Here is a 72089-nt window from a genome sequence, read left to right as displayed (position 1 = left end):
GGAAATTATTATATTGGAATAAGGTATTCTAATTTACTAATGTGAATATATGAAAATGAAAGCATTAATTATTCACACAAATAAAATGAGAAAATTAATATAGGCTGTATACTACAGTTCCAATACAACATAACCTGATGCCCTCCTCCATGGACATGGAACCTGATGCTTTTGCAGCTGCGCAAACCTGCCACACAAAAGTCAGATATTTTCAAACTGTGAAAAATTTCTCAACAATGTAGGATTTGGATGTGAAGTTTCAACAGTCCAAGCCTGTTCAATTCATTTTGTGTGTACTAATGTACAAGACCAAGCTGCTGCCCTGATTCTCATCTTATCCTGCTACTTAGAGGTGTGTTTGAAAAGCCTGAACCCAAATATATCACAAGAAATCGAGATTTGTAATATTACCAAAGCTTGAGTTTTCACCACAGCCTCCAGTAGCATTTCTTGTTAAGCTGAATCATCTGGTAAGCATGTAATTTCCATGCAAATTTTTTAGTTTAAAAGGAAAAAAAAAGGACTAAAAGGACAAGTTTTTATTGGGGAGGGCAGGGGAGGGGAGATGAATGATACATCTCATGCACTTAAAAGGAAGAAAAATGTACATAAAAGCACTTTCCTTGCCCTTGAACAACAGAAAGCCAAGAACGTTTCTTAGTCCACGTACCAATTTTAAATGTCATAGACCTCAGTCTGCTGCCATTAGACAAGCAACTTGCACAATGGCCTTAGACCCCATGGTAGTTTCAACAGACAGCACTCTAAACCATTAGTGAATATATTGAAGGAGGAGGAACCCCCGTAGAGATGTTAGCCTGTTGATTGGCTTCTCATGGCCCTGCAAGGGGCTCTGAAAAAAACCTTTCCTCCTACATTTATTGTTTTGTCTCTGGGCAGATCCAGAACAAAATTACAAATGATGTCCTAGTAACAGAGCCTTTTGCCAAACTGTTTGTGGGTCAAGTTCCTGCATTATCAGCTGTGTTTTAGAGATCTGACTCCCATAGCAAGCTGTGCAGTGAGTCTGCATACAAGACCAAATTTCCAGAGTGATGGTTCTGTATTCCCATTCAGCCATGTGGAAGGCAAGAGCACTGAATCAATGATTCAGAAATACCATGTCTAAAGATATCCTGTGAAGACTTCCACCACTCGCAACAGACTGGTCACTCACTGCTGTCCAATCCGTATATTATTTCTAACACATTTACATTTGCTCCATTAGAACATCAATTAACAGAGTGAACTATAGTGATGCTCACAATGTCCTAGGAATGACTCAGGTGGCATATTCAACATTAGGAGCTGTTATTCTCTTAACTGCATGGTGGCTAAGACCTGTCTGATTCTGTTACAGCAGGTCTCCTCAGCTGGAAAGGATACCAAGTTTGCCAACAGCACTGACTGCAATGAGAAGACATAGCTGTACAAACCTCTCACTCTTGAATCTGCAAGTGCTGACCAAAACACTGCTACCACGAGCAATGCTCCATCCCAGCTCAGCTGTCACCCATCTGCTTGAAAGACTATGTAGCAGTATTTGCATGAAGCTTCCTGAGCACGCTGCAAAAAGGATTTCAAATGGTTTGTTAGTTTTTTTCAAATACTAGATATTTTAGTTTAAAACTAAATGTTTTCTTGTAGAAAGATCTATACATTCGTAAAGGATTACTAGTAACAGTAGGTGTTGTTTTCTAGACTGGGTTTGCCATCCAAATAGCAGTGTTGTTTAAGCTGGCTTCAGTACCTTCTGCTTTTCTCCTTATCACTGAATTATCCTACAATGGTGATAAAAACATTTACGTAATCAGGCTGCAGGACAGAGCAGGAATCTGGTCCAGCTGATAGATAACCCAGTTGCAAATAATCATTTTACTATTACTAGTGTTACTCAAGTGGACCAGTTTCCCAACCTAGTTCACAGAATGGCTGCACAAACACATATGCAGAGCCAGCACAGGGCCAGGAATGCACAGCAGATTAATAACTACTCAAGGCAGGACTGTGGCTGCAAAGCAGTTCATGAGACTGCCCTCTTGTTTGAAAGGTGGCAATCTGGAGGCCATGGTGTACGTATGAATACAACGCCTTATAACATAGCATGGTCAAAATCTCGGGGAAAAATACATCAGATGCACCTGCTGACATTCACACCATATGTATCCAATAAACTGAAGATTGAGACGACAGGAAAAACAACATGCATGATTTAAATGCTTCTTGTTATTCATTATATGCTCCCTGTTTAGTAAGAAAAAAAAAGAGGGTGGAGAGAGAGAAAGAAATAATCTTACTAGGTTTTGTTCTGTTTTGTTTACAGTGGATTAAACTTATTTTACCCTACACACTGGGAATTTCATCTCAGGCAGCTATACATTTTGCACTGCACTGAGACATTAATGTGTTCTTAACAATTTAAGACCAGTATTGTGGGCCCTCTGTAAATACCAGGAATTAAACTCCTTTCTGCTGTGGTTCTGCATGCTGAGTAAGTCTCCAATTAGTTGAGCTGTTAATTTTTTGGTTTTGTGTATCTTGCCTCTATGAAACTAATTTGTTCTATCATGCTGAACAGTCACCTGCCACCTGCGCTCTGAAGTGTCTTGCTTGCCTTGGATGGTGATCCCTTTGTCACACTTTGTTCACCACATTTATAACAGTGGGGTACATGTCCCTTTGTGGTATTTTTAGTTGCTTCTAGAAATACATCTGAAATCACTGGATGAACGGTTTCCAGCTTTCTGCCAGGTTCCCTCCAGCCCTCCTGTACTACTCAGAGATGAAAAGGACCTTATTGGAAAAACCTTATAAAACTGAATAGAAGACAAAATTCTTCCTCTGACCTAAACTGTGAATTTTAAAAGACAAAGTGCTACCTGCTATGACATTCTCTTTCCAATGCTCTTTAGAGCAGGCTATGAAAAGATATATTTGTACCAGTGCATTTGAGACAGTTCCTTCTTTGGGCCAGAAACATTTCAGTGTAAATAAACAGAGCTACATTAAATTAAAACTAGTCTGACAGGGTGATATTATCCTGACTAAAATAGTCACAAAAATACAAAGAAACACATTTGCTCATCTTCTAAGTTCTTTTCGAGCTCCTTACACCAATGAAGACTTTAGCAAAATGGCACTGTGACCAGAAAGCAAAACAAAACAAGGCAATTTTCCCCTGAGTTCTTGAAACAACTACGGTAGATGAGTTGGAGGGGGAGAATCCTTCAGGCCTGGCTTCAGTCCATTGCCTGGAAGGTGTATGCCCTTCCACCCTGCCCCCACCCACGTGGCCTGAGACCCCACAAAGGAGCACTCACCAGATCACCAGGGGAGAGACGGACAAAAGAGGAAGTTTATTGTGGGATGGGGGCTTATATAGCTCTTGGGAGGGTCAAAGGGGACCAATCACAGGTGAGAGGGTCTTACAATCAGGTAAGGAGTTTACAGCCAAATAAGGAAGGGGTTAACAAAGGACCAATGAGAGCACCTTGGGACATCTTCCCAGGACATTCCTGCCTGAGAGATAAGGAGTCTCACAGAAGGTACCGGGAAAGAGCAGTGACTCTGCAAAAAGCCATCTTAACATGTGTTTAAACAACATTAAAAACTTCTGATTCACCAGTCCATCTTTGGCAGGACTTTTTCCATACATCCATTGCTACAAACAACCACTCACAAAAATATCTGAGCGTTAAGAAGAAGGTGAATAGCAAAAGAAAATGATACTGTTGTAGAAGTGACAAGTCTCCTCTAAAACTGTTGGTATCCCTCACTGGTCATCAACATTGACAAAATTCACTGCCTTCTCCCAGAAAACACTGAAACTCAATAAGCAAAGTACAAGCAGTGCAACTAGCATTATTTTATCTCTGAAGGAGCTCAAGTTTTATATAAGGTTTGCTTTATAAAGGAGACATAACCAAATATCACTATTTGACACAAATGGTCCAGTATTTAAATCTTTTACTTGTAAGATTAAGGCTTTTCTCAGTATTTAAAACACATGCATAAGCTTACCCCTATTTTCTAAGCATGTACTTACCAACAGATTTCCAGGTATTACACATTAAGTTCAGCTTACACATAAATGTGTGATTTTCTAGAAATTCAGCCTTAATACAAATGAGTGCCTCGCTTCTGCTGACCTTCCCGTTCTTTACTTTCTTGCATCAGCTCTATGTGTGATACAAACTCACCAGTACTCTCTCATAAAAATTGCCTTCTGTATATGATTAGACCATTTTTGAGGAATTCATCCTGTAATCTTGTGCTGAACTTTACCAAAGTCTAGCTCAGGTATAATTGATCCATCGGTGAAGCTGCTATTGTTCTACCATCCCATGTGCATCCCTTGCAAGGATGCAACTTGCTAAAACTTCCACTTGTCTTATCTTTCAATGCCCAGTGCCAGAAATGCCATGTCATTCCTCTCCTTTACATACCCTTGGATAACTTTGAACAATTCCTTTTCCTACCTGACCTGTCCACCTGTACATTCGCTCAATAATGCATATGAAAGTGCAGGGTCCTCTGATAGTGGTTGATCACATTTAATTTCCAGGGAATGTCAATTTCCAGCAAGTGATGAACAAACTACACATTAATCAAATTCTGTGTCTATGGGGGCCTGAACGTACCTACCTCATGAATATGCAGGCAGCTCTATTTCTTTGAGTAAGACACAAACATATTTCTTGTCAGACAGGGAGTGCTGTTATGTGTGTATATTTTCTTCCTTCTTGTTCTATTTTGCATAAAGCAGATTAGATTCGGTGTTTGCCAGAGCAGACATATTTTTTCCAGGGTACAACAGCACTCTAGTGCTAGATGATAAAACTTTGTCTACCATCCATATAATGCAATTGCAGTTTGAGTGTTCTGAATTCTGTGCTTTTGTGTTGCCCAAGCATAAAGTTGAAATCACAGGAAGGGTGATAAATGTTAACAATTTATTCAGCATTTGAAAATACTGAGAATCAGCTCTCTTCCTTGGTCTGCTTTCACTCAGAAATTTAACACCAGAAAGGACTATCAGATCCTCTTGTCTGACCTTCTGTGTTATACATGCCCTTACATTTTTTCACCACTTGTGTATTGAGGTGCTGATTCTTTTTCTTTTTACTAAAATATATCTTCTAAAAATATGTTTTTCATACCCTGTCTTCATTTGAAGGCTTCAAGAAAAAAGGACTCCATATCCCTTAATATTTGTTCCACTGGTTAATCAATCTCACTCTTAGAAATGATGCACCAATTCTTAATTTGAATTTCTCTAGATAAAACATTCAGCTATTAGTTTCCTTCCTGTCTTTCCCTGTTAGATTAAAGAGGACTTTATTATTTAGTAGTTTTGCCTTTTGAAAGTACTGATGTCTTGTAATCAAGTCTCATCTCAGGCTATATATGGGTACGCTAAACTGACCTAGCTTTTTAGGGTCTTTCCGTGATGAATTTGCCAGCTCTTGAACCTTATTGTGGTAAAAATTTATATTCTACATTGTCTAAACTAGAAAATTAATCCTTTAAAACAGTATTCTTGTAACATTCCAATGTATGTGTCCTGGTATCTCAGTTACAGATGTATTCCAAGTTAAAGCCTGTAAAAATGCCTTATTTACATCCATAATTATGTTCATTCTCTGCAGACCTGAAAAAGCAGAGCTTGCAGTTTTAGGAGTAATTCTTCAGTTATAAACACTGCTAACACATTCATACTATACCATGCATTCATTACATAAATCAAACCTGACAGTAGACAGTGAAGGACAAAAGAATTAAGTATCTTTTCTAAGTTAAGAGTTAAAGCTAGGGAGAAATAAGCTTAGGACAGTACAACTCCCAGTAATGTAAGCTGTCTGCCTTTCCCAGACCCATTTGCTCTTTCAATAAATCCTTTAAATGCACTTAGTGATACAAAAGACCCTGGAATCTGAAGAGTTCTTCTGATATTTAATATCCATAGACCCAGCACAAAAGGGGCCACATTCCCATGGAATCTGCCAGGTATAATTTAGACAATTTGCAAGAAAAATATTCAAATCAGTATTTATGATGAAGAAATGTGTGAGGGAATCCTGCCTGTAACAGGACTGAAACCTGACTGAACAGTAAACTGACTGAAACCCCATTACTTTCGCTTCTTAGTTTTCTGAAAATGGACTCATCCTGTCCATGAGCTTTAAAAGCAGCCATTAGCTAATCTCTGCTGTTTTCCATACTTTCTATTTTTTCAGCAGCAAACTGACAGTCCCATAATTAGATAAAGGTGACACACATACATATTCACTGTTTTCATGGCATAAAAATAAGTTCAACTAATTATCAGCATAGAAACGTTTCTTATTGGATGCATATTTTTTTCCTACCACAAAAGAAAATTCTCAACCACAAGAGAATTACATTTTTATTTTGTTTTAAATTTTGTTGTTTGAAGCTAACTCTATGGATAAAAAAGTGACCACAAAATTAAATTCTTATCAAGACTGAGCCAATAAAGTGGTTTATATTTGATCTGCCCTGGCCCAAAGAAATTCCATAATGGATAACTAATAAAAGAGTTCTGACATCAAACATGACCTCAGGTCTCATCTCTGCACCTCACATTTTGCTAAGCAGGCTGGGAAACACTTTTACTTATTTGTCATTTTCTTTAATCATGGGCCTTGATCCTTGACAGAGAGTGTTCAAATGAACCCTAATTCTATACTGGTGCTCGTACAAGATACACTTTTAGCTTATGGAGACTTTGAGTAGTGTCTTTTGCTACTCTCCTTCAACAGATTCAGAGTTCGAAGAGTGGTCGTATGGTAAAACCCACCTTTCCTCTACTGCTTTTGGACAGCTGAATAGCTCAGGTTTTTTCCACAGCAATCACAGTTGCTTGGCTTTTTTTTCCTATTTCAAACTTTATACTATTTAAGCATGTCTAGTTTCACCGGCTTTGCACTATACAATGCTACCATCATCAAAGGGAACAGTTGTAAAATAAGTCTTCATCTCACTAGGTGAATTTATTGCTGCCATAAAAATAAAGGCCCCCAAGGTTCACTGCATCCAATGTACTGAAGATACAGAGTGTGAGCTTGGGGAATTCACTATAGTACACCACTGTGTCATTGTACCTACCTGGAAACCTGGCTCAGCTGACATCTGAAAGCATTAATAAAGAAAATGCAACCTAAGGGGAAAGAACCAGAGATGTTTGATTCATTGAAGGAAAAATGTATATTATTATGCAGTCAGAAAGCAAGCTATAAGCCCAAGCGAAGATGTTAGCTGGGCTGTATTAATGCTTTCATAAATAATTTGCTGAAACAGAGCCCCTTCACAAGCTGAATACTTATTGATCTGGTTTGGGAATTTGCTCCCTATTGGAAGCTACACCATTTAAGCAGGAATTTGGTAATGTTTTCACAGCTTGTTTTTTAAAGGTGGATATCCTGAAAGTGTCAGGAAAGATTGTTTTCTCCTGTGAGTCCAAGAGAGGCCACCAGGAATTCTAGATTGCCCATAGCAAGAGAATAAGCTGCAGGGCAGACTGTGTTAAGGAAACTCCCTTCACAGCTACAACAGCCCACACTCACACAGTCAGACTAGCTTTCCTTACCAGCTCGACCTTAGGTTTCCCATAGCAGAGTCTCAGATATCTAATTCCTCAAAATAATTTAATTGTGATGCAACAACAAAATAACAGCTCAATCTGAGTACCTCGGAGGAGGGACCCCAAACAAAAGAAACTCTGGGTTTTTTTAGTCCTGCATTCTATGCATGAGAGAGTCAGGGTCATGTGCTCCGCAGTGTCTGGTCACCTGTCTGGCACCGCAGGTCCCCGTGCCCTTTGTTGTGCAAATGGTCGGCGTCAGTTCATGGCCTCTTGCCTCGGTCTTCTGCCCCCAAGAGTTTAATCTGCAGCTGTACACTGAGCTGCCTGCTCTGAATGTATTCCTGAATAGACTGCATCAGATTGGGAGGTAGTAGGTGGTAAAAAGCTTTAGGTTCTCCAGCAAACAGTTTCTGCCAGAGGTGTTACAAGACTGGAGATGCTCGCTTAGAAAAACAAGCTTGCAAGGAACACTCTGCCCAGGTTGCTCTGTTGGTAATGTAGGTCACTAGAGGGCCAAACAGAAGATAAGATGGAAGAATACAAACTTCTGTACAATTGTAGAAACAATCTCAGCCTAGAAGATACTATAGCCTAAAGAAAATGGGAAGGAATTTTAGGGAAATAGAAGTAAACAAGGTAAAGCGAGTGTCCCATGGTTGTACAAAAGGCCAGTGACAGAGCTCATGTTGGCTAGACCGTCTTTATAAGGACCAGACAATTATCAACAGAGCATGTCTTTGGCTAGGAGGAATCACAACATGGATGTCTCCAGGGTTTTCTAAATGCACGGAGAAGAGATCCACCCAACACAACTAGGACAATCATTACTGGAATAGCTTGATTCAGGTTGTGGTTGGACACGCAGAAAAACCCCAGCTGACTCTAGAATTAAAAAAAGGCAAAGAGAATATGCTTTAAAGTAAAAACAAAGTATTCTGCTGTCAGTAATTGAAACTGTGCATGCTGTCCAGAGAACAGTTCTAATTCTCAATGGTTTCATATGATCACGTGTACTATCAACAAAGAACAATTAAGGACTCTCACTGATGTTCCTGGGAAACTTCCCTGGTGAGTCTAATGTAAACACAGGCCTATGGTACATCATCAAAATAAATGTATGACTCAACTGACATTATACCACATGAGAACACAGCTTTTAAAAGCCTAAGAGTTCTAGACATTTCTGGCATGAGAGATTGCTGAGATAGGAATTGGTAGATGGCTTTGACAATTGTTCTGAACTTGTTGCAGAAACATAGCCTAGGCAGAGAGATAATTATATGATATCCTGTGTATGTATTTTAATATATCCTCTTCCACAGTGTTGGAACACATATTAAAAATTTTAATCTTTTTTTTAAAAATCAGACAATTTGCAACCCTGAAAACATGGATTTACTTGCTCCCAAGACAAACCTCTCCTACTTCCCCCTCTGTCCACATCTAGACAAGGAAGCTTTCTAAGGAAGATTTCTACATTATTCCATATTTTGAAGCCAATCTTCAAATAACAAAAATAGAAATGTTTAAATAGAGCCCAAAATTCATAGATCCTTTATGGTAAGACTACTCGTGTATGAAACGTGTAAATGGAATCACACTACAGAGGTGAACTTCTGCAGAAAGCATGCATGTGAATGACATTAGTTGATGGAAAGGCTACATTATGCCTTTCTATTATTCCTTAGCTGTAAAAGATGATCCCAGCTGTCATATGAAAATCCCACAGCCAAAGCAGGAGAACTTTGCCCATCAGATGCAAAAGGTCTGTGGGTTTCTAGAGAAAAAGCAACTGTGCATATTGTTCAGCATCTCACTGAAGCTGAGGAATGGCCAGAGGCACAAGACAGAAAGCCTCATGGGAGCTATGACAGGTCTGGACACTTGGACACCTCTTCCCAGAGCAGAAATGAACTAGAGGGACTGATTTCAAGCAGACATAAATGATAAACCACTTTAAAGCCTCACTTGTTAAACATGTCTTCACAAAGTCACTTTAATTTGGTGTGAAACTAACTGCTGCAGAAGAAGCCTTGTAACACCCAGAGAGAAATTCAAAGTATGTATTGTCAGCTGAATTTTCATTGCTACTTTGGTGATAAATCAGAGGGAGTCTGTATCAATTCAGCTGCATATGCTACAAACCAGCAGGACTGAGATTACCATTGTGCTCTCATGGTGCAGATCAGACATAAAATTTTGTGCTTCCCCTCACCTGCATTTGGTCAGGACAAAGACATCTCAGACTGGGGTTTGCAATCTGGAGTGCTATAAAAATGAGGTATAATGACTACCTCAAAAAGGAGGAGAGGACAGGAAGACAGTAATCTGAAATTTTTCAGCATTAGTCAGTAAAAAGTAGTGACAATCTTAGTGGCTAGAAAGGGGATATTGAAGCACCTGTCATGGGTAAGTTGTGAAGCCTTTTTCTATTAAAAATCTCTCCTTCAAAGTGCTCCAAAATCTGCATGCTTTCTTGAAATGCACCTACAATTAGTGCTTCAGCTTTGACTCAGACATAGTTTTGATTCAGCCCTGACATCTTCCTGCCATCTGTTTCCATTTGCCTGTCACTGATCTCAGTTTCTGAGTGGGTTTGGTGCTTGCATGCTAAATTCCTGTCAAAGGAAGATAAATGAACAGCTGTGCTCCACAAGTACTTCAGCATTTAATGGGCACACAAGGTTGTGAATCAACGTATAGACCAGACTACTGCAAGTGTCCCCTCAGTGGTTACGTAGCACCCATCTACCATTGAAACACTCTTGAACCTTTAAAAGATCCTGTTACAATCTGGAGCACTTTGCAAAGGACATAGCGCAGTGTTTCCATCTGGCACCAGCTGCCAGTCCTCTAGTGACCATTCCACCTGATCTATCAGCTACTTTTTCTGAGGATGAAGACACATTTTACAATGTTGCCTAGCTCTTACTTGGTCTATATTTTGATGCCATACTCCTCTCTGAATCTTTATCTTTATTTTACTGCCCCTCTCCCCTGCTTTTTAATTTTTTACAATTCTCTCAGCATGTTGTCACCTACTCCTTTCTCCCAAAGAAAACTAGAAATGTTGCAATTTGACACACAAAGGAAATACGATTGCTCACAAAATTTGGTTGAAGACTGGGAAGATTTCCTTAGAAATTAGGGCTATATGATGTTAACCTCCTGTTGACCATTAACTGAGATAAATTATCATCAGTACTCACTCATATTTAGAAAAAAAAAAAAAAGAAGGCAGAAAGACAGAGATGTAACACACTTGAAGGTGTCAAAATTGTGCCCGTTTGTTTGGACCACTGTGTTGAAACTGCACCTCAACTGGATTTACTGTTCTCTGCTTTCCCAGCTGATCCCAGGGCACCATCACAAAGAGTGGGCCACCAGCATTATTATGGCTTCCCCATCCTTGTACCCAATAAAAAGCACTTACAAGGATACAGCCTAGGGTGCTATTTTACCCCACTCAATATCCCTCCAGAGTATGTTTAACAGCTCCTGATACCAGCTGGATGGAAAGGCAGCACTGATTTTCTGTTCGCTTTTAGTCCAGGCTGGGGAAGCGAAGAGGGGATTGGGGTTTCTTGTAAAATAATAACCTTGTGCTCAGAAATGCAGACTAGTGCTATATACCAGAAAGCAGAGTGATGACAAGGGTTTTCATGCTTCTAGAAGTAATTCTTCCAAAGCCACATAGCAACTATCTGTGTCAGAAACTATCTGCCCACCCTCTACCCTCTCTGAATGCCAAGCTCAGTCTAAGCATCCCTTGCAAGAAGCAGTGGTGAGAACACTCTTAACAGTACAGTTTGTACCTCTGCAATGGTTTCTACTAAATCCCTTAGCCAGAAGGATTAAGCCAGTTTCAGGGAATATGAAAAGTTCTGCTGCTGCTGCTGAATGCCTATTGTAGGCATACAGAGTGTTGACCTCTTATTTGAGCGTGGCCTGCAAGCATGGTGTTTTCCCAAGCTCATTCAGTTGTTTTACTTGATTTTTATTTCTTCAGTTGGGCAAATATTATGTTTTTTTTAAACTGGACCCCTCCTAGTTTTTTCAATCCATGGAAAAGGGATTGATTTGCCTGAAAATAGACCAAGTTGCACAAAGTCTTTGAAAACACATGAGGATGATTGATCATATATCATGAAGCAGAATACAGCACAAATAGAAGCCCACAATGACTCTCTGAATCCTATTTCTCATGTTCCTAAGTCCCCAAAACTGTAGGATAAGGTGTGATTTCCTATTCAGAAGTCTGATGGACCACAGTGAGAATGCTACTGATAATCTGGAAGACAGCTATTGTAATGTGAATATGTGTCCATAATTGAGGCATAGCAGGACCCACACACCACCATGTATCAGGTGACTCTGACTGCTTTCTCCAGTTAAAAACTGCATCATTCATTACCTCTCCACTTAACAGAAGTACCCTAATACAGACAAGTGAGACATCACTCAGGTACTCCTAGTAACTATTACCAGCTCTAGGAAGAGAGCTGCTAAGATTCACTCAGAATATTTTAACTATATCTCCTGGTTGTGAAGAGTCTGAAAGTATCCTAACTTTACTTTGTTTCCTGATTTTCATAGGTGTAGGTATTGCTGAATCTGACATTTTAGAGGAAAGTACATACTGCTTGGGAACTGTAACCTTACACTGATGACATCTTCCAGCAACATGCAGACAAAAACAGAGATTGCAAAAGAGGAGTTCATAATTAGCAATAACTCCACTGAACTCTGTGTATTTGGTCATTATCACTATTACTACCAATCTGGATTTCTAACAGAGAAAAGGGATTTATGCTTTAGGTGTAGGCTCTCAGAACAAAAATTTTCTAAGAAACAGAGGTAACCTATAGGTGTAGATAGCTATGTGCAGCAGTGGTCACTGCTTCTGAAACTATGAAAGGCAAAAAAGGTAGAAGAGAAATCCAGTCCTAGCAAATACTCTAAATGATGTCATACAGCAGTAAGGTTCAAGTAGGTTAGATAATGACATAAAAACACAAAAGAATTCATTTAAAAAGGTATAAAGAACTTTAATAGATGGAGTTTCATTAACTAGATTTTAAAAACAAGTGAAATCAAAACAAAAACTAAGGACTAGAAATAAAAGATCAAGCTGCTCAGACCTTGCCGAGGAGTACTGAGAGTTTTGAAGTATATCTATGTAGCACACATTGCAGGAAGGGAGTGCAGAAAAGAAGCAGGATAAAATGAAATGAAGGCACTGTGGAAAGATTACTCTATAAATGAAGAAAAGGAAGAGACTAACTTTTTGTCAGAAACAAAAGTCAGGTGTTGCAAGCAGTAGGGGGAAACAATAATATGAAAGAGAGCAACCAGAAAGGACTTTAATAAGGACAACAGCACCTAGAGAACATACAAAGATATTCTGCAGCCCTATCAAGCATCTGACAGGCAATTCCATTACATTTGAGACAGGAATCAAAGACATTACAATACTAATAAATGTTGTTACACACATCAGGAGACAAAGGGCTAACAGAGGTTTGTGTCACACTGAGATATTTTGACAACAATGGAATTTCAGTAATCAAACTACTCTACACAAAAATAAAAAGCTCAGGCAGTTTAATATCCTAGGCAGAGGATCAACATAAAACTGTAGCTACACAAGTTTTTAAGGAAGAAATATAACACTTATAAGTGGCACATGAAGACAGAAAACAGGACATCAAAAACAAGGCATAGAAAATTGGGCATATCTGTTCCAAGCATGGTCATCTAAGGTCTACAGTAGGGAAGCGATCTTACTACATCGCCTCCTCTAATTCATTCCCCTCTTTAAAATCCACCCTGCAAGCTTCCTCTAACCCTGACTTCAGCGAAGCAGAGTCTACCTGAAAGAAATGAACACTAGCAGAAAAGTCCAGAGTACTTGAATCTCAGCATGCAAAATTGGCTTCTTAAGAAGTAGTTCTCACCTATGAGCTCCAATGAATGATTACAGCATTTAAGAACAAGTTAAGAGAGACAAAGTGTATTTCTAGCATCAAGGTACAAGGAGTAAAACACATGCCATTGATAAGCAAGACAGAAAGGCTGTACCAGAGCTGCAGCAATGCAGATGTAGCCTTTGCTTTGCCTAGCTTCTTCTGTTCATTTTCCCTCCACTGTCACTGATTCAATGGTGTTATTTAGTCAAGGCATGCAATTCATATTAGAAGTATATGTTTTTATCCACTGCACATTCTCTTTGCACACATACAGTCTGTAACCAAAAAAACAGTACAGCTGAAGTTAGTAATCAAAAACCTGAGAAAACTAAGCACTAGCTTGTGAGGCTGGAGCTGGTTAGCAACATGTTCCTCTATGTACTTTGGCCATCAGAAAACATTTTCTCCCTATTCCAGAAAAGCAAGCAGTCATCCATTTCCTCCTTCCCATGTTCAAGGTCATTCTCGTGAGGAAAACAATGAAAATGCAGCAGCACATATGTGCCTAGCTAGGTATTGACATGATATCGCAGCCTGTAATACTAAACAGGTTAGATGATTCCTACTGAACCCCTTCCAAGCTTTTTCCAAGTAGTGAAGCTGACATGTCTCTTCTTCAGGTAGCCCGAGGTTGCTGTGGTATACATGCAATAACTGTGCCTTTCTTCTCCTAATGAACAAACAACAAAAAAAAATTATTTTCCTTTTCTTTTCAGAAACTCTGTATGTTCCTTAATCCCACACAGAATTGTTTGCGCTCAGTCCAGGGCGAGCTAGTTGTGTGTTTATTTGCTGTTGGACGTGGGAGCAAACCCAAGGTTTACAAAGAACTCAGTAAAATTTAGGTCAAGGAAGAACAAACAAAGGTTTAGTCACTCACATGAGTTCTCCACTCCTTAAATATGCTGTATGAGACTAGAAATGTTTCAATAAATGATAACTTCTCCACAAGTTTCTTTGCTTTTGTCCATTTGCTATGACCCCAAAGCATGACTAATTTTTGAGGTCTGACATTTCATTAAAAACTGAATAAATATTCTTCAAAAATTTCTAATGAGTTTCCACTTTCATATTTACATACTTCTACTAGCAGTTATTTATTATCCTTTGACAACTCTTAGCAGTGTTTAAGGCTTATTAGAGAAAGTTTTCTTACTATGCTAAACAAGGAAGTTAACAAAAGCTGCCATATAAACAAGTGTGAAGGGCAACAGCACTTTGCAGTCAACATTGTTACTCATTGGGAATAATCTTTTACCGTGGAAATAAAAAATTCACCTTTACAGCATTGAACAAATTTGTAAAATTCTCACGTACTCCTGTTGGTGATATAATGACACACTCATCCTTCACTGCTCTGAAAAAAAATGATCCTTGAAACAAGCAACCTCCTTCTTTGTCTAGTTTCCAAGCATCAGTAACACAAAACTCCCTCTCACTAGAACACTATTGGTCATGCCAGCTTTGATCCAACAGAAGACTGCATTGTTCTCCTTAAAGCATCCCCATACCATGAATACAAATTTAATGCATCTTGTCACAGATTTAAGCAGTTGAAGGCTTCAGAAGCTGTTAAAATGTGTTTACAGATAAAGATTTGACAGTACATCCTGCAAACCCAAACTGCTTTTTAACCATTTCCTGACTGATGTAGAGCCAAAGAAATATGCCTCATCAGCAGCCCCTCTTACCTCAAAATAACAAAAGGTTGTCTCTGCAACCTTTCATTGCAATTGCAATTTTGCTTTTAAAGAGTATAAGAAGTGAAGCAGAAGTTGACCTTTTTGTTTTGCATTAGGTTCTCAGCAGGGCTTTCTGTTAAATGGCGTTTTAGTGGTTGTTGTGACTAATATGAGCCAACTTGTTGTGGTTCTAACCCAAGACCCACCTTTCACATAGGTCACTGAAAGGCAGTCATATAGCAACATTTAGTTACAGAAGTGGATTCATAGACACAGCTGAGAGTCTAAAGAACTTCATATCCCGTTACTAAACTAGGGGACTCACTGGGGCAAAATATGTTTCACATATGGTAGATATGTGATAGCAGAAAGCATAACAATGCAGAAAATGAGCAAAACACACACGTGCCATTTTTAATTAAGTTGACTGTTTTATCAAAGCTGGAAATGGTAAAGAAAATGTCCATGATAAATTTAATGAGACCTCATTTCAGTCCTTACAAACTGCCTCAATAAGGTAATTTTACAGATCAACTATTTTATCTTTTCACCTTTGTGACTCTGTGCAAATTATGGCAGGAGACATGAGTGAAAAGGAATTTTGCGATCCTATTTCTAATAGAACACATCATCTGAATATATCACCATCGAGTTCTGTTTATCATTTTCACCTGTGGGTAAACCACACACAGAAGAGCTCGTCTAACCCAGTGTAACAGTAAGGAAGGTAAGAAAACTGCTCCTTACAATCAGGTTTCGAGGAAACATTAAGGAACTTCAATAGATTTGTTTAGTGAAACAACATGCACTGTATGACATTAAACCTGCTACTTCAGGGTTTGTGAAATCATCAGTCTTTTTCACACATCCTAAACTAACACATATTAAAGATAAGCCAAGGGACAAACTTCATGTTCTTGAATCTCATCAAATCTCATCAAATGAGAAACGTGTACAAGAGATTCCAGCTTTATAGGTCTCAGTATGGTAAATAAAATATTTGGCCCTGGGACAGCTGAGTCTACATTTTTGCATTAAAAAGATAGTTTGGTGAATTTTTCTCCTTTTTACAAAGGCTAGGAGCTTTTAATCTGAATACACTTCAAGTTAATTAACTATTAGGATCTCAATTTAGAGAAAGCCAGCATAGTAACAGGAAGATAAGAATATATTTTTCTTAGGCAAACCTCTCTCCCTAATGACATTCACGTTTGCTTCTGTTTTCACACTTCTCAAGAATGGCCTTGAAAGCTCTCTCAAGTATCTCTGAGGCAAAATGACACATTTGTCTGAAATTCCTTAAACTCAAATTTGAAGAGCTGACTGCTCCTTTGGGGCTAGCAGAATCATTCTGCATTTCAGTGCCTGAGCTGATTATCACTACAAATACCAGCACATGTTGAAAGAAGACAGTAGAGGGAATGGTTGAGTACAACACAATGGGAAGCAGCAGGATGCACAGAAGTGATGCAGGGCTTGCTGTGAATCTGCAATTGAAAAACAGATACGACATACTATTTGAAAAAATTAAAAAAGGTATGTGTCAGAATTCAGGTTTTATCTTTCTGATCTTTTCATGGATTCTTCTCATTACCTGAGTTACCATGATTTCAAGATGAAGTAGTCAAAACCAAGCTGAAAAATAGCAGGTGTTTCCTCACAGCAAGGGGGACAAAGTATGAAAGAAAAACCAAAAATTACGTTACTTACAGTTATGTCCAAGAAACCCTCACAGCAATTACTGGACTTTATCCACACAGTACTCTGAAGTCTGAAGGAACATGCTGTTTCTATAACAGTTTTATTGAGCAAATTATGCAGGGAACTCTATATGAGGGGCTGTGCAGTGAAAAGTCATTTTAAGTGCAATCAACTGATGCTCAGCAAGAACAGACTTTTGCACCACCTGACTAGTTCCAGACTGGCAAATAAGAACTGTGACAAGAAAAAGATAATCACCTGTATTATTATAGTGACTTGGAGCACAGCTCAGGAGCTAGCACAGGCAAGGAAAAGTTTCAGATTAACTCGTGTAGAGGAAATCTCATCCTTTTCAAATGCTGGCAGTGGGATGGTACTGCAGCAGTTCTGAGGAGAGTCTCAGGCCTCCATGCACATGTGTAACCATGTCTTAGCACACTCTGCAGTGTATACACTCAAAGGCTGCAAAGAAAGATCAGAGTATATCCAAAAAAGCAGCAGTGCTGTGCTCTGGAGGTGACCACACCACAGACAGTGCAGCAACATGACCAACAGGGTACAGTCCCCCCAGTCCCAAACAGGGTGAACAGAGCAGGGGTGATAACTGCAACAGGTTTGAACTCCAGCATCAGGAGTTCAACAGCCACCAGACAAAGGCAAGGTAGTGAGTCAAAGCCAAGATCAACCAACAAAATTAGAAAAACAATTTGGGAACAGAAGGGAACACAATCAAAGACAGGCACACCAACAGCATAACTTCAACAAAGACTGGGTGCCATGGCCTGAGTCCCTGGTGCAAGGAGAAGAAGGCACATCTGGGCAGAGGAAGGAGTTGTCCCTGGTGAGACTGATCAGGGCAATAAAGACCCGGTGATGCACTTAGGACCCTGACACTTCTTTCTCTCAAAGCATTGGTGGTGGGGGAAATTGTATGAAACAAAAAAAAGTCATAGGGAAATGAAGGACAATCGTCATGGACATCTATAAGAAAGTAGTTCTTGACCAGTGAACCTCTTCACATATATGAGGTGGTAGCAAGGATACTCAAGAAGATGAGCTACTGGTCGGTTAATGCATACACTGCCTGTTGCAACTTAAAGTCCCATGTGTGGACCCAGGATTGCAAGTAATGGTCCAGTGACATTCAGCACAGTTTTCTTTCCCGTGGCCAACTGACATTCATTACCCATGATTCAGCTGACATTCTGGGCCTGTAATTTAAGATGTGCCTCCTCTTTCTCTCCAACTATGTCTAGCACAAAGAGGCAAATATTACTAATGAAGGCTATTTTTCAATGCTGCTCTCTTACTATTTTTGCCACCAGGTTTGTGCTAGACTCCAGAGCAGAAGGCAAGTGTAATAAACTCTAGTGACTCCTGCACTTGACTTTAAGAAACAGGAGGGAGAGTGGGCACACAGGCATATTTTCAGACCAGGGGACACTATGGATCCTTTGACAATGACACTGTGCACCTAAGTCACACAAACATTCAGAACTGATTATCACAACATCCAGTCTGCCCCTCACAGTTATCTCCCCTTGTAGCCAGTCCACTGAGTGCCCTCTCAGACTCTCTGGGACTGCAGGGACTACATGGAGCAACATAGTTGTTGCCAACAGCCACATCATTTAGGAACATACTGGTTATCTGCCAGGATGTGCATGGTGACATTCAAAGCTCACACAGCCTGATACACCATGATGGGAAGAAGATCCATCTCTGGCCTCATAAATGAAATATATACTAGCTGTATAGCATGCTCTCAGCATAGCCAACCTACATGTGTCCTAGGGACACCACCACAGACCTTTTCTCTCTGCTTTCATCTCTTAAACATCGCAAATTTGGCTGTGGGTACATAATCTGATTAATTGCCTCAAATATTTGTAAAAAATAACAGTATTTTTTAATTTTCAGCTGAAATTAAAGTCACCATTCAATTTTTGACACTAGCAAACATCATCAGTATTAACAAACATCACAAGTTTTGACATAACTGATTTTTTTTTTATTGTTCAATAGGAAATTTCAAATGCTGGAACCTGTTGATGAACTGTTTTTTGCCAGAAGAAGTGTATCCAGTTGTGTACAACTGAGGTCAGTTTAACACAGACATACCTCAAGATAACCATCACATTTCTCCTTCCCAGGCTGTCACATAAAAAAAGTTTATTCAGGAGAAAAAACAATTCCTTGGCCTATGGCCCTCAGTGCTGAGTCAGAAGCAGCAGATATTATGTTATTACCTGGTGAGCTGATAAAAATTAGAGTAAGTTTTGCTACTGGACCCTAAATCTGAAAAAAGACAGTGGAGGCAGATGAGCCCTTTCTTCAGCACAAGGACAGCGCAAGTGAGACAATGCAATACATATGGATAAAATAGTGGATAACTGTACCATAATATGTTTTTCCCTTGGATTAATTCAGCCAGTTTTTGTTTATTTTCTTTCATTGTTGACTGGAACAAGAAAGAAGGTAGAATATATAATATGATCCTGAGGGGTCCAGAAATAAGCCCTCAGCCATTAATGATCTCTTCTGGTTCTAGCAATGGGGCCACGACAGCTGTCAGGTTTCACATACATCAGATGCTTATCATGAAACGTAAGAATATACGAGGCCTGTTAGATTTTCAGTATTGCATCTGCCTGGTCTTGAGAAGTTTGAAAAGCCCTTTGGAATTATGCATTATGCAGTTATGAAAGAATTTTTATAGACAGGGAAAGATCATCTTGTTGTGGCATTTGCATCCTTCCTGGATGTGCAGCTCTCAGCTTTATGGTGATCATGTGTTTGCAGACTTTTCCAGTGAGACACTGCGACCACCTCCAGAATCCAAATCTAGGGTATTTATGATCCATGTAGCCTAAATATGAGGACCTTATCTACCCATCTGGTTGGAATGCAGTAGAAGAGCACAAGGAGTGTATAAACAGGTATCAAAGGACCTGATCCTGCAAAATTTTGCGTAACTGTGGAAAGAAGCAAGTACTGTAAGTTTCTGTTTATTTCAGAAATGCTTGGACACAGGGTCCTGTCACATGCAGGACGTATAGGATAAGCACAGTAAGAGTAAATGGGTTCTTAAATTCACACATCAGGAAACTGTGGAGTAGACCTTGAAGCAAGAACATGCATACTTTTGAATGGCAAGGAAAATAAAAGCAGAACTGCACTTTAGGATGAGGTAACAGTAGGATCATTTCTCCTTGGAACATATTTTAGGCATATTTGAGACCGGCACAGAGATATGGTAATTCAAATCCCAGCCAAATCATCATATTGATCAAGGGCCAAATTCTAAAGTTTATTCTTAATTCCTGCCTCAATGAAAGTTGAGAGATAAAGTAGAATTTTATATGCTGCAACTATAGTTGTGCTAAGCCACTAGAATTTCAAGAAGTAGAGTTTCTCCATACTGTGGCAGAGTCAGTCAACAGTTCCCTCTCATCATTTCTCTCTCTGTATTTTGATCATGCCAGGCATTGCAGACTGCACTCCCCACTTCCAATATCCTTCAGAATTTTTCCTATTTTTCAATTTACTTCCTATGCTGCCACAGTTGTTGTACTAAGGAAGCTGCTAACTACAAACAAAATCTTGTAACTATTTCTCTATTCGGTCTTCTAGGTCCCAAAACATGGAAAGGCAAGTCCTTTCACCATGCTTAGGCAGCAGTGAACTGATAATGGACAACAAAATCAACAAGGACAGAGTATCCAATCTGGAGAAATGATCTGTCTGAAGGACTTGCTACAGAGCTGTTTATTCCATTGTTGGAACAAGCTATTAGTGGGGCAGGTTTCCTGGCACAGTCACATATCCACTTCAGCACATAATGAAGGGCACTCAATGCTTGTTGCATACACTGCACGCCCATAAGAGCTGCCAGGAAAATTAAGATAACTTTAGTCACAAGGTTCTTAAAATTGTGCATCTGTCCATGACGAAATCCGTAATGAAAGACCAACCTGCAAGTTTTCTCAAAAGCTTAGCTCAGTATCGATATTTTTTTAAAGAATCCATGGAAAATATCTACTTTTAAATAATTCATTAAAACTGGTATTTGTTTTCTTGCTGCTGTGCTATCAACCAAAATATTGCAGCAATAGATTGGTAATTGAAGACTTGAAGGTTGGCAGTGTCCTGCATACAGTACCTTGTGCAATATAATTATGGTCGGTGTCCCCAGCTTATCATAGGCCCTAAATTAACATAAAAAACAAAAGGTATTAAAAGAATAGGAAATTCTAAGTAAAAGTGGAACTTCTTCAGCTGATCAAATGGAGTAATATTTAAAAATCAAAAAGACAAACTTTCTACAGGAATAAAGCCAAACTACGTTATTTAAAGCTGAAAATGAAAGTCCAAGAGACTATATTTAGCCTAAGGAAAAAAAATATATGATTTTAACTTCATTGCTGACTTGGGCTATAGCAAATCACTTCTGTTCATGTGGGAAATACCAGAGTATGTGATAAAATTATTCATGTTTTTGTTTAAAATATATAGGAGAAAGATAAATTATTTATGTTTGTTTGTATGAAAAAGAGTCACACAAATCTTTGTTTGAAACAAATTATGTAAGTTACAAGATGCCTTAGCAAATGTATTTACAAAAGTGCCTTTAAATATAAATGGATTAATTAACATGTTTCAAAGACAAACTGGATTACAATAAAGATGTATTTTGAGGATCTCCTCAGAAAGCATTGAGAACTAGGGGTTTCAGATGTTACAGTTAGAGTGTTCCCACAGGATATATGAAAGACTAGACTCTTTGGTATTAAAAACACAGCTAAGATTTTAGTATATCAAGCACATAATGAAATTTGTTTTCTTCTCAGTCACGTAAACAGGAAGAATGTTACTTAGTGTGAAAACTAAGTAAAGTCTTGTCTCCAGAACTTCAATTTAATTGTGGTTGAATAAGATCTCACCTCCCTAAGTGTCCTGCATTTGCAATGGTCAAAGACACTAACCTCAGTGAAGCTGAATGAGACTGGAAGAGCTCTTTTTGAAATGAGACAAGAAAATAAAGAAGATTGTTAGGCAAATTACAGCATAAGATATAGTTCCATCTACCGTTACCAAATCAAATATATCTCAGTGCTATGTTAAAAAACAAAGACCAATAAATCTAGGTGTTTCTCTCAGCCTGAGAACATCCTTGGAGAGAAGGAGGTAGGCTGAGTAAGAAGTGAGCTGGGTAAGAATATGCAAGGAAAGCAGAGAGATGGGAGTTGGAGAGAATCATAGAATGAATTGGTTGGACAGGTCCTTAAAGATCATCTGAATGTTTCCTGCAACAGTGGCCAAGAACAGAGTAATCCTCGTCACCTCATTTTAGAATAAATCTGTAGGAAACTGCTGTCCCCAGTATCTGGACTACGATGTACAAGCCGTCCCTTTCCTCTCCAGACAGGAAGCAGATTAAAAGGCAATGATAACAACTTTTTCTATACAAAGTACAATTGCAAACTTAACCCATCCTTGCAACCACAGCAACTGTGGACCTACTTGGAAGTATCATATTTATGCTGAATTCAGATTGGCTTTCTCTGCTCATTAAATTGCTTCATTTAGAGAGAAATACTTGAAATGGATCATAAGAAGAGTATGTTCTTTCTACCACCGCAAAATCCCTCATAGCTAGTTCATCAGATGCTTGCTTTAAGAATAAGAAAGTTCAGGTCTATTCAGGGAAAAGCGAGACAAAACTAGATTTCCCTGTACTGCACTAGTGCTAGTACGTCTGCAGCAGAACTGCTGACAAACTTTCTTCTCAAATGTCTTGTGTAGAGTCTAGTACTTGAGATTATATATGCTTATACAAGCAATGCTGTGAGACAGGAGCAGAACCTTAAATGTGAAGAACCCCAAAGAAAGAACATGTATAAAGAAAGGTGTAAAATCATGTCACAACTGGGATGCTTCATGATATGAATTCTATTAAAGCATAAATACTTTCATAAAATCCACAAAGACCTAGACACACTCAAGACTATGTAGTTCACTGGTATTTCTGATACTTAAATTTTGCACTGTTAACCAACAATGTCAGGAAATGCATTCCTGAATCAACTTTTCTGCAGACTAATCATGCACCAGAGACTATAGAGGACAAGTCCCATGGACTGAAATGGGATTTGGGAGGCTAATTCTTATGAGCTTTTTTGAAAATCAACCCACCAGTTTTGCAAATTCTAGCCTGAGTGTTTCTACTGGAATTTTTTAGTAGGTAATGTTGGATCACAACAATTTCTTTATCCATCAAATCAAGAGCACCAGTATATGAGCATCTACTCTGTTTCTGCCTCCAGATACTAAGAAAAAAGGCAACAATCTTAATTAGCTAAATTAAAATAGCAAGACATATACAAATATCCCTTTTTAGACCAAACCAGCTCCTGAAATGTCAACTGATGCAAAAATAATTAAACCAAGACAGATGTGGGGGTGGAAAAGGAGAAATAATGTATTTAGAATTTGAAGGGAAGTAATTAGTTTTGGCAGGTTATTTATTTATATAAATTGAAAAATTATCTGTAACAGACTCAGGCAGCAGATACAAATGCCTGTTTAGCTCTCTACTCACAACAGAAGAAGAAGAAAACAGTTGTGGCAAAATAGCCCACTGAATGTAAAGGATGTATACTTCCTCAGAGAATAAGTAAGAGAGTGTTTTCCATCATGAAAGACCCCTGGCCAACAAGAGACAAAAGATAGCATGCAAGAGACATCCTTGTTGTCTCTCTGTTTTTTATTGGGTTTTGGTTTTGTGTTTTTTCACCACAGACACTTGCCTGTATTCAATTTATTGTAGCAGTTTTTCAGTTCTTGAATTACCACTGCAGTGTACAATGTCTTCTCAAAATTTCCTACAGTTCAGAAAATAAATTGAAGTGTGCCTCAGTAATACAGCTCAGTGAATGGATTAGTACTGCTATCTGGAGAAAAAAATAGATAGGTTTAAGGCACTTTGTTTTAAGGTTTAATGATGCTATGTATGGCCAGTCTTCGTGAACGAAGATTTTGGGAAAGGTCTTTTTACCTTTCCAGCCTGCGCAATGGATTTTTTAGGTGAGACACAGCTTGCGCTGAACTGAGCCCACCCTTTAATCCTAAGGTTCATCTGCCGGGGCCAAGCAATCTTGGACAATGGCAGTGAGGTCCTCAGGACGTAGGTTTGTTTAGAGTGACCTTCTCATAGATGGATGGCCTCACAGGGCTAACGGGCTCCATCTGCCCAGGGGACCAGGAATCGAACCTGGGTCTCTGCGGTGAGAGTGCCGCATCCTAACCACTAGGCCACCAGGGGTCCCAATGATGCTATAGACTTATTCTTATACCTCCCACCACCTTTGATAAATGTGTCCTCTGGAGACATCAGTGAAGCCAAAATGAGAAAAAATATTTAAATTCTTGCTGCCAGGTGCTATTCTTTTCATGTTTACAGAGGCACGGTATCTTTTAGCTAACATTAGTAAGGAAAACCAGACATGCTGTTGTTAATCCAACACACAATCATTTTGTGGTAATTTACCATTCACCAATCTCACAGAATCATAGAAAATTTTGACTTGGAAGGAACCCACCAGGATTGTCGAGCCCCACTCCTGGCTCTGCACAGGACACTCCAAGAGTCACGCCATGTGCCTGAGAGCATTGTCCAAACACTTCTTACTCAGACAGGTTTAGTGCTGTGACCACTTCCCTGGGGAGCCTGTTTCAGTACCCAACCACCCTTTGGGAGAAAAATTTTTTCCTGATGTCCAATCTAAACCTCCCCTGATTCAACTTCATGCCATTTCCTTGAGTCCTGCCACTGGTCATGAGAGAGAAGAGATCAGTACCTGCCCCTCTGCTTCTCCTCGCAAGGATGTTGCGTGCCACAATGGGATCTCTCCTGAGCCTCCTCCAGGCTAAACAGACCAATTGACCTCAGCTGCTCCTCATAAGGCTTCACCTCCAGACCGTTCACCATCCTTGTGGCCCTCCTTTGGACACTCTCTAATAGCTTCATGTGTTTTTTACATTGTGGTGCCCAAAACTGCACACAGTACTCAAGGTGAGGCCCCACCAGCACCAGTCTGCACCGGTGCAGAGTGGTCCTTCAGCCTCTCTCCCCATCTTTCTTCCCCTGTATGTATGTGAAGAACTATGTATATCACCACAATCAGAAGGCATTGTAATTCTCTGTGCAGAGGTTAAGGCACCATCTCCTTTGGTAGGAGCAGGATCAGACAAGAACAATTCTGTCCCTTTTTTCAATATACAGTGCCTTTGTCCTCAAACTCCCCTGTTTGACTAATCACTAAGCTTCAAATTTAGTTTTGAGTAGCAGTCCTTCTAGTTCCTCCAGATTTACAAAGATTAAAACAGAACTATTTGAATAACACCTTCAGAACTTGAGTTCTGCTTTAAACACCACCGTCCAGTGGGTGACACAGTGTGTCACCTCAGCACCTCCATTTCCTGATTTGCAACTTACAAAACATGCATGCTCCAAGGCATGCTTAACATCTGCTCTCCCCAGGGAGATCAGCAGCCCAAAGGCAAAGCTCTAAGTACAAGGTAACAAAAAAAGTAGTTATTACTGCTATTCACATTCATTGCCTGTGACCCGGAAAGCCTTTCAACCTTTGAAGCACGCTTGAGTTGCATTTTAAGTCATTGCAGTCCACTCTTTCTGCTCAAAAGCACAAAATAACAGGCAGCAGAAGGACTATAAATTGCTTTATGGATGCTATAAATACAAATAATCCTCACCCATAAAGTTACATTGGCATTACAAAGATCTAGTCATTTATTTAATGCATGGCAGAGCCACTCTGCAGCACTTGGAGGAGGTAGATGATTGTGCTGTCACAAAGATTCCATCTTTAGTATGTGAAATGTCCCTTTGACTCACATAACATGTGAGAGAAAAAAATATTGGGAATGCAAGCACTGCAGTCCACAATAGCCTTAAAACCCTAAGAAGCAATAACGTACTCCTGCATGCCAGCATCAAACCTGGATAACCACATTCTATGATTTATATCCTATCCCACATAATTTGTGAAATTGGTATTTAACTACCTTGGTGTTATCCACCATTTTGTCTGGATCTTCACTCTAGTCTACATAGTGTGTAATCAGATAAAAGTCAGACAAGGCTTGGAAAAAAACCTCTAGTAGAATTCAAACGTTATGCCAATAACTTACATGATTACTGTGGAAACCAAATTAAATCATCATTAAGGTTTTCGGGTAAGTTATATCAATACTGTCACAAAGAGTTGTATATGTACACACAGCAATTCTGCTAGGACTCATAAATGATAGATTGTAATGTTTGCTGGGGTATAATAATTTTTTTTCTTTATTGATAAATTAAACAACCTTGAAAGACCTTAATACCTGTTATGACAAAAAAATGCCCACATCTAAAAGGACACTTTCACCCTGTAGCGTCATATTCACAGCCATGGTGGTGCACACAGCAAGTGGTACACCTAAGATGTCCAATAAGCAAGTGTTTCATTCAGCTTGCTTTCATGAACAATCAAGTCCATCAAAGATGGAGCTAAGAAAATAAAAAATAGTATTCCCATTGAAACTTACCAGTCCTTAGCTCATACACCCAGTAACTTTCTTTTAGGTGATCTTTATACATATGCCTTGTCTGTTTATAAATTATTAAAAGTTATATTTAGCCTCCAGAGAACCTAAATTAGGCAAGAATTAAAAACATCCTGACACTTATGTGTGTACTTTTATAATCACTAAAACTAAGCAGTGAGAGTACTACCCAAAATAATTCAGAGTGAATTATTTAACTGGGCTCCCAAAATTAAGAACTGCCTAATTAACTCCATAGCCCCACTTGTGAATTAATAAACAAATTCAACATTTAAAGAGGTAGCACAAGGAAGACAGATTGGGATATAAAGTGTACCCTAAATTCTGTGTTTAGTGTAGTCCTGTGGCTGATGAAGTTACTAACTAAAAGGTGAGCACGGACAGTAAGTGGCATCCAGGTGTCTAAGGCATTTCATGGTTCTTGCCTCTGATTTGCTAGAGTTCTCATTCAGTACTTATTCAATATTCAGTTGTGAATATTCTCCTAGAACAATTTCCATAGTCCTTCCTGCAACTTGTCATTCAACAACTCTTCTAGGAAATTCCTGAGTCTTCAAAGGCATTCTGAAAATGAAATAAACCGAATTGTCATTAATCAGATGTAAGTAATTTGCTTTGAATGAAGAGAACCACTTCCTGTTTCCTCAGAATTTAGCTGCAATAACCAAGAAACCATAGTTTTTTTCCTGCCAAGAAACCATACTTTTTTCCTGCTGTCTCCTCTGTCATTTGCCCACCACCTCCGAGCATCTTCGAGGTTTTACTAAGAAGCTCCTAATATATACAGTTGTGTTCTAAATGAGACAGAAACCTTACTACCAAAAAAGAAGTGTTTATAAGATTATGACTTTGGTACTGAAATGTATCTAACTGAAGGAAATTATTTGCATGGACAACTTTAATTGTCTCACTTCCCAGGTGCTCATTGACTGTCAGGCTTCTTCAAATGTTTGCATCTAGAGATGACATTGAGTGCAGCATTTCAAAGTTACGGTCATAGATGGGGTTCTGATCATCTCTAACAGAGGTACTTTCACTGCAGACACAGAATTTAGCTGCAAATTTCTATGCAGAATCTGTAGAAGATATGTAAACATGTTTCTGAAGATTTTCTCATTAAGCCAAACATTAACTTCTTTGTTCAAAGCAAGATGGCATTTAAAACAACTAAACTTCATTTTCCCTGTTGTTATTCTCAAAAACACAGAGCCATTTAGGACTGCATTTTCAAAAACTGTATCTGCATCAAGCTGATATTCAGCATGGGAACAGTTCAGGTCACGTTGTTAAGTCTGACAACTGAAAACTTGTGTCTTTTAAAGGAATTGACCTTTAAATAATATATGGTCCTCAACCTTAACTACTGTGCAGCTCCTACAATTGGCAGTCTAATCAGATGCACCTACAATAGCTGGAATGTTAATGATAAATATAAAATGCTAACAGTTAATTCTCTCCCTTTCTGTCTATATCCCTGTGCTTTAAACTCTTGTCAACTGAACAGGGCACTGAATATTGAAAAAAAGTAAGCAAACTTGAATATTACACATTCAGAAGAAAGTGGAATAGGAATCTGAGACATGAAGCCCATATGTTCCATGTACACTGCTACAAAAGGTCAATTTGTCTCTAGGTTACCTGTACCAGCCTTTATGTAAGAAGACTGATGATTTGATGAGCAGTAATATACTGCTCTCTACAAATTCTTGCCACTCCAAAGGGTGATGCCATACTTTTTATCCCACTTTTTATACAGAGGGAGAGAGCTTTCCTGGAGTGGTTTGTACTACATTTGGATCATTTCTGAGTTTTGAGGCTATTTTTAAAATGCTGTCTGCTGATTACTTTCCATCTCAAGGGAACATTACCTTAATATGCCCTTCTTCTAGAGAGATCATTTGGATAAAGTAAAAATTAGAGACAGCAAGTTGGTTATAAAAGGTTTTTTAAAGGGATGAAAATTCAGATCAGGACTCATACCCAGGCCCTGTCAGGATCCAGATTTACTGAGTGTTGCTCAGTCAAAGATGCATAGAGCAGTTCCTGTGATGAAAGGTCAAGGATCAACACGTGTAGGAACTACTCACCTGCTAAGGGAGGAATACAAGAGCCGAGAAGCAAAATATGGCTGTAGGGGATAATGAAAGACAAAATGAGAAGTAAGCTGTTATCCAGGAGGTATTTTTTTATCAACTCAAATCCAAGAAGGATTTGCTGTAAAAAAAAATAAGGGTGGGGGGAGGAGATTTTAAACATGAGCATGCGTAACCCCACAGTGTTTGCCAGAGATCAATCAGCATATGTGTGTCGGATTAAATTAACAGAAGTCACTACACTGTTTGACCCAAGCGGCAGCTGCCTTTCTGCAGAGCAGCCATGGCTGCAATGGTAGGTTTTGCTCCAAATCAGGACAGAGCTGGGCACCCCTAACCTGAAATGCCAGGTTGATCTGATGCCTGAATCCAGGCCTGCCAGGGAGACAGCACGATCCATATCAGTTTCACAGGCACTAATCATCTTCCTCCACACCTCTACCTCAGGGAGAATTCCTTCCCTTTCGTATATCTCTACCATAATAATTTATGAAACAGCATTGAGAGATGAAGCTCAGCAAACATCAGAAAACTATTATGAGGGAATTGTAATGTATTAAATGTAGCTCAGGACTGCACGGCTCTTATGTGATACTAGCATTTGTTTTGGGACTTTTGCCTGGAAATGTTAGAAGAGCTTTTAATAAATGTACTAAATAAGCTGCATAATTCAGCTTCTTCTCAGCAGAACGCTGGCTGGCTGCCAGATCCACTCTCAGGTTTGACTTAACATCAGGGCTACCCGCTGGCCCAGTACAAATAGGCTCATTAGAAAATGGTTGCTGCTATGTGCTCAGGCTCTATTTCTCCCACTAATGGCTCAGTTTATGCCTCCCCCTCTTGAATAAATAGAGGAGCAGCCTCCAGAGGGGAAAATATTCTCCTGTACACACATTCTACACATATGAATGCAGGCAACACACTGGGAGGTGCAGGAAAGCAGATGAGAAATAGCTGCCCCATGCAGGAAAGGGAACACATTTGAGCTAGTTATATCACAGAACAGGGATGCTGAGTGACCATGATATTTATTAATTGTAATGGAGGCAGATCACAGACCAGATTAGGTCTCCATTTCCACTGTGCTAGACATACCCAGAGACAGATCCATAGGCAGAGCCTGACATCTGAACAAGCAGCACAGACAAAGCCAAGATGAGAAAAAGTCACTGAAGGGGGCCCAGGGGCAACACTCACATACTTCCGTTTTCAAGTCCCATTGAGCCTTGTTTATTCTCTGGATTCAAGACAGTCTGTGACTATTGTCAAACCTAGCAGAGCTTCTCAGCCATGTATTGTTTTCAGATTTGCTCTACTAAATTTCCTTTCAGATATGCTTTCTGGTTAATAGTGAAAACAGTGGTTTAAGTAAAACTGTCTATTTCACTCATTTATACTAGGAGAGCAAACAAGTCCCACTTTAGATTCTACCTGAATCTGGCAATGTCTAATAACACTGTTGTGTGTGGGGTTTTTTACTTACAGCTTGTGCTTTGTTCCAAGGGATGACAAAAGGCTAATCCTTGCACCGGAGGGCACAACATTAGCAACATATATTGTCAGAGGCAGCATACAAAACATATTCGTTTAAAAGTGGTTGTAAGTGCAAAGGCTTAAACAGTCTCAGAACACCTCCATCTCTTCACTAAATCTGAAAACTCATGATATCCAAACATGATGTTTCTGTTAACACTACAAGCATTAGTAACTCCTGAAATGACCTTAAAACATCACAATTCAAAACTCAGGCTAAAAGAAATTAAAAGCGGTCTACAGTCTTGCACACTGCCAAGACTGAAGGGCTACTATCAGTCACTGTTATTATTTATAATAGTCATGTTCAGCCAAATAAATGAAGGCAATGCATACACACATAACAAAATACTGTTTCTACATTTAGCTCAGTGGCTGTATTTCACAAGACTAGATCAGGTCTCTAACTGTGAAGCTAGAAAATGTCACCATCCCACCATTTCTGGCCAGAAAATTGTGTCATCTTTTCTCCTCTCAACAAGTCAGCAGCACCTGCTGTGTCTTCCCACATTGCTGCCTCCTGGAGTAGCCTGTATCCCCATATTCCCTCCACTAGATTAGTTCAAAGAAAAGGCAAACACATGAAGTTAAAACTATGTTTTATTTTTGAGAAAAGGAGCACAGTAGGCACCTCTTCTCAGGTAAGAATTATGAAGCAGAAATTCAGATAGACATCCCTTACCTTTCAGACACACCCATGTATTTAGTGTTTCCTACTTATTCTCTCTGAACTATCCTCCATCACCTAGACTGTGCTCTGAGGTGCCTGACTTTCTCTGAGACCATGCAAAGAATGCAGGCACCCAAACCAGCCATCTGTCCACAATACTTTTAGGTTCTAGATGTCATTTATGGAGTGACACCTAGAATTCGTGACAGAACAAAGGTACTTCTTCATGCTTAAGCTCTCTTGCTCTGCTCAAGCCTGCAGTGATATTGCAGCATGCTGAATTTCAGAGCTGGAGTCTTTGATTCTATCTTTAAAAAAATCGTGTATAGTTTCTAAAAGTTCTGCAGTTTAAATCTAGTATACCTGAATCACCATCGTATCGATTCCACTCTGAGAGCATTACAACCATATTGAACTAAGTTAACTGAGGACTGAAAGAGCTCCTCAATTTTTAAGTTGTTTCTTCTGCAACTATACACCTCCCAAGCATACCTTGTTTATTTACAATTCATTTCCCAGGCCTCCATTACCTCTCTCACAGATCTTAACCTTGCTGAAAACATACTGCTTAATAGTAATTCTGTATTTTTTTAACATAAAAAAGACCCTATTTTACCTTTCAAAAGAAGCTGAACAGACACACATGCTAATCATTAGTACCTTTCAATTACACCTGACCTTCTTTTTTTAAAGGGTCTCCTCTGAGCCCAATCTAGTCTATTAAAAAAAAAACAACTCCACAACATGTTATTAGGGTAGTTATAGATAATGGCTATGAAGAAGATGTTAAGACAGTTACTTGTTCCTTCTAGGTGTGTTTTTGATTTAGAGTTTGTAATGGTAGAAAGTACACTTACAAAGACTTATAAATATATATGGGATGACAGACGTGGGTATATAGCAGGGAATAGATGTCCTGCAATTTTTTCACTATAGTTTGTAACATCTTTATCAGTTCTATACAGCTAAAAAAGAAAAACTCCAAAATCAAACCTTCAGAACTGCATCAGTGTTTCATTAGAACTGGTTAGCTGTCTCAATGAATCAAAGAAATTTAGGTAAAAAAAATAGTTTAAGCACATTCTCTCTCCAAGTACACTGTTACCAACTCTTCAGATAGTCCATTTCAGTCCTATAGAACAGGCCAGCTCAGATCCTAGTCATCATATTATTGTGTAAACTAATTTAGCCTTTTAATGTATGTAAAACTGTTCAAAGCTTTTACAAATTATGCTTGATTCCTGTATAGCTCAAATTAAGACTTTAAATTCTGTGCTGACTGGAGTTCTACAATCACAAAAGTTTGTATGTTGTCAGTACTTCATTTTAAGAATATATAGTACATTGTTTCTCAATTAGATGTTACACCAAAATCAATGGAGTCCTCCTTTGCAGCAAGATAGCAAAGCAATGTTCCAAAGCCTTATTGATTTTAAGAGGGCTTTACTGGGACAGAAAGACCTATCTGTGTGAAATATTTTGTTGCAGCAGAGACTGGAGTTTTGAAAAGGTCTAAAAGGAAACGACTTTCCTCTAAGGGTTATAGACATTTGTGAGAAGTACGAAGGATGCTTTGTAGTTCGAGTGTTACTGCAGCAGCTATCTTATCCCATTTGTCACTGAGAATTACAAGCCTTATTGACAGAAATATACAGTGTTTCATAACTAGGATTTCAAAGCTGAGCATACAAAAGAGAGTCAGGCTTATCTGATGTGTGCCCAAATGTTCCCAGTTCTCAATACACTAAACTTGCTTCCTTAACTGTCTCCTCCAAGAAATGTAATCTTTGAGTCAAGTTGTAGAAAATTCCCTCTCGTCCAAGTTGCATCAAATTATCCGCAGTGATTCTGAGAGAAAAATCATACTTCTACTGTGCCAGCATCTGGAAAGCAGCCTAAATGGCAAGACTAAAGAGCAGTTTAATTGCACGTTCAAACATTTTAACTCTCCCCTTCCATATGGAATAAACATTCAGTTAAGAACAAACAGCGAAAATTCCCTGTGAGGGAGGTATTGGAAAGATCACCCTTCACCAATTTAGGATGTCCAGGGTAAAAATTGTGTAGGTTTGAAAGCCTGCAGTCTTACAAAGCTTTCAGATTCAGAGAGGCCAAGTTTGAGCTATTTAATGAGCTGTATGTGCTTACACTGGTTAGCTGAATAGACTGAGCGATCCCAGAAAACATGATTGTATGTACTCAAGTATTCACAGAAATAATTCACAGCCAGAAAATCTGTAAAGTCTTTTTAGTTACAAGGGCATCCTGGGACAAGTCCAAAGAGGACAAAGCAACAGCAAGGCACTTTATTTTGCCAAATACTGTAACATAGTCATAGGAAATCCGGAGTTGTACAGCATAAACATCCCTCATCATACCCTGATCTCTGATTAGTAGGAAATGAATGACAGCAGTGGAGCTACTCAGTCTAATTATCAGTTTTGCTGCATTTCTAATAAGCTCTTAAAATCTAATTTTGGAAGCAGGAATTTTGTCTCCTGCAGGGAATGGCTGATAGAAATGAGCAGGATTCCAGTTTGTCAAGCCTGGTCATTTCTCTAGCATTTAAGTTCTCAGTGAATCAATAGGTTGGGGACAGAGCAGGACTTGTGTAAATTCTAATCCACTTTATCATTATTATTCTACAGTTTTCTAGGGACCCATTTCCATGTTCAGACATGGTTTGCCAATTCCAAGCTCCCCTGGTAAGGCTGGTGTATGTATGAGGATGACTCCATGATTCCATACATGCCTGTCTATTAGGAGATAGACTGACCATCAATTAATTTTGACAGCCACTCTGTAGTAATGGTATTCAGCCAATGACTGTGTTGTGAAGATCAGAGCTTGTGACTTAGATAGCAATTCAATGTTCCACTGGCTTCAGGAACCATTCAGACACTATTTTAAGTATGCATTCATAATTACACTTGCTGTAGCAACAGGAGACTGGCTTTTGGCTGCTCTTAGCTCTAACTTCTCTTCCCTCAGGCTCTTCTTTCTTTATCACTGTGCTAGCAAAAAAAGCACCAAACCTCTTCTCTGACCAGCTAAAGGTCTTGGGAAGATGTGTCTGGGGATACAAACCAGTTAATAAATGCTGATACGGACTGATTTCTGAAGGCTATTTGCAAACTCATTCACTATTAAAAGTGGTAATTCACCACAAGGAAAGCTGGGATTCCATGACAAAAGGGGAAGTCAGGTAGCTGGCTCTTTCAGGCACATATATATCTTCTTTGGCATGTTACATCATAGGAGATCAGTGAAAGAACTGTTGGATTAAAGCTCTATGACTGTTATGCAAATCCAAATTCAGGAAAAGCATGGAAGGGAAGAAAAGGGAGTTAGCAAGTCTTCAAAATCTCCCATTTCCCCCACTGCTTTCTTTCTGTAAAAAAACATACAGCTGTATGTAAAGCTGTACAGCACATAAGGCAGGGTTGATAATCCTGCAGTTACGGAGAATGGGAGAATAGGAGGAAGAACCTACAGGGCAGGGCAAGCCATTTTTCAATCTAAATTGGCAATTCATAGCAAGCCTCTGAATTGTTTGGTATTACCAGAGAAAGAATGGATAAAGACAACCATGTAATAGGTACTGTTAACATTTCTAAGTGCTCTTCTCAAAAGGAATTACATTAGGGTAATGAGAGAATAAACCGGGATAGAAAAGAAATGACCAATGCATCAAATTCATCGAGGAACATATTCATCAGAACTTGCTCATGTTGCCTCATGTCAGGGAAGAACCCTATTCATGGCTTCATTGTGTGCAAGACACTGCACTGGGCTTCACTTGATTGTCTTACTGTAAGTGGCAGCTTTGGATGGAAGACCTAGCCAGACTGCCAAACAGTAATGGAAAACGAACTTATGTGTAAGTTAGACTCAATATATTTTCTGCATTGATGAGAGTAATTACCCCTTACATAAAATTAGTAGAAAGAGGGATTGCAGAAAGAATAATGAGATTACAAAATATTTTCTCTTCCAAAATATTTCAGTTTGGTAATTACAAATTATCATTTTTTAGTACTTTATTATATATAAAATTGGCATTTATGAGTGGAATAAGCATTTAAAAAGTAAAATAGAAACCTTTTCATTTGAAAATCCCAAATGAGGTATTTGAATTTTTTAATATTTACTTTTAGAAACAAAGGAACCAGAACAAACACTTTCCACCTTCTCAGTCTCCATGAATTTCTTCTCTAAAAATGTCTCCGGTCTTAAGGGTACAGGGCAGTAGACAGACATGTGAAGACTTCAAACCTAAAGGAAACATTTTAAGAATTCATCTTGGTGACATGTGCTTTCCTACAGGGAGAGAGAGAGCATATATAGGAGTCTCTTTGCTTCCTTCAGCACCCTGCCATTTTTAGGTTAATATCAGATACCGAGTGTTGCCTTGTGTGACTCAAGAACTAAGTGCCTTTTTTTTGCCTGATACTATATTCTTCCGGCCCTGAGAAACTATGGGATTGCTTCATCTCTATTCCTCTCAGACAGACCTTCCTCTTAGGGAAGACTGTTGCCTCCCTTAGGCCCAGATTATGACCATTTCACTGCTTCTAGCTCTGGGGTCTTCAGCACAGGAAAGACATGGAACTGTTGGAGCAGGTCCAGAAGAGTGGTACAAAAATTAGCATAGGGCTTTCCTCTCCTATGAGAAAAGACTGAGAGAGTTAGGGTTGTTCAGCCTGGAGAAAAGAAGTCTCCAGAGATACCTTATAGCATCCTTTCAGTACCTGAAGGGGGCCCATACAGAAGACAGGGACAAGTGTTTTATCTGGGCCTATTGCGGTAGGAGAAGGTGTAACGGTTTTAAACTAAAAGAGAGTAGGCATAGACGAGATATAAGGAAGACATTTTTTTTACTATGAGGGCAGTGAAACACTGGCACAGGTTGACCAGAAAGGTGGCAGGTGCCCCAACCTTTGCAACATTCAAGGTCGTGTTGGACAAGACTCTGAGCGACCTGGTCTAGTTGACTAAACGTCCCTGTTTAGTGCAGGGTGTTGGACTAGATGACCTTTAAAAGATTCCTTCCAACCCAAACTATTCTATGTTTCTATGTGGAGCAATCTAGAGCCTTGCATCTAATTCTACATCTTCCGGTGGGATTAAAGAGTCTGATGTCTCCAGTCCACAGACAGTAGCTAAATGAAAGTTGTAGCAAAGCCTCTTAGAAGAACCTGTTGGACTAGAGAAAAGTATTTTTTCAATTCATATGTTGCTTTTTTTTTCACCTGGCCACTACATCTGGAAGCAGAGCTGTGTCAGTTCCCAAGCCGTGTTACTCTGGTGACTTCTAAAACAGTCTTGTTGTCAATGATGCCATCTCTAAAAGATTCAGATTTTCAGGTGCCTCTCAGAACCAAAGTTCCAAATCATCCAGGCTTCACCTTTGGCTAATTTTATCCTTTTGCAGCAGTGAAAGCAAATTGGTATTATTTTATTTAGTCTTCTAAAGTTATAGAAAGCTAAAGCACTGTGATGTTTTGATGATACTAGAAGCTTTGAGGTTGCTGTTTCACATTATGACTGTCTTCCCTTCACTTCATCCTCACAGTACCTGTTGTACCTTTCACTTTGAAATACAGCAATCACTGAGGAGCACAAGCACCATCTGATGATTTCTCTTAAAAGGAACTGAAAGGGATATGGAACCAGGACAGAGGAGAAAGTGATAATTGACTATTTTTCAGAATGCTCTAGACTTACAGCATATGTAAAATTAAAGTTGTGAGGCTATACAGGAAAACTCCCTACCCCTCTCTTCCTCTTTTGTAATCATACAGCTTTTCCCAGAATTTGGAAGCATTAATGATGAAACACTTAGAAATCTAAACTAAAATTGGAAATAACAACTGTGAGCAGCACTAAAAAAAAACCACCTAAGTGACTGAATAATTTGGGATACAAAAATTAAAGTGAAGTCTGATGAAACTTAAGGATGAAATTCCTATATTTACCCTGTACCTTTTCATTCCAGGAGAAGTTGGCTAGTAGTTTAGGTACTTATCTTTGCTTCTCTGAATACCTGAATTTGAGCATTTTTGTGACAGATCCAAAATAGGGATTGTGGTGTTACAGTCATTCCAGTTTTTCTTTTTTTAGAACTATGGTTTCCATTGGAAATCCAGAACTTCATTTTAAGTACCTGTCTCTCTCTAAACATTACATTTGGGGCCCTGGATGCTCATTGTGATCAAACAAACACCAGACAGGCAGCCATTCAAAAATTAGCTCTTCTCTCTTTTGACATGAAAACTGTATCATTGAGAATTCCTGTTCTCTCTGTCTACATAAGCATGCCTGAGAATGTCCGTCAAAGACCAACACTGAAGTGATGCCTACCTCTTAAAGCCTGAATGGACTTACTTGCAACCTGTTTATTTCACTCATGATCAATGCACTTTTTAAGCACGAGGAGAGCAACATGAGATGCTTTAGTAATTAAGAAGCAGAATACTTAGAGAGTTCAGAGACTTGTGAAATTAAATGGCGGTTGAATGAGGTTTTCAGGATTGCAAGCTTGAGCTTCATTGTTGGATCTTAAATTTCATTTTGATGTCTTAATTTTATTCTGGACATTGATATCCAAAACCATAAATTTTATACTAAAACACTAAACACAAAATTATAATATTAAACACAAAATATTGGATAGCAAACAGATGCTATAAGGATGGGAGCACTAAATTTAGTAAATGTGGGAAGGAACAGAAGTAGCTCTGATATCTTTATTTAAAATCAATCCTGTCTGTACAGACAAATTGATTAATGTATTTCTCAGGTGAGCTGAAAGTAAGAAATTATGCATCTAAAATACAAGTTAATCAGCAGTACACCACTGTTCTCTATACTGTACTAATTAATTATACCACATAACTGATGCAGATTTATTCACTCTATCTGGTGGATTTTGGTAGAGAGGGCAATAGAGAAAAGCTGCATTTTACAAAATTTATGAATGTTCTGCAATCACTTAAACTGTTAAAAGATTCCATGAGATGCTTTTTCTGACAGATCTTGGAAAAAGCAATAATTAGCAGGTTTTTATGTGCACTCATTGATACATTTAAAGGTAGTATTTTCAGTGGGTTTAGTTATGATTTGTTAGTATTACAACTGATACGTTAAAAAAATACTATAACTTGTTTCCCAAGAAAGAAAGAGATCTTTGTCTAGATCTGTCAAAGTGATCCTAATTTGCTATTTTATGCCACAGTATGCTTTTCAAAAAAGCCACTTGAAAATCTTCAGGTTTTCCTGTGCCTTGTACAAAGAGTCTGAATTTCATAGCATTCCAAGTACCACCACTTGTGAAAAACGCTACACACTGAAAGGAGTACAGCATAATCCTTTCCCAGATCTGGGTGGTAGCTCAGACCTTTCACCTTGTTCTCCTTCCAATTTTATCTTCTACTCTATACCTGGCTTTTTGATGGGAGCAGGAGTTCTAGGTGAATGGTCAATAATTTATAATTTTTACAGATTACTTCATTTTTTCTCATATATGCAAGAAATCCATGACTATCCGGTACTGAGTTGCACAGGAGTCATTTCTTGCCTCACAACATGTTTAGTTCAATTCTTCCTGCTTTGGAAAATCAATTTGAATCACTTGAATTCAAATTTGTCTTTCTATCTAACAAGGATTTAGGAAACTCACAGTTTTTTTTGACCAAAGAAAACCAGCAATGATGATGGACTTGCATTTAAATGTATGCATTTTCTCCATTTGTGCCTTTGGAAAATATCCTAAACAAAGGCAGCTTATAGATACATTCAAGAGCAATGAAAATTCCTAGTATGTTTGTTCAAATCTTTTCCTAGTGTCTAACTGGCTGAGAAAGCTTCTCATTATACTACTGAGTAATGAGAGAGTCTTCAAAACAGTTCCTAAACTACATTCTAAAGGTGGTAAACTGCAATAAATTTCACTGAAGAGCTGAAAATGAACCCCTAATGATTTGGAAATATATTTTCCTATAGTAGGCTCTGTGTTTATTTGCTGCCACTGAATACAGTCTGCAGCTGAAATGAAAAACAGGAATGTCGGAAAGGAAAGGATACATATGCAGAAATTTTGCATTATAGAGCAAGGAGTTATTAGCTTCTTTCTCTGCTGTTTAAGTGAAATTGCATTGAGATACAGTATTTAGCCCTGGACTGCTTGCTAGCACAAAGACCTGAAAGAACAAAGGGAACCTAGGAAAAGATGAAAACTAAACATAGAGAGAGACTGATTTAAAGATAATGGTATGATGAATGAACCCCTATCAGAGCAAGGAACTGCTCTTGGAACTGCTTTATTATAAATCAGTTACAGGCAAAAATGTTCCAAAGAATATGATAAGTCCTCCTTTTTTCCCTATTTCTGACTTGACAAGCAGATCATGATTTTGTAGAATTAATTTGCTATTCAAACTTATTTCCCAGTTAAATTTAGTGGCTCATCCACAACTAATCTGTAAGGATTTGCTATTTGAAATTCCAGCTGTGCTGTTCAGATTTGGTAGGCTACAGCAAACACATGGCGTGTTTGTTCCTTGGAGGATGCCTGTAACATCTCTGCTGGCAAGCTTGTCTATTAGAATATTTTTGGAAAGCAGGCACAAAAGAGGCAATAACAGTGACAGAAGATTTTGTTCTGACATGCAGAGCATGTTTTCAGGGGATGGTTCTATTTCAGGACCCCATCTTTAAGAAAAAAACATCCCTTAGGTCAGGGGAGTGTCAGACAGTGAGCATACTAAGAACAGAAGGACCTGAATGTTAACCTGGCAGTGGAAGAAAGGCCCATATGGCCATGATGGAAAGGGTAACAGGTACTGGTCATAGAGTTGTCAGCCATATGGCAACTGAATTTGATGAGAGACAGTACATGAGCATCAATAATAAACACTAAATGTGTTGGGATAAGGACTCATGTACAGACTAGATGTAAAAAATTAAATTAAGCAAAGGAAAACTACCCAAGACAGAAAGAGTGTACAAACCTGCTATTATTGGGCTATGGAATTAGCATTTTGAGGAAAGGTGTAAGTGCCATCTCTTCAGAAACAAAGAGTGGACACACATATTGCAAAGATATAGCCCTGTTTCATTATTATGAGAGAGATGGACAAGAGATAATGAAGTATCTTTGTACCAGATTTGCATTCAAGTATACAGAAGAGTCAATATTTACAGATTTTGTTTTCAGGCTCCTTCTCCACCCTTGTTACAACGAGAGTGGAATCTGCATGCAGTGAGTGTGTTTAAATGACTTGCAGCTCATTTCCATTTAGAATGTCTGCTTAAATAGCGATTTAACCTCTGACTGTCTTTGGTGTTGGGTAATACATGTAAAATGGTCACCAAGAATTGTGTATGAAGCACAGGTTGAAAGGAACATACTGAACCTTCTTGGCTTTTTTTTACCTGCTTATTTTCTCCTTTAGGATGTCAAAGGGAGAGAGGATATAGGCAACAAATCAATAAGGAAAAGAAGAATCAAGATATTTACAGTAGAAGTTGAGGCAAAGGAAAGCTGGGTGGCTCTCATTTCATCACGTAAAATACGCTTTTTCTGATCACCCTCCTGGAACCAAGAACGCAATACTCTATTTGGTGCTCAGATACCATGCTGATGAGTTTCAAATGCTTGGCTTCATAAAGTAAATAGAGTCTTAAGTAGTTAAGATGAAAATGAAATTTTGTTGAAAAAATGAAGATTCAGTACAAGCAAACATGATGTGCTGCTTCTTTTGTCATTATAATAAAGCTTTGTTTTCTTCTATGTGTACTTCCCCTGAAATACTGGAAAATTTAAATTCCTCTAGTTATTTTTTTTATATATATATATAAGCCACATATCAAAGTAAGATTTATTCATAACTATCTTGCAGTATCATGGTAGACACGTAACACTATCTTTGTCCTGCCTAGTGCTACATACAGTATTGTGTAACATAGAAAACTTTTGTTTAGGGTCCAAATATTCCAAATGCTGTGCAGATCTCTCTGTCTTTGCAATGCTCCATTTAAAGTTTAATTGAGATATAAAGGTTTTTTGCCCACAGGAATCAACACCTTCATTTAAAAGTGGAACTAAATTGCAAATTTTCCTATATGAGGCAAGTCATTAACCTTTGCCAAATCATTACCTCCAGAGATAATTAACAGTGATCTTGCAGAAAACCTAACTAATAAAGTAACTTCTCAAAAAATAGTATAAAGAACAAATGTGGTCTCTCTCCCAGCTAAGGGGCTCCTGTCCCCGGAGAAACCAAGTTTCTATGGACTTAAAAGAAAGTCAGGTGAAGAAAAAGAGGATTATTTCAATCTAATAAACACCCAGGTACTGATCATCTTCAAATCAGCTGTGATGTTAGTAGACAATTTATCTTGATATCAAATAAACTCTAGGTTACATTAATTAGACCATAATTCAGTGTAAAATAATAAAACTTTTCACTAATTATTTAGTAACTAACTGGTTCTGAATCTGATGAGATCTGAAATTGCCTAGTTACACAAGAAAGTTAAAGGCTTAACATGGGAAGCCAATGCCCCTGGCTTGTCTATTGACTTCAGTGCTCACTTCATTTGATTTTATCTTTTACTGTTCTATAAAAAATATCTACAGAAATATTGAATTAATTTAAAGGAGTATTGTGAAGATAAATAGATTATAGTAGAATCCACAAGGTATAGCATACCTTATGTTCTCTCATGTCCTGGCAATTGCATGAGCTTTATGAAGTTGCAGGGAAAATCACTGTGATTTTATCACTCTGTGTAATCCTTCTATAAATTACTTATAAGAATCTAGTAATATGACACATTCATTCATGCTATAACCCTGTAAACAATCAAATAAAATATAAAATTATATGTGTATCAGAATTGAGCAAGTTAAAATGAATATTTACTACTGTCACAAAGGCTCAGGCAAGTAATTTTTTACAACAGATTCTGAGATCGGGTTCCAGAACATTATCACAATGCTGTTTTCCTTCAAATGAATTAACTCAAAGAATAGGGACTATGGTATCAAGAAAGGCCAACAGCCTCAACAGCCTATCTGTCTCATTTGTTGTGGTACTTTTTGTTACTGCATCTGTCAGTTCCTGAGGGGAAAAATAAGTGGAAATTAGGCCATTCATACAAGGTAGGTCAATACTTCTCAGTAATTCCTCATTCTGTTATTGAATCTTCTGGGGAGCAATACAAGACTTTTCAAATAGTCCATCTACTCGATGAATCACTGTCTTTCCTGTATTTGGAGTCAGTCACAGTCTGAGTGTAAGGGTGACTGCAGCAAGTACTAGCGGGTCATGTGGAACATCTCAATACAGAGTGTAGGACACTGCTCTGTGCAGTATTGATGAGACTAGAGGAGCAACAGTCATCTTCCACATGGGCTCATGTTTCAGTGATCCCATGCTAATAGAGAACAGTAACAACCAGAAATATGCTATGCATTTATAGGAAACCAGGAAAATTGTATTTTAATATAATGTTAAGTGCTGAGGCCTCTGCAGATCATCTTCAGCAGTTATTAGCAAGACAATATTTTGCATAATTAGAAACAGCAAACATCATTTATAAACTGCACAATACAAAATAAAACTTTGCTAATTACCTAAGAAATAGGTGTTCTCCACCTTTCTGCCGCTGACTCCTATCCCTTGATGGAAACCAGCACATGGGTCTTTTTTAATTTACACATGGCTGCCTCAATGAGACATTGATGTGGGCAATATGACATTGATGTCAATAAGAAATCTAGATGTGGGATTCTTTCCTCCACTTATTTAAATAGTTAAATATATTTATTTTTCTGCCTTTTGTATTGTTGGGCAGTTGGGCCTCTCCACAAATAAATCTAAAAAAATACATGGAAATGAGTGGTTTACTACCAAAACCTCTCACTACCAGTAAGCAATGACCATGAAGTCACAGCTTTATTGAATCTGTTAAAAAAATATTTGTGTAGTAAATAACTGCAGAGCTTTCAAGCTCCTTAAATTGGGCTGAGTAGTTTTCTGTAATTGTTTTAGTATTTGCTATATACAAATTAGAAAAATACCATAGTAGTTTGATAGATTTTTGTATTTGGGGTTATTCACACATGCGGGGGGGTTAAGCTGGGGCTTACTGAACTGCTGACTAACTAATTCCTCTGATAAGCTACATGAGATCTTTATTCCCAGACTGAATAAATGCTTACACGCATCTGAATCAAAGGCTTGCATTAACAAATTTAACATTAATTTTCTTCCAAAGCTTTTACATGGAATAGGTTTTGCACGTGATACCACAGTACCTTCATGACATCAATCTCTAGGATATTCCCTGAAAGCTATGCAAGTATGTGAGTATGTGAAAAATGAGTGTATTCAAAAACTGACTGAATATTGGCAGGAAATTACTGCGATATTTTGCTCTTATGCATATGGTAGAAAAGGATGTAGGCAGGAAGAGAGTGGTGCAGAACACAATAAAAGGAAATATCAAATGTTGGAGAGTCACACTGATAGATGGAATGTCCTGACCTTAACAAATAAACCTAATGATCAGACGGGAGACGCAGATGTATACTGAACTCTTAAAGCTGGAGCAGAACAACTAAAGCAAATTTAAAAATCCACAAGACTTGTTCTGAAAAATTTCAGCTCATGGTAAATTGTAGAGGTGGCCTCATAACATGCTGAATTTGCAACTATTATGAATAAAGTTCCATGTCTAGCATCTCCCAGTTTTATTTACCAAATTGCATTATTTTAGTCTCAGAATTTGGTTCAATGCTACATCAACAGGTAATACATAATTAGGAGTGCAATCAATGTCAATATTGAAATATATAAAATCATTAATAATAAAGAACAACTAATGGTATGAATATGAAATTTTGAAGGAATTGATAAATTCAGTAGGATTAAAGAGATAATAATAGAAAAACAAGGCTGAAAGGAAGCTTCAGGGCCCAGCTACAGGGCCTACTGTAAGAAGAATGCTGTCCTTGCCACTCTCTGGCCTCCATTGAAAAGACGCCGTTTGTTTATCTAACAAAATTTCATAAGAATTTTTAAACTAAACTTATAATTCCATATTGTCATATGGATCTTCAAAATTTTCTCCAGAAAGAAAATCTAAGATTCTCTGAGCTGATAAAGATATAATTTTAGCCATTTGTTCACATTCTGTTTAATGATTAATTTGGAACAGATCTCCCTCAAGTTATCCTGTCTAGCTCTGGTTAATTCCCTCACTACTAAGCGATGATATTGAAGATGTTCATCCCTTCTTTTTATATGTTTTTTTCCCCCAGTGTAGAACAGCTCCAACACAATAATGTGTTTAAGTCTCAGTGTAAAATAATCTGATGTTTTAGGAAGTCAATAAGTATCAGAATGAACGAAATTTTTGATCTGAAGCAAGTAGCAATAAGGCTTGAACATGATTTAGTTTTTCCTGTTGCCCACAGAAATTCACCCTGTACTCAGGAATACTTTTTTCTAATCTAACTTTTATCCAACCATCTAAGTTTCTAAGTGAAAATGCATGTTTTTACTGAAGAACATTTCTCTAGTTCTAATGCTTCAGCGAAAGCATCTTGAATTTCATTGCATATCTGTGTTTTGAGTTATCAAACTTGAAATATGTCTTCCCCAAATCCACGGTCATCTCAGAGAAAGAACCTCACTGAGTTTTTTAATTCATACCTTTTTGTGGTACTTTTCTATGTCATCTGCATAAGTATATATTTTACTGTTGAACTGTATTATTCTATTTCTGAAAAAATGTCCATTTTTAAAGTTTTAAGGCACACAGAACAGTCTATCTGTTCTAACTAACCAGACCAGTTCTGAGCTAATGTTTTCAGGAATAAATAATCAAAGTAAGGTGAAAGTTATTCTCTCTACATGGAAGAAGATAGTGCAATCTTCTTCAAAACAACTGTGAAATGGCAATATAAGAGGTTTAAAAACCAAAAAGAAATAACATCAGACTATGCTGGAAGTAAATAGAATCAGAGAATAATAGAAGAGAATATGCTGAGGACAGAAGTGCACTTGTCCAGAGAAGTGCACAATGCACAGACCACCTAAAGATAACCCCTACGCACCAAAACCATGCTCTCTCTAATAGATTACTTCTTTGAAGAAACTTCTTGTCAGACAGATATAATCATATCATAAGTCCTATACTATCCTATCTGGGAAGATACACAGAAAGTCAATCCTCAAACTATAAACTATCCTGGAAGAAGGTCATAACATGAATCCGTTTTTCAAATTCTCTTTCCTCCTCTTCAAATAAAGCTCTTCCTTTTCAAAATGCTCAGAAACAAATTTCTGTGCACCAATACACACCAAATTAGGTCAGACTGTGCCTAGACAAGAAATGCAAAATCCTACAATGCATTTCTCACACCCCCCACAAAGTATGTTCACCTTATCCCCCTCTCATAGCGCACCCAGAATGTAACCCACTTCCTTCAATGCATTACATGCCATCATAGAAGCTTTGTGTATGAAATTAAACAACGGCTTATAAAGCAGAGTAAACTTTCTCGGGGCAATGAGTAAGTCAGAAATACCCATTTACAAGGAGGATAATACTCTTCACAAGTCAATCATCTCATCTGACGACTAAATCTCTGACCTTTCAGCCCAGATCTGCAACAGAAATCTACAAAACATCCTCAAAAGACAAGACTGAGAATGAAAATCTGTGACTACTAACATATACATGCCCTGGTTTTAAATTGTGGTTTTAAGCCCACTACCTGGGTCCATTTCCAAATGCAGGTGATACAATATATACTGATGTGGAAAATCGAGCTAGTTCCATCCTGTTATTAGAGTGACAGGGTATCATGCTTATAATCTACAGAAAAGGCAATATTTGCTAAACTTAACATTCCTAAATTGACTGATCTGGACAGCTTTCAGAACCCAAAAGTTTTCAGGGAGCAGCAAGGGCCAGCTGCCAAGGTGAGTCAGGAGCCAGGTGTGATAACAGACTATAGGACCAGTGTCCTAACCAGCAAGTAGGCAGGATGCAGAGCAGTGATTCCAGTTCAGAAGAGATACTGATCAAGAGACTGATCAGAGTCAGACACAGCACAGTGACCACCCAGCAAGTCTGCAGCAGTGAGGCAGTCCAAGGTCAAGCCAGGAAGCCAAAACAGCAGGTCCAGGTAAGAGTCACAGAGGTGGAAGATTAGGCAAAGTTGTAGTTGCTACACAGTTCTGGTGTGTTATGGGCAGAGACAGCACTAAAATATCACCATAAAAGAAGTTTCCAAGAGAAAGAAGTAGCAGGCCCTCACTTCTAGGTTTATTCTCAACAGCTCTTTAGCATCTACCTTTGCCACCTGAATTCCCAGAAGGGGAACACTCTCCAGGACCTAATAACAGCCTTAACAGAATCAGTGTGAAATGCTTTCTAAACTATAAATGTCAATTGGTAACCATTTCTGAGAGTTGGAGAAATGTCAAAGAATGGAGAACTGCAACTAAAATCTCAATAATCAGAAAGGGAAATCTTGACGAGGAAGTCTCAGATGTCCTTGTCGAAAAACTAGAACACTATGATGTAAAGATTTCTGAACAGAATTGAGCAGTGGTTTAGAGCAGACATACAGAACATATTAGAAAAAATTTCTTCTTCCTCTAAGTTTTACTAGGTTGGTTGTTTAAAGGCAAATGAATTGATACAATATAATTGGACTTTTCATCATTTTTTGATTTAGCACTGCAAGAAATTTTGATTGACTGTTTTATTTTCTAAATCTCCCTTTCAGAAGCAAACTTAACATTGTAAAGTCTTGCATGCGTACTTAAAGAAACAAATATCAGTTTCAAATATGAAACAAAATATCTTGCTCCAAGAGAGTTTGATTTACCTTTGATACCTTTTAGAGAAAGAAATGCAAAAATGCACTTAGTGGAGAAGACACACATACATGAAGCACCTCAACTAAATCTCCTTGGTTAAAAATTTAAGATGTATTTTTTTTTCTCCCTTTTTGAATCATTATGTATTTCCCTTTTCACTTTCATTTATTTCACAGTTTTTCTGATGGACATATGATATAGTCACCTCACTATCACTTTCTTACTTTAATAGTAAGTACAGTCTGGCAGGTGCTCATCACAGGCATGCAACAGAGACATTCATTTTCAGAGCACTCCTTTGAGATATTTAGCCTGCAGCCAGGTACAGTGCAATATCATATTTGTACAACTCAGGGAGGTTAGAATTCAAGATAATAAGACCAGCTGTAGTAAATATTAAGCAGTAAACACATTTCCTGGGTAGAATATAGATAGCACTGTTGAATGAGAAAGAGGTAAATAAAAAGCCATCCTCATACGATCAATAAATGAGGTCATGAGTTAAGCTGTGTCTCACCAGTGGTCCACCTAGTTCAATATCCTGCTTCTGGAAAGAGCCCACATTTGGTACTTCAAAAGAATGAAAAGCTATGGACAGAGCTCATCATTATGTGACTGAACATTCTTATCCGACTTGTTTAAACAAAATACTTACAAATGCATGCTGATCTCAGCATGAGCAAGGGGCAAGGTTCAAAATGCTTCAGAAGTCGCTTGTTCCAACTGAATGACATTGTTCTACTGTGTGCTTTCTCTTCTTACCATTTTCCAAACACTTACGAGCTCATTATATGAGGCATTGCAGCAAATGACTTAAGGTCCTACTGAAAAAGTAGTAAGTGTCAGCAATCAGAAAGCCTCAAAGGATAGCCCCTCTTCTCTGCTTTTAGCCATGTTGTCTTGGCACACAAGTTACCATGCTCCAAACTGCAAGCTTGGTCTTGTCAACATATCAAACTGGAGTGCTAACCATTAATAACTTATTCTGAGACAATATTGACAGCTGCTTTGCTTTATTACCAATGCCATCTGTGCCCAGCAACCCATAGTCTCCTTTCTACTACTTGTAAACTTGCACTCCAAATGTTTTTCAGGCTGCAACAAGCAGAATGGAAATAACAGCTTGAGCTTCTTGAGAAATATCACCAGCCAACTCAGAGAGCCCAGAAGACAAAGAATATGATTGTAGAGTCCTACTGAGTTTCCAGCATGAGACAACTTTAAGAATAACATGCTACCATATGCCCTTTTCCTACTAGTGTTCACTTCCACTGCTTCTAAAGACCAATATCATGCACATGATGTTCAGCTGGTCTTTTTCCATTCTGAGCAGTACTAAAGCCTCAATAAGATTGATTAGCAGATAACAGTATCTGTAGCATTTCTGAGTCTCCATACTACAGTAATAACACTATTACTTTGATCATAAACCTCTCACTCTCCCAAGACTGAAGTGAACAAATATTATAAAGAGGTGGCTCCCTGACAAAATTAATAATAACTCTTGTCCTTCCTAACTGAAGTGCATTCCTGTGACCAAATGAAAAATTTCAGATTTTAAATGTAAATTTAGCACCACTCATCAAAGATGATTCAGTTTTAAACAGACACCTACCCACCAAAATTATTTTAAAAATTCTAAGGAAAAAAAAAATGAGAGTATTCATGCAACCCCATCTTGTGAATCAGCTCAATTGGGATGAAAATGCTGAGATAAAATGTATAAATAGTCGGATAATTGATTGTTCTGTGCTAGCAATTTGGAAAAAGAATGGAAAAACAAAGATTTTTAAAAGAAATAGAAAAACTTTTAAGGTTGTCTGGCTTTTTAAAGAACACGTGCTTTGATTTTTCTATAGTTCTACTTCAGGCAGCAGTGGAATGAGGCCAGAGGTCTACCACTTCTCTTGGAAAAACTGTCTTGTGTCTAAGTGAATTTTATCACTTGCTCTTTTTAATTCAGAGAAAAGAAAAAGATAAATTGTCCTTTCTTCACATGTATGTATGTAAATGTAAAAATTCAAGTGCAAACTCAGTCCAAAGCAGAAAGGTCTGGAACAGATGGCAGAAAGTCTTCGGAACGTCAGTGGAAAAGAGGCCGTCAGTGGTAGACAATGATACCTCCATCAAATAATAAAGGAAAAACTCTACAATGAAGAAGGAGTTTAGGTAGTTTGTTAAGAGCATTTGTCAGGAAAAGAAGGTATTAAGTGCTTCCTGGCTGAAGAAGGTCCGTTTTTAACTATCCAAGGAAGGGACTGGGAGCTCAGAAAGCTTGTCTGCTTTTACCAGCCTCATCCCTGATCTAATAAAATACAGCATCTCTGGAGAACTTGCCTCTGTTATATCTTTAGAAATGATAGGTTCAACAGCCTCACTACTACCATGTAAGAGTCACAAGTCAGCATGAAGAGAGGGGCTTCAGAAGGTTGGTTAGAAGTTGTAATTTCAAGGTAAGGGCTTAGCAGGCTAGACTAGGCTGAAAAAGATGATGAACAATAATTACTACAAATTTGATGCATGCAATTATCTCACACAGGTGACTTGCCAGGACTGATAACATGCTGGTAATTCCAAAACAGAAAATTTTTTTAGCCTGAATAGGTTGGCATCTCTGGTCTTCAGTTCTCAATGAATGACCACAACTTCTGCTAGCATATGTTTCACCGTGCTTCCTCAGCACCCTTGACCCTTGACTGTACCCATTAGTAGTTAGCAGAAAGAAAAACAATCACAGTAACCCCACCTCCTCTCATATCACAGGCCCAACCTCAAAAGAAACAAATCTAATGCTTTGAAAACTGGATTGTGTGTCTCTACCCATCTGTAACAAGACTGAATCCTGCAAAATCAGTGTCTGTTTCATGTTACCCTGGCTCTCTGGACCACAATAGGAGACATAATGAAGAGAGGACACACAAGAAATTGAGATTACAAGAGCTAACCAGGGGGCAAAGTGTGCCCAGGAGCTACTCCTCTCAACCCTGATTCTGGGATTCTGCAGGATATTGCAGTGGCTGGTGAACGGTGTAAGACCTGACAAGTCCACTTCAAAAAAGGAGTCAAAGAAAGGCTCCTTTTCATTTGGTTATTACTCTGTCTGTCACACTGTAAAACACTGCTCCCCTAGATCATGTTTTCAATACCACATACACAGTCATCAATAGTTCCCATTAGCTTTTATAGGTTAAGTCCAGGGAACATTTAATCTTATCTCTCAATTCTCCATCCCTTTTTGCCATGCACAGCATTAAAAAATTTAAAAATCAACTCAGTCTTTCTCCAGCAACTAAAAGCATGAAAACAAATGTAACTGATTATTTCAATAATATTGAAAACACTTAGAAATAAGGGCTGAATAATCGCTCATTCAGTAGAATTCTAATTAAAGAATGAATTACATATTAACAACCAGGTAGAAATCTTAAGGATTGGGATTTTTTTTATTATTGTTATCATTGCTTTGGTCTATTCTAAATACAAGGAGCTTTATTTATAAACTCTAGTAGTCTCTGCTGTACATACATTTAGCTACATTTCCACTAAGTTATCCCTTTATTTCATGACATTTTCAGTTTCAGATAGAACAATTATACTCTCCCTTCAGGCACAATTTTAATGTCAAAACAGAAGGTTGTATCAATAGTCCTTAGAGCTTTAAATGTGACTTTGGAAATCATACTGGTGCCATATATGAAAAAGAGAGTGTTGACTATACCTATATCCAGTCTAGCCCAAATGGCGTGCTGAGGATGTGTTTATTGAACTTAAAATTTGCCAAAGCACAGACTGACATAAGGTCCTCCACCAGATGTCAGATAGAACAAGCTGAACTGCAAAGATGGAAAAGGGATGTTCTTTTTCTTCTCATTTTAGTAAAAAGCCCAAAGCTCTTTGACCCAATTAAATTTTTACCTCAAAAACAACTGAAAGAATTTCCAGGTTTTGCTGGAGGACATTGAGGAAATCTGTGAAGGTCAGTCTGTCTTGGTTAACAAATATTGGATCAAATATTGACTGAAAAATCTTCAAGTCACTATGAGGGATCTCTTCCCTGTATGGAGAAGTGTTCTTTAATGTGTAGAAAAGTTGGATGCAGATAAAGTGACTAAATACCAATACATGGTAGATCTGAAGGTATCAGACCTGACCCGTCTCGAAGAACTGCCCAGCCCTGACATTTTACATCTCTGCTGTCTTAAAGGCTACTTAAATCTGGCCTATGCTCAAAGTGCTTAGAAATTCCTCCTACCCTTGCAGCAGCTGATGCTTGGGATTCTTCTAACAAAGTACTCAGAGTCATCTGGCCTGCTGGCCATCAGCCATGGAATACCTCTATGGGAGCAGATGGATTAGATGGAAGCTGCTCATCTAGGCAGAGCCTGAAGCTTATGTGAATAACATTCAAGTGCACCCTGGAGTGATGTGCCCTGGGGCTTGGCTCTGGCTTGCTCAAGAGGCAGCCCTGACAGCATACCCAGCAACAAATTCAGCCACAAATGATATGGGTCATCACTTGATGTGACTGTGTGCTTGATCTTAGGGCCAGAAAAGTGTCAATGCAGTGATTCAGACTGAATGCTCTCATTCCTCCGGCAGTTTTGGACTTATCTCCTGGGTTGTGTCATGTAGGTGGATGAAATGATAATAAAGATAGAAAAAAGGTCTGGAAGAGACTTCAAAAAGGGATCTGATTCAAAGCAGAACTAACTGCTGTTTCCAGCTCTAAAGATTTCCCAGTCATTTTTCCAGTGCTTTGTTTTCCATTATTCCTACAAACAGAAAGCCTCTCCTACTGCCTAAATTCTTTGTCCTTTCTCACCATAAATGGTGCTAGTCATCAGTTGATTGGTGTTTAAAAATCCTGAGTATTTTTAATTTTCCCAGGTGGACTTTCTCTCTGACGAGAACCTTTTGGTCAAGTGACTGAACAGGTCAGAAAACGGTAAATTCACTCCACATTTAAGAGCTCTAGATGGATCTCTTGAGAAGGGACAAGGTGAATAATGAAGATCATTTATTACACTTTTTTTGTCTAAGCTGTAGTAAAGATTTCTGTGGAATCCTACTGATTACAGCCATGGCATAAAAGTCCTTCTTACATCATATGCAGCCAGGTTACATGCAAAAAGGGCAATGGTTTGCTTGCACTTTTTGTGCACAGTTTTCCAGTGCACCTCTGATTTGTAACTCATCTTGTAAAGGCTCTGAAATTCCTTATCTAGAAAAGGTTTTATGATCATCTTTCCCATAATCTGTGCTACTAATGTATCTATCACAGAACTTCCATCTAAAAATAAACCCAATGCAAATGCCCATATTTTGCATTATATTGTGAGGTACCACATAGAAAAAAAGAGTCTATAAAGAACAAGATGCCAGATAAGTCATTGGCTTATAGGTTGTGGCAATATCCACAACACTAAGCCCACCAAATGTAAGAAGCAGTGAATGGCAAACTTTGTTTTCTGTCACTCTTAAGAAAAGGTAAAATCCAATATATACCATGCAATATCACCTAAGATTGAAAGGATTTATTTATTTAAACTTTCAAATCAGCAAAATATTTGGAAAGGAAAAAGTATTAGTTCACTGTAGAGCAGTCAGATAAACAAATCTCCCTTTAACTGACACCTATGCCAGCGTATTTAGATTAAGTGTGACAGAACAACCTGGTGTTTTGGTGGTGAATCCTCTACATAGTTTCTTGACCCTGACCTATTTCAGCCACTGCTTGTGATTGTTGATAACTCCCTTACACCTGTCCAGTCGAAAATCAGCCTTGCCTGCCTTGTTAGTGTAGATATACGAACCCTGATCATGCAATTCCACCCTGTAACTGTTGTGTTTTCTGTTTCAAAACCATTAACTGCTGTCCGTCACAAATGACTATCCCAAGTCTGATATCACTTATTGATCATTTTGAAGTCTACCAAAATGTATGGTAAATGCTCTTGGTCCAATGTTACATCTTTCAGCTATCCCTTTTGTTCATGCTGAGGGCTCAATGCTGAAATTTGGTAAGATCATAATACATTGCCACTGAACACGCACCTCTGCTGGAGGAAAGCACTCTGCAGAAGAGTTATTAGAAGATGTGTGTCTGGTATCAGAGAGTCTAGGTCATTCTGGAGTATTGGTTTGCGCTATCAGGGAAGGTCTGTTCCTCTTAGTAGTAGCAGCAAAACGTACTGGATTAGTATCTCATGGAATATAATATTTAATGCAAACACAGTATGACAACTGACCAGAAGTAGTGGCAACACACATTTCATTCACATTATCCCTTTACAATATCATTCTCAAGAAACTAGCATAACAGAGTAACTATCTAGGACTGCATGCGGTCCCAACTCACATTTACGCTTTTGTTTAGAGACTGAGATTATTCAAGACTAGTTCTTCTAGACCAGCTGGTAGTCTTAGAAGAAAAGAGTTCTACTTATAACCATACATAATGATGGGAACACTACTAGGTCCTTCTAACTCCATTACACTTTGCTGCCATTTGATTACTGAAATCTCTGGGCGCTGCTGAGGCTGGATACATTTAAGCAGGAAACATAAGTATATATAGGTCCTGGTACCAAGCACATGGGCTATTCCCAAGCACATATCCACCTGCAGAAGCTGACCAATTCTCTGTATTAAGACTTCAATTAAAAAAAAACAAACTATGCCTATCATGAAAGTAAATCAGTCCCAAGAAAAATTTAAACATTATTGTTAATCTACTGCTGAATCAAAGGAATGTATTAAATGTTTTTCATTTAGGATCAGAAGCTGTACACAGACATCTGGAAAAATTACTAGTTTTATGCCAAGATCTTCTGCTCATTTCCATTGGCATGGTGGCCTTTCTGGTCAGGATGCCAAGTCTGTTATAATCAGCAGAGTTAAGGGCTCTCAACGCTTCAAAAGATTGGGACCTAATTGCTGTAAATTTTGTTAATGCCAAGGGGGAAGACAGGCATCAGGATTTGGGCCTTTGCCCCAAAAGAGCAGTACAATCAACATCTATAATCATTAGACAGTTGTCAGGACAGTGCTGAGAACTGGGCTGTACAGAAGCCTGCCTTAAAATTTGATGAACTAAAAAAATTAATAAGCTTTGGGTTCAAAAGGCTTCCTTTAATGTGCATCAAGCATTTTCATGAAATAGAAGTAACTACACAAATTTACTTTTTCGCAATAATGGGTCAAATCAGAGCTGGCTATGTCTTGATCTCCTGTTGAGATGACAGCATGCACCATGCACTGGTCTTCTGCCAACACAAAACAAGTGTTAGCAGATTTATTCTTAATGAGCTCATCACAGTGAAGTACCAGTTAAAGGGAGTAGGTCACAGATTATGTTTGTTTAGTTGTCCCCATGTGTCTTGTTAATTCAACACACAAATGTGATGCTGTGGATAGGAATCATCTCCAATCCATCGTACCTGACCAACCTCTGCAATGACATTTATAAGTTTTCATCTGAATTTGGGGTACAACTCCAAGGTCTACAGAGTGAATTTCATCTGTGCCAGCTTTGAATCTAGCCCTGCATATATGTACTTCCTCCTCTCATTCTCTTTTCTGACCTCTTTCACTACTGAAAAAAGTGTTAAGCAAAATTGGACTTTGTGGCCTTGGTTGGATTTGGTGATCTTAGAGGTCTTTTCCAACCTTAACTATTCAAAGTTTGAGGAAGGGAGACAGTTTCCAGCCCTATTATATTGGTACTTTGAGATAATATTTCTCTTTATGCATTTACCCTTCTCACACATTTGCATGTGGTAGAAGCCTCGGTCATGCAACCATTTGGATTCAAAGATGATTAGAGCATGAATGGAAGATTAAGAATGAGAGGAGACAGTCCTGTGATGTAGGGATCTGCTGAAAGACCCACACTACCCTCTCTTCAAGGTACATAAGAGACCTGGGATCAGCCAGTGGGTATTGTCACAGGACATGATAACACACACAGCCGCACAGGGAGATATTAATGCCTAGAGAACACCACAACCCCTCATTTCCAAACCCCCACCACTCCAGTGAACCATGCCCACCTACTTTTTGGTTTAATGCCTTTCTGCACAACAGAACATCCTTCACGTGAAAGTAGGGCACTTGCTAGAGGAAGATCTTAAAGACCCAGAAGCTGTGCTGCATTTCTGTATTTTATTGTGTAGGGGAACGAGGTTTACGTTTTAATCCATGACTTCATCTCTCTGTCAGAAAATGCTTAGAATTTGATGTGCAGTCTTAATCCCTTTTTCCTTCATGGGAAGATAGTACCCATTGCCATATTAGTAAGGAAAGGCATAGGTTAAGATGAAATAACCTTATATAACCATTACATACCAGTATGTTAATTTTCTTGCAAATGCATCACCTCCCTTGCTAGTCTTCTAACATTATACTCACTTTAAATATTCTGTCTTGGATTTCATAGAAGAAGTAGTATGTGATAATGTTGTATGAACACTTAACAGCAAATGATATTTTCATTGAAATCAATTTTGTGTCATAGCCCATTAGATACTTCACGGCAATGCAACATATGAAACTACAAAAGCTTTAGTAGGGCATCTGGATTACACAATAGAATTGTCTCCTTGACAGGATATGCTTGAACTGCAGCTTTGATGGTGAAGATAGCTAAAAGGGCTTCTATACCTTTTTCTCTTCAGTTTTGTTTATAGAGTTATCTTGGAAACCACAGCACAAACTGAGTTTTGAAGTAATTCAGCTTAAAGATAAGCCTTTCTCTTCTGTTTAGTGAAAGGGGTTGAATCCAGAGCACAGTGGTGTAACTCCATTAAGAGTTGTACTGGCAAAATGAAGAGACAATAGTGTGTTGCATGAGAGCACTAACAAGAGCAGGAACTCCTTAAGCCACTTTTAGTGCTTGTAGTCAGTGCCTTGTTATTTCACACCTACCCAAAAACTTGTCCTATCAAACACTAGCTCTTGCAACTCAAATTTTATTCAGTCAGTTTCCCAAGGATTTGTTCCTTGTGATTTTAAAGGTATACAGAAATTTTTCATCAACTAGGACTAAATTATACTCCATAAGGGGCAATTATTTGGAATGCAGGAAAAACATAAGAAAAGGTTACATATTAATGGTGTCAAAGCTGGCTTCTTTTTGAAAGCAAGTTAAGGCAGGATGAAGTTGGCATTATTGGTAAGTGAACCATCTCCAGAGCAAAAGCATTTCACTGATGGAAAGAGTCAATACACAATAACACACTTGTGGAGCAGTTTATGGTGGCTACATAAGATAGAGTTCAGTAACAGCAATAATAGATCAAAGAGCATAGAAGTAGCATGAAAGCTCTTAAGATAAAAACCATAAACTCTCTCACCTGGAAGCAAAAGTTTTATACAAAGGATGTTTTGAGAACAAGCTTTTTGTCATGAGAAAGCTGTAGCGGCAATACCAAGTGTTGCCTCTGCTTCAGAAAAGATGTTTGCATCCAAAGTGTCTGTATACAATCTTCACTTTAGGCACAGCATGAGACTTCATTATCCACCTCCACAGTTTTCATCATGGCTATAATTCCAAGTATTTTTCTACTTTCCTTCCCCAGAGTTGATAGGTTCTGCTCTCAAAAGGCATCTTTGGCAGCTATCAGTTTGCTCTCACCAAAAATCCTCTGCACGGACACCATGTCACACACTCTGTCATTACCTCACCTCTTTTCAGGTGCCCTAGATATTCTTTGTTTATATCTAACTTAGTTGCAGGGACTGAATTAAAACAAAAGCATTCACTGCTTTCTTCTCCTCTGTATACTGAACCAATATACAAATCACTGCAGTACAAACATGGAGTCTATGTTTATCAAATAACTCTGACAAAAATTGAGGTGTTTATTCTGTCCTTACAAAGAAATGAAAGAGAATTTGACCAGTGTAGGAGTAAAAACTGAGTATTAAATTCTGCTTCATTCACTCAGTGCACTATATGACCATTTATTATGAGCAATAGCTCAAGAGTACAAGAATACGGGACTCAATACAGAAAAATGGCAGATTTGATCCACAATGTATGAAGTTCCATCAAAACCCATGAAAAATAAAGATAATTTAAAAATACTGGGTACTGTAATTCATTTAATGTTTTGGCATCCCCAGTTGTCTGACATTACATCATTTCTGGTGTGTTTCTTTAAGGCAGCAAGTTTTGCATACTTGTTACCTAAATCAATATCCAAGTAATTAATCCTATACTCAAAGTCTTAGGCCTCCCTGCTGTCTTTTATCTGTAAACACATCTCCTGATCATCTCCTTTCTCTAATTGCTCTAAAGGTCTCAGGGGAGACATCATCCAGCTCCTTTTAATGCCCTTTATTTCTGCTCAAATTGTGTCAGAAGTTATACTGTGTCTCTTACAGACTCAGTAATCAGACCTCTGAAGGACGCACCATCTTCTCTGCTTTGCTTTGTTTCTTTCTTTTGGCAGGTTCTGTATTCTATCAAGTCCCTTGATGTTTTCCAGGCTTATCTGTGATGCTATATGAATACTGTATGTCCCTTGAAAACAAATAACCCCTTAATTTTGTAGTTCTGTGCTATATGCTTCAAGAATTTTTCTGGAATATATTTACGTTGTACTTTGAAATCCCTCGGGTTTATAAGATAACAACCTGAATGCAGAGTACGAGAACCTAAACACAAGAAAAAGTACCTAGATGAGAAGAGATCAGGACTCTGGACTGGGATTTAGAAATCTGGAATTACCTCTTGACTCACAAATTCCATGTGTGAGCATCAGTTACAGCTGTATCATTGTAAAACAGGAGTCTCTAAAGGGATAATGGAGTTCTGCCCATGCCCATCCTCTCTTCAAACCATCGCCTTGGAGCTAAATTGAAGAGATTCTGTATGCCCTAGGGTGTTAATATATTGGCAGGATACTTGAACACCCAGATGTTTGAACGCATTAGTCCTTGTGTGCTTCAGAAGGTACAGCCTAGATCTATATATAGTCTGCACTGGCAAATTTACAATCTGTACTTTCAGCCTGTTAGAACTTCCTTAACCAAGTGGTGTAGATATAACACTGTTATCTTTTTACTGCTTTTCTTTGCCTTCAACATCTTTTTCATCTGTTCTGAATCATAATCATTGGGATTGTAGCTTACTCTGTGTACATAATTCTTAGTAAGATAACAGTGAGGGTGCAGATACACATAATACTAATTAGGACTTTAGAAAATGTTCAAACGAATGCCTTGTATTCTGCACAAGTGCAGTGACTAGTTTTAGTATGAAAATATACAGTCTCTTATGTTAATCAGCCTTTTTGTTGCTAGTATTCCTCAGCTTTTTTTAAGTGGAAGCATCAGGAAAACTTTTGTATTTTAAATTTTTTCAGATGTGGAACAATCCTATCCCGATATGTTTTCAATTAACCTTTCCTTTAGCAACCACTGTATGGCAACTCTTAGGAGTAATCCTTACACTCGTTCAGTGTACTATTCAAACTCACTAAACATCCTCAGAGTTGTGTTGACACCAAAAGAATTACTTATAGTCTAAACAGAAACTTGGTAACAATTGTGGACGACTCTGAATAGATCCCATGATACCAACATGGCAGGAGACACTCAAACAACAAATAAACCTGCACTAGTAATCTCTTCAAGGCATCAGTAGTATCAGCATTTATATTAGTATTAAAAACAAAAAAAACAAAATAGGGCCTCTTTAGCCCTTTGTTGATTCTCGTAACTGGGGAAAAGGGTTTAGAAATATATACTAAACAAGGCACTTGAGGCACCTCACAGGGTCTTGAGGTCTTTGGTGATTGGCACATCACAACTCTGCCTTAGGGGATTTCCTCTGGGTACCCATCAGACAGTTCACCACAATGTGCCCTGGTACCATGGACATGGAGCAGGCAGCAGAATCTGAGTTCCTGGAATAAATTTCACTGATCGACCTAATTAATTTAAATTTATTAATTTAATTAATTGATTGTTTAAATTAATTTAAATGTCAATAATCTTTTTACTTCATTACTCCAATGACAGAATTGCAGTGGGAGCCAAAGCACAAAGCAAACAAGCAACCTGGAGAGTCAAGTCAAATGTGAGGAGTTAAAGCTAAAATAATGGTATAAACACAGTACATTAATGTATTGCAAGGTCATGGTTGCTCAGTCAAACGAGGACTGTATCCACCTTAGCCTTTCAATATTTTGTGAGGGATAATATATTCTGAGGGGATGAGAACTTGTCTACTCCTGGCTGCTATGCAGGCATATATTTTGACTGAATTTAACCAATAAATCCAAAACAAGAAATGTATATTCCAGCAGTGGGTACAGCCTTTCCCTGAAAATGATACTTCCAAAGAACAGTTAGTGGTCCTTCCTGTCCCTGTCTGGCCTCCCTGGCCTATCCCCATGCCCCTGCCATGACCGGGGCTGTGTCCAAGCCCCTTCTCACTGGACCTGATCCTGGTTTGCTACAGCTCAACCCTGGTCCTGTCTCCTAACCATGGACTTCGCTGATGGCCTTGGACTCTGGGCTGACTCTTGCTGCATCCCCAGCCAGGCCTTCCTGATCTACAGCCTTCCCAGTGGCTGATCAGGAGAGTCACAGCTTGCCCAGGATGGAGTCCCACTGCCCTGAAGGGGTGGGATGATGTTTTCTCCATGGAGACTTCAAGAGTCTGTACAGTCTCTTTCCTGCCACGGTGAGTGCAGAGCAGCAGCCCCAGACACCCGCCAGGATCCAGCCACAGTAGTCTTGCTATGTGTGATTCCAGGGATATGCAGGTGGTAAAGAGGCAGGGTGACATCCAGACATAGTCAAATTAAGGGGCACTGGGGATACCCGGAGACTTCATTACCCAGTTTTATAACAATTCAGGTGTTTCTCCTTTAACGACTCTATATTGGTTTTCCCATTCCTAGTCTTCTGGTGACTAGATGACGCTTATTTGTTTGCTTATGTGGACTTTTGGGATCCCAACAAATCCAGGCCAGGGCTGTAGATTTAAACTAAGGTTTTGGTAGGTTTGTCTGTTTGTTTTTTTCTCTAGTGGGATGCCTATCCCAACAATATTTGCTAAGCTGCCGCAGCCTTCTTGCCTATCATCTGCGTAACAGGGTTACAAATCTATGGTTATGATCCAAGAGATACTGTTGCTCTGCCATTGACTGAGGAGTGGAAATTGGCAGAAAGTTCCTGCTAAAATAGATCCAAACTGAATTTCCTTCAGATACTTTGGTTCTGTAAGAACTGCACGTTTGCATTGCCTGTTTCAGCTTACTTTAACTTGGTCTGTGCTCCTCTGTAACTGCCATGCCCCTGTAAGTAGAGTTCACTCTCTTCCAGAATCTGTTTCATGTCTTCTACTTCAGAGTCTCCATTCTAGGGATTAAATTGCTACAGCTGACTTTTAGGATACCAGTACAACCATTTAAATATTTCTAAAAGATGTATAGACCATATCTGCCAGAGCAACTTGGTAACTGATTTAAAGTCCAAGTCTCAGCACAGAGATGCTTCATATCTTCCCCACAAAATTGTCAAATAAAACACAAACAACTAAAGGTAGATTTTTTTCAATGCAAGGCACCATATTCTCCAACCAACCCGACACATTTGCCTTCTAATTGCTATCACTAAATTAAACGTGTGATCCTAATGCCTCGTGGATACCATCAAAACCTATTCATAAATTGTCTCAGAAGTCAGGTAATCTGAATTTGGACACAAAGAGCAGATCTCTTAGGATGCTGCCACCATTCTTCAGTGTAGACTCACACATTAAAAGATTTTTTTTCCAAAGCAGATAGCCATAAATATGCTAAATATTTATTGTGATATCTATGTAATTCTTCATTCATTTGGATTGAATTCCACTTCTGTCTTGTGGTTCAAAAGCAGTCCAGGAGCTACCTACTCTGAAAAGTGGAGTTGTTGGTTCTTGTGTGGCCTCTAGCTTACACCCTTGCACTATCTGTAATCATTAAATAACTACATGGTAGTTTTCCGCACTTCAGTGAAGGATACAAAACCGAACCTCATTATTTTGGAGTCTAATATAATATTTTCACAGAAAATAAACTGAATATTTTTTTCCCTCCTTCTGTTTCCCCTCTTCCTTTTTTGGTCAAAACTTCACTACTTGGTTTAGTTTGAGATTTGATGGGAGACAGCTGTAAATATCTGTTTGGATTGTCTTTAATTGTAACTAAAACTAGAAACTGGTTAGAGTCATACTTGTCAGAAGCAGAAATGTTAAAATCTTAATTAGTGAAGAGTTAAAAGAAAATTGAAATTTGGATGTGGAAACCAAGGAACAGCTTCAGCATCCAGGTAAGTACCAGGATTGGTTAGTCAGCACTTTTGTACATAGCATTTGTGATCTTGATAACACTGTCTTCTGTCTCTGTAAAAGGATGATGAAATTGCAGCTGACAAAGTACACAGGTAGTGGGAGCTTTAAGTCTCACTTGTAACAAAATTGAAGTCAAAGAACTGAGATACTTAACTTTGAAGACATGAAATTCTCTGTTCAGATATAATTCTGAGCAGTGCATGTTGCCAGGGGCTAGAGTGAACTGTGTGAAAGAAGCGAGGAGCAGATCCAAGCTCCATTAGGGCTTATATTCTCCATAACTGCAGAAAACTGGAAAATATCCAAACAGCTTTGTGTGCTGTACCTGCAAGAAATACATGATAATTAAAAACATTATACATATTATGTACTTGACAATGAATGATCCCCAAGTCATTTGGTGTTGTTTAGCAGCTTCAGCTAACTTAAAGTAAGTAGTCTGTTTATGACATTCTAATACAGAATCATGAATTCCAGACAAAATGAAACACAGAGTTTACAGAAACAGCAGCAGAATACAGAAGATTTTGCAACTGAGAGGAAGCCAAGGAGCAAATCTTGTTATTTCTGGGATTCAACACTAAAGAAGGATCAGCTCACAATACCAATATGATCCCAAAAATGGCAAAATTAACTGTTGACAAAGAAAATAGGGTTTATGTAGCACAGACAGCCACCCAGCCCCATAATAAAGTGGTTTAGGGTACAGTAGCATTCTGGCAATGTAGATATGAAAAGAAATTTGAAAGTGAGACCAAGTGAGAAGCACAATGATCTGCCCACATCACTTGCAAAGACCAAGGTTTCCTTTTCCACCAGAGAAAAGAACATTCCTTTTAAGAGTGAATGACTGTTGTCCATCTCACTGCACAGTAGAAATCCAAAACAATTAAGAAACAGTCTCAGGATGTTTATATGTATCATAAGTAGTCTTATGTTTTGTCTTGTTAAAGAATTAAAATTTTTTTTATGTGCTTGAAAATCAAGCTCTTGTTAAAAATCCCCACTGAAATTGTCTAACATTGTAAAGAAATGATATTTAGAAGGCAAGTACGCTTGCATAAGAAAAAAAACATCTTGTGACTATTATATCTTAAAACACTGCATTCAATCCATCATAGTGGTTAAAATAACCTACAATTTACCAGCATACCAATAGCATCTTTAAGGAACCAGGTGGAGAATCTACAAGCACAGCTGAAAAGTTGTTTGGCATGTTTCATCAGGATTGCTCATGAATATTTATGTCACATATTTAGACTAATGTAAAAGGCCACTGTCAAGCAGAAATCATGAGTCAGACCCCAGGAGCCTGTTCAAAGTTCCAGGTTTCTTTTTTGGTTTTGATATTGTTTACTTTGCACCTTTCAGTCATCTGGAAATACAACCCTAGGCTCATCTTGCTCTGCCCACAGTACAGATGGCCAGAATCAGCACCTAAAATTCAAATTGCATTTGGTAGACACAGGATGGATTAGAGGTAATTAGGGCCTCCTTTTGTTGCAGTAATTATAATTCTGACATGATAGAAAGTTCCGCCACTTTTGAAGATTTTTAGTTTTTATTTCTAAGGGAAAATAACTCCACCAATGATTTATTGTTCTCTCACACAATTCCATATTGACTCACACTTTTTTATAGCCAAAAAAAAGAAAATTCTATATATTCGGTATGGTGTTGATCTTGAGTACTGAACTATAGAAGGTGCTACAAAAAAAGAGCTCAGGACTTGTGCCATTGCCCCAGAGATAGTTGGCAGGAAAGATACTTGTGCAGCAATGTAGAGCTGTGCAGGGAAACAAGCTGGGTAGATTGCAAGTCCGGAGATAACCCTGCTGACATCATTAAACAAACAAACCCTTTCCACTACTTGAGCAAAGCCAATTCTGGAACGGAGAAGATTACAGGTTTAGAGACAGACCAACAGGTCAAAACCAGTGCTTTATGCTCTAGAGGGAGCAACTTAAAAGCACTCCTGTATGGCTACATCACTGGCAGAATTACTATTTTGTTCCAACCCATGCTTATGAAAAAAGATCACAAGTCAGTCCTCTCTATCTGAAGACTAATGCAGTGGAAAGCAGCAGGAATACCCAATCAGATGACTGTATGGAAATTATTTTGAGCAGGACAGCAAGCACATACCAGGCAATCTCCATGGAGGCACTCCCTGACATTGTTTCACGAGCTGATAGTTGCTGGTTGCCTTTCCATCCTCTGATTTAGCTTAGAATCACACAATCATAGAATTGTTTAGGTTGGAAAAGGTCTTTTAGGTCATTGATTCCAACCACTTACCTAACACTGCCAAGTCCCCCACTAAACCATGTCCCTGAGCACCACATCTACACATCTTTATAGCACCTCTGAGGACTCAACCACTTCTCTGTCCATTCCAATCTTGACAACCCTTCCAGTAAAGAAATTTTTCCTAATATCCAATCTAAACTTCCCCTGTGAAATTTGAGGCCATTTTCTCTTGTTCTGTCACTTATTACTCTCAAAAAAGACTGACTCCCACTTCAACTTCCTTTCAGGAAGTTGTCAAGAGTGACAAGGTCTCCCCTGAGCTTCCTTTTCTCCAAGCTAAAACAACCCCAGCTCCCTCAGCCACTTCTCATAAGACTCGTGCTCCAGATCCTTCACCAACTTTGTTGTCCTTCTCTGGACATTCTCCAGCACCTCAATGTCTTTCTTGTAGTGAGGGACCCAAAACTGAACATGGGATTCAAGGTGCAGCCTCACCAGAGCCAAGTACAGGAGGATGATCATTGCCATGGTCCTGCTGACCACAGTATTTCTGATACAGGCCAGGATGCCATTGAGCTTCTTGGCCACCTGGACACACTGCTGGTTCATGTTCATCCAGCTTTCAACCAGCACTCCCAGGTCTTTGTCTGCTGGGCCACTCTCCATCCACTCTGTCCCCAGCCTGTAGAGCTGCATGGGGTTGTTGTGACTCAGATTCAGAACCTGGTACTTTGCTTTGTTGAACCTCATTCAGTTTGCCTCAACCCATGGATCCAGTCTGTCCAGGTTCATCTACACCCTCCAGGAGATTAACACTCCTGCCCAACTTGGTCTCACCTGCCGACTGAGTCAGGGTGTACTTGATCCTCTCATCCAGATAATATCATGGATAAAGATATTAAACAGAACTGGCCCCAATACTGAGCCTTAGGGAATACCACTGATGACTGGCCTCCAGCTGGATGTAACTCCATTCACCACCACTCCGGATCCATCTTTCCAGGTGGTTTTTAACTCAGTGATGAGTGCACCTGTCCAAGCCAGGGAGAGCCTTTTACCATTATGTTTAAGAAAAGAAAGTTAGCTCCTCTCTTCCTTTCTCTTTTTCATTACATTGCTAGAGGTTAAGTATGGATAAGAATGGATCTATCACTCGTTATTCTGATGTGTCATGCTGTAGCCCTTCCCTGCAGTAAGCTGACACTCTACCAAAATTTTTGAAATTCTTCACTGTAGACAGGTGGAAAGAATACAGCAAAGAATGCACATTATACTAGAAACAGTTGCAGCTGCTTGGGCCTGGACCAAATCACTGCTTGCTTAGTTCAGCACCATCATGGCCACATGGCAATAATGGTCACTAGCATCACAAAAAATAATAATGGATCAACAACAAATCCAATCAAAGTAACTGCAATGTCTCCCAGTCTCCCAGGCACCTTCTAGACAACTTACCTCTGAGCAATCTCTCTTTAAACCACCGCACACATTTTACTTCTCCCTGAAAAAAGACACTTTGTGCTGTTCAATTTTCGCACAGGAACAGTGGGTAAACAAGTTCAAAAGAAACCTAAATCTGCTTCCATTTCTCCACGCAGTTTGGAAAGCCATGCAGTAATCTTCAAGTGGAGGCCAAAACGTATGAGGTAAAGGAGTTGCTCCACCACAATCCAAGCCTTGCGTACAGAGAACAAAATTATAGCTTTGCATTCAGAAAAGAAATGATAGCAAATTAAAAGATAGCAGAATAATGAAGGGGCAGGAAGCTCTGCTTGAACATTGCATCCCATCTAAGCATTTTCCAAAGGTGTTCTTATGGATTGTTCACACTCTATTTTTATTTCCCCAGTGAAACACAAAGAGAGGCAGAAAGGATAGTATATAGGATAGTAGTTGTTCCGAAGTGAGAGACTATGGAAAATGCAATGTTCCAGTCAATTTTAATCTCATGGCTTTTCAGAATCACAGTGAAAATATCTGTACTGTCACTTCTATTTTCCAAAAATGACCACTCATTTACTGTTCCTGAAAATCTGTAATATACATTATGGTGGTTGAACCCAAATAGAATCAGGGAAGAAATGTAAGGAAAAAAATGCAGTTATGTGTTTAGTATTCAGTGTTGCTATAAATATTCCTACCTTGCATTGCTTTTCTAAGCAAACTTTGAAAATCCAAAATTCAGTTGGAATGCTAAAGTTTTACTTCACTTCTCACATTTTTTTTCTAATAATGACATTGAAGGAAAGCAGCACCTTATGAATCATCTGCAGTGCCAAAAAAAAAATGGAACAACTGCTGGCATTTCCATATTTCATTGATGTATAATTATGTGAAATGAAATGACAAATGCTTTCAAGCAAAGCTCCACAAGGGAGAGACTGCATATGGATATATCCAAGACAGTCTTCCAAGTTACTGAACAGCCTCATTGGTTGAAGGAACAGACTTCTTTATGTTCTGATTTTGGTTCACAAACAGAAATGCAAAGACATTGGTTTTGGTTTGTTTATTGCTAAGTGTTTTTTACCGTATATGAACTCAATGTACATTCTTTGCCAAAACCCAGTTACGAAGAAAAGTAGCTGTTGAAGAAGCAGCATAGAACATCTAGAACTTAGAGAGAGGTACAAATCTGAGTCAGGTTTGTTATCTAAATTACTTTGCACAGTTCTGTTAAAAATATACAGGAAAAGAGTGAGTTTCATTCTCTGGGCCACTACAAAAGCAATGCCTAAAATACCTCTTTAAATCTTTTTGCCCGTGAATGATTTAGTTCCATGGATTAACAACCCTAGAAGCCAACAGCTTCTGCATACTGCAGAACAAACTGCACCAGCCAAATGCAATGTAGAGAAATCTCTTTCACAGCCTGTGAGTATGCACAGATTTCTACTAGGAGATACAAATACATGCCAATAAACAGAATAATCTCTTGGCATTAATCTAAACATTTCTTTCAAAATATTCAAATGGAAATGATCCATTTGATCTCTTGCAGCACTTACAAATAATGCAAAGGGGAAAGGTTGCATAAATCTCAGACACAGACCTGTCTATTTTTCAGTCAAAACATTCTGACATGCTACTGTGGACTGTATTTCATGACGAAACATGCTGTGCTTTTGGTAGATGATGGTTGGTACCCATCTGGCAAAACATGAATCACAATCAGAAACACAGCCTAACTCTTGTTATGAATTTGGGACAAGTCAAAGCTACAGAATTAAATGAAGCTTTGAGATTTCCCCTCGATGATCTGGTCTTCTGAGCTTCAGTGTGTAAGTTCGAGCACATGTTTATCATAGGTTGACTTAAACACTACTAGTAAACATTGTGGCGCTCTTGAGTTTTTAGCAGTTAGTAGAGATAAGTGACTACAGGAAGAAGAATGGAAAAATCATTGCCTCTGAGTTTATGCAGTAAGTGGAAGCCCCAATTTGTTTCCTTAAAGCCAAAATTGGCCATAGAATTATAGAATAAAATGTTTCCATATTATCTATGGGGTTTATGGCCTGCAATTAGATACAAATGTGAAAATCAATTACTTTAAATGGAGAAAAACTGTGCAAGTTTCCACTGGTTTTTTTGATAAGGCTTTAAGCAGAAAGAGTTGGCTGCCACAACACATATCTGAGACAAGTAACAGGTGACCAGTATCTTTTTCAGCTATTTCAAACATGTAATGATCTTGTGATACATTTTTAAAGACTTTTTATCCCATAAAAATAGAGATCTTTTTTTCTCTTTACTATTTTCCTGGTTATTTCCATAAACGATGATATAGCAAAATCTGCTTTTATTTGCCACAAGAGATGGCAACCTGATTTATACAAGGGAAAGATCTTGCTTTATCCAGTAAATTTATCCCCTGAGTAATATGACAGACTTCGTAAACATTGTATTAAGGGAAAAAATTGGCCTCTCATACTATATCATTTGCTTGGTATCTTAAATACAAATTTAATTTCAAATCAGTTGGAAAACTAGGATATTGATGCAGGAGTTAATAGACTATTATTGGTTTGTATTTTCACATTGGTATGTATTTTTAAATTTTAAAAAGTATCCCTAATTCTACAAGTGCGAGTAAATAAGAATGTTAAAAATTAAATACTTTTTGAGTTATGTGTATTAGCACCACACAGCAAATGGCATGTAGTCAAACAGTATTTATTACACAGTAATTACACATCCATAAATGTTTACAGAGTGTTTTGGATACGATGTCTTACTTCCAGTTAGAGCAGACATGCTTTAGTCGGGCAAGGCATGCAACAGAAAAATGGGAACTGGAAAACGCTGATCAAGTTCTAAACTTTCTTGATGGGAAAACTCAGAGTGAAAGTATGCCCCATCCTTATCCCTGTACAAAGGGACCCACTCTTGAATATAGTTTGACAGCCAGTACTCTTTTAAAGAAATAAGACTCAAGCCTAAAATGAACAAAATACAGAGGCAGTTTACCTTTGCATATTTAATAGGATATTTACTCTAACTTAACATGGGCCCAAACTGGCAACCAGATTAAGCCAATTTTAAAAGAATTAGGACCAAGCCTTCAAAATCTAAAACCAATAATTTGGAAGCCCAAAAGTATTTTGTGAATCACAACAGGAGGAGAAAATTTGATGCAGCCAGGATTCGCTGTGGTGATGTTCAGAAGCTACCACTAAAGAATAATACATGGATTATTATTTATATAGGTTGAACCAAACTCCAAAAGCTAAAAGTCAGCAGAAAGAGATTCATAGCCTTGAACAGAAAAAAAGATTTGACTCCACAGGACTCTGCCACTGGAACTTTTACACCCAGATGGACTGAAATCTCTAGGTCCAGAGAAGTTAAGCTTATACTTTACTTGCTCAGCTGGGTATTTGACGTGGAAAGTAAATTGAGAAAGCTCCTACTTTCTCACATGCTTTTTTTCCCACAACAGGACTAGGCTATAGCTTAGTCATGCAATCCATGCAGACGACTGTAAAGAAGTGAACTTATATGTGGATCTTCAATAATTAATGCTTCAATTTTGCTTTTTTTCAATGAAATGGCTAGTGGTTTTTTTGAATATATTATTGTTGTTGTTCTTACTCATGTGTTACTTGCATTGCAACTTGGGTTTAATTCTAAATTCATTTGTTTTCTAGGATTTTCTAACCACCTTATTCCCTGTGCTCCGAGGCTGTATTTCTGAGAGTTTTAAAATTCTATTAAAACAAAAATAATTGGTTACTTGTAATATTAGAGTGTACCTGTAGGTATAATCTAGTACAAGTTCCAAGCCCTTAGGATTCATACAAATTAAAAAATGCACATACTGCTAAAATCCTCCGAGCCACTCCAAGTGTTATAAACCAAAGCTTTATAACAGCATCTTAGTATACACAACAACTAGCTGAAGTCTCTTAATATTTTTCCTGGAGGTTTAAAAAATAATTAAAAAACAAAAAAAGCTATAATTTTTCGTTATTGTATATCTTTTCCACCTGCAGGTAAGGGGCAGCAAAGCTACCCAGGGGAGCAAGGCGGAGCTCCCTGAACAGAGTCATAGCAAAATTACATCTTTTTAAAGGACTTTTCTTCGGCGAAAGAAGCCTAGAAGATAGATAGGAGCAAATAAAGCTGTTTCAGTATAAAGAGCTCCATTAAATGCTTGAATGGCCCTTACTAATGAATAAAGCTCTCTGAGATGGAGCAGTAAGTCAGTAAAGCAGGTGCTATGCTGAGGGGCAGACACTGGAATGTAATTGCCAGTTAGGTTGCCTTTTTCTGCCCATTCAAGATAATCACTTCAGTGCCCATAATGCATCTTTGTGGAAGTTATTGCCACAAATCAAGAGTTTTAAACCCTTTAGCAACAGCTGAAATTGTTCAGTTTGGAGACAGGAGGGAGAACATTGAGGAAATACAAATAGCAGAACAGAGGCAATTCAGTTCTGTTACAGTCTTTGTGAGAAACAAATGGGCTGACCTGGATTAACAGAGCTAATATTACACAGTGCTTCGTCCTTCTCCAGTAGTTTCCATCTGAGCTTCAGTATTTCCTTGAGGGAGGAGAACATTTATTTTCCTTTTGTGTTTGGAGAGCTAAGAACAAGAAATGAAAGTGATTTGTCCAAAGCTGTACAAGTTTCAAAATGAGCTGAATACATAATTCTCAAACCTGGGTTCCCTTTCTCTAAGCTCACCAGCACTTGCAGAAAGGTAACATTAGTATTCTTTTCAAACTATGTGGAGTGTTCAATTAAGAGTAAAAAAATTAGTTGATTGCTTTAAGAAAAAAAAGTAAAATCACAAAAAATTTGTGAGAAGGGAAGTGTCAAATAATTTGTTCATGCTAAATAAAACTAAATTAAAACATTAATTTCATGTTGATATTTATGTGTATAAAACGGGTTTATTTAGGTGCATTTGGTATTGGTTTTGTGATGTTTTTAACTGTTCAAACCAGAGAAACAAAAGCTGATTTTTCCACTGAAACAAAACGACAGGTACTTTATAATTAAAATCATACTTGGTGCCTAAAACTTGTCACTTTCATATTTCCGGCATAAAAAAACCACTCATTAGTCCTCAGAAATTGTTGTTTTTTTATTACAAATTTGATTCAATTGTCACCTTTTTTTTCAATAGGAAAACTTGCATCACGAAAAGGACGAGTGACTTGTGACATTGGTTATTTTGTTTCAATCTATGCTACAAGTAGCTTGGTAACTTACTAAAGCACTATGATAGTGCACTTCAGCAAACAGTCTCATCCTAACTTTGAATATGAAGGACCTATAGAGCAAGACTGACACTGGGAGTCCTTGCCATACACCTAGTAATTTCCAGAATCAATTCACCTTCAAAAAACTCTCCAGAATAAAGCCCCACTAAAATAAAGTCTCCCTCATTCTACCACGATGTCAATCCTGTTCACAAAGGCAGAGAAGTAATGCCTAAAGGAGCTGAGCAAAAAAAACTCCAGAGCATTCAATTAGAGGTGAGATAAGAAAAGGATTTAATCGTGCCTCCAAGGCACATAGGTTACAAAACGCACGCCATCTCTGCCTCAGGTGCTTACAATTTATAATGCTGTTTGTCCAATCCCAGGTTTTTCCATCCTCTGGCTTTTGCCTTGGTCCACCCCTGGCATTCGGGTCTGGGGTCATTTTCTTCATCATCATCTTCATCTTCCTTGGAGCACAAAGGGCACACATTCACCCAGTTCTTGGCTGTATCTTGCAGTTTAGGCCAGAGTACAAGTGTTCTCAGACAGAAGAGGCCTATCTTAAAGAGAAGTCTGAATATTCTAATGGAATTTAGGGGTAATTGATATTGGGAGCATGGAATGGGGTAAAAGGATTGGGATATGTGTGTAGTTACTCTGCTAAGGGTAAGGGAAAGGGTAAAGGAATAAATGCTGCTGCTTCTAAAATCTACTTCTGCTACATAACTACTTATAAAAATTAGAAAAATGAAAAAACTAAAGGGACCTTAAGGCATCAGAAGCAAAACTAGTGAACTCAAAGCCACAGGACATTTCTCACCTTCATATAAACAAACCTCTGCCCCAATATTTTTGAAATTAACTTAAAGTTAGCTATTAGTAATTTCATATTTTGCTTTCTTAGTTTAAGTTAATTTGAATTTATGCAGATTAAAATGTATCATAGGAGTCTCTGATAACTCCAGGTAAAAACATCAAGCAGGATTTAAGCTCTGACAGCAGATTAATCCTTTGAGAGCCAACTTCTTTCTTTCTTTTGTTGTCGTTGTTTTATTTGTATTTAGAATGGTTCAACTGCTGCTTCTTGGGGAGAGGAAAAGATTCCACTCCTCTAATATATTAGAAGACATGTACGATAAGAACTTAAATTCTATCCCAGAACTTCTCTTGCAATTTGAGATAAATAATTTTACTCTGTATTTCCATTGCTTTGTCTCCAAAATGCATGTACTTTGCATGGATTTATCGGCTTTGGGGAACCCTACTGTCATGGTTTCAGCAAGGTCCAAAATCCAATTCTGATTCCTAGCCCCCCACCCACATCTCAACCCCATGTGAGATGGGTTTTCCAGACAAAAACACGAGACTCAATATGGGGGAAGGAATATATTACAAAGACTATACACATAAATAAATACTATAATACACTGCATACAATCTTAACTCTATATCTATCTCTACCATGACAATAATATTTACAATGGGCCAAATCTCTTCTCCCTCCAAATAAAAGTCCAGGAGAGAAGAAGAAGAAAAGACCCCTTCCAGTCTCTGAGCAGTAGGTCTTCCTCTCTAGGCAGCAGGCTCTCTTCTTCTCTTCCACCAGAAACAGTTGGTGGCTCTCTGCCAGCACACACGAGGGAGGTTTCCAAGTCTCTCTCGGCCCCCGTCTCCAAACAAGGGGTCTTTCCATGGGCTGCGTAACCCCAGACACGGCCGCTACACCATGGTCATATCACGAAGCACCGGGGTCTCCGTGACGGTCTGGTATCCTCAGGGGAAATCAAGCCCCTGTGCAGAGCTCCCATGCTCTGCCTCAAAGATGGCTGCCAGCTTCTCTGAAGCTGGAGCAGGGGGGGCCAAGGTCACCCCCCACACACACACATTCCTTCGGCCGTCCTGGCTTATCTCTCAGGAGGCCATGAGCTTCCTAGCTCCTCTCAGCAGTGCATATTGCACTTTAGGACTCCTCTCAGTCCACCACCCCCTCC

The sequence above is a fragment of the Neopelma chrysocephalum genome, unplaced genomic scaffold, assembly GCF_003984885.1.
Source record: "Neopelma chrysocephalum unplaced genomic scaffold, ASM398488v2 Primary Assembly neopelma1_24, whole genome shotgun sequence".
In the NCBI taxonomy this organism is placed as follows: domain Eukaryota; kingdom Metazoa; phylum Chordata; class Aves; order Passeriformes; family Pipridae; genus Neopelma; species Neopelma chrysocephalum.
This window is presented reverse-complemented; position numbering follows the sequence as displayed.